The 52,469-nt window shown below is 33.3% G+C and overlaps 2 protein-coding genes, 1 long non-coding RNA gene and 3 pseudogenes across 5 annotated transcripts; 3 read left to right on the forward strand and 3 right to left on the reverse strand.

The window, feature by feature from the left end:
- Nucleotides 1-9,627: 9,627 nt before the first annotated feature.
- Nucleotides 9,628-10,732, reverse strand: LOC120179560 (annotated as a pseudogene).
- Nucleotides 9,628-11,549, reverse strand: LOC120179561 (annotated as a pseudogene).
- A 91-nt stretch (nt 11,550-11,640) lies between these two features.
- On the reverse strand, nt 11,641-36,773 carry LOC120179543 (sphingosine-1-phosphate lyase-like). Of its 3 annotated transcripts, XM_039185116.1 has the most exons (17): nt 36,534-36,773; nt 36,389-36,434; nt 35,107-35,258; nt 34,930-34,989; nt 34,400-34,624; nt 34,166-34,307; nt 34,025-34,075; nt 33,819-33,910; nt 32,849-32,975; nt 32,476-32,491; nt 31,973-32,080; nt 31,818-31,872; nt 31,594-31,740; nt 31,401-31,479; nt 31,163-31,301; nt 16,057-16,062; nt 11,641-11,657 (listed from the first exon to the last, which is right to left on the reverse strand). In XM_039185116.1, exons 1-15 carry the CDS (start codon nt 36,740-36,742, stop codon nt 31,179-31,181), a joined length of 1,632 nt encoding a protein of 543 aa, XP_039041047.1. In that variant the 5' UTR covers nt 36,743-36,773; the 3' UTR covers nt 11,641-11,657; nt 16,057-16,062; nt 31,163-31,178. The 3 variants fall into 3 exon arrangements, with proteins under 3 accessions (XP_039041047.1, XP_039041048.1, XP_039041046.1); XM_039185115.1 differs by lacking the exons at nt 11,641-11,657; nt 16,057-16,062 and having other exon boundaries at nt 30,959-31,301; XM_039185117.1 differs by lacking the exons at nt 11,641-11,657; nt 16,057-16,062; nt 36,389-36,434; nt 36,534-36,773 and having other exon boundaries at nt 30,953-31,301; nt 35,114-35,254.
- On the forward strand, nt 14,928-25,879 carry LOC120179569 (actin-interacting protein 1-1-like). The gene is made up of 8 exons (XM_039185138.1): nt 14,928-15,046; nt 18,321-18,749; nt 18,843-19,004; nt 19,173-19,359; nt 19,972-20,082; nt 21,441-21,724; nt 21,969-22,311; nt 25,625-25,879. Exons 1-8 carry the CDS (start codon nt 14,928-14,930, stop codon nt 25,877-25,879), a joined length of 1,890 nt encoding a protein of 629 aa, XP_039041069.1.
- LOC120179570 lies at nt 25,901-29,435 on the forward strand (annotated as a pseudogene).
- On the forward strand, nt 29,439-30,947 carry LOC120179544. The gene is made up of 3 exons (XR_005521623.1): nt 29,439-29,580; nt 29,665-29,759; nt 30,811-30,947. It is a non-coding gene; the product is annotated as an uncharacterized LOC120179544 (long non-coding RNA).
- Nucleotides 36,774-52,469: the final 15,696 nt, after the last annotated feature.

Here is a 52,469-nt window from a genome sequence, read left to right on the forward strand (position 1 = left end):
CGCCACCTTGGGCACCGAGGACGTAAGCACATTGCTGAACCTCGTTAAAATTATTGTGTTCTTTCCGTTTTCTTTACCCGATTATTCAACACGTGACATGTTTAATATATATATATATATATATTGATATAATTCAATCCATATATCTTAATTAGGAAAAAGGATAATCTATTTTCGAAACCAAACAAAGCACAAGCAAGCCGATGAGAATATTGGGGCAACTTGTACAATTATACATATCAATCGGACAAAAGATTTGGTGAACAACAATAAATTGGCTTAATTCCGAGCACATATTTTCCATTTTTCTTCCATAATTCATAGCTTTCAATTTGCCTTGATGTCTCCATCTCCCTTGTTTGCTTCCAATGTCCAAACTCTTTTATATTATTCCACCCTTGAGCATATGATTTATAGAGGAACATTTGATTCAAGATATTAAATATGACGTGACATGTGTTAGATATGGCTCATAAATATATTGGTAAAGCCCTCGCGGTACGATACAAGGTTATTTTTGTAAATATGTACCAGAGTTTATTTATTATAAAAGGAGATGTAACCAAAACCTATGAGACATTGAATAAAAATTCTAGCGCCACCTTGGGCACCGAGGACGTAAGCACATTGCTGAACCTCGTTAAAATTATTGTGTTCTTTCCGTTTTCTTTACCCGATTATTCAACACGTGACATGTTTAATATATATATATATATATATATATATATATATTATTTTGATACATTTATATTTTATTTTATTTTTCACCCTCTTGTTGTCATTATCGTCGCATGCCCCTCGTTCAAACTCCAATGCCCTCGCACTCTCATCGTTTTGTGTTGCGTCGGCAAACACGCCTTTGTACTAAACCCCTTGCCTCTCATTTTCGTCATTCGTCTAAATCTCAATATCCCCTCGAGCCTCGACTCCCTTTGCTTCACCGCATACTACGTTACACCAAAGCACATCGAACAAGACCACTGACGTGGCAACACGAGCGTGCACGACAACCTGAAGGTAAGGGTGTTGGTTGGGCAAACGAGGATGAAGATGTGCTAGGGTTGAAGGACAGATCGATAAAACTTGGGACTATTTTATAATAATTCGATAAAATTTAATGATCTTTCTATAACTGTTAAAAAAGTATGGAATATGATGAGATTAAATGACTGTTGAGATCAATCCAAACAGAAAGGACAAGGACCACAAGACAATGATCGGACGGAGCATGTGATTCGAGGGTCAATAAATACATAACGGACGGGCATAGGCAGCCATCCGTCCATGAACCGTAAATCGCAACCAAACCAACATCATGACATGGACACAGCTCGGTATTTCGTGGTTAAAAAGAGAAACCCCATCATCTATCATACATTGATACAACCATGGACCATCTCATCATCATCAACATTATCGACAAACTTATTAATATCCAATGCATGCATGTACACGTGGCTTAAAGGAGAAACCCCATCATCTATCACACATTGTACACCCATGGACCATCTCATGACTCATCCTCATCATCATTATCATCGATGAAGTTCCATTTTCAAGTACACGTGGCTAATAGATACTATAATAAAAAAATTTGGTTTTTACTCGTTTCAAAATAACTTTAAAACTTTAATTAAAAATTTGATTCTAACCTAATCGAATCCGATTTAATATACCAATTTTGAGTTGATGATAAAAGTTGAGTTAATTGCATCATATATTCTTAAATTCTAATTCTAATATTAAATTAGTCTTTAATCTTTTGAATATTCCAATTTCATACCCAAATTATGAATCTCATTCTAAATTAGTCCTTAAACTTTTGAACATTCTAATTTTATCCCTAAACTATATCTCTCTTTCTAATTAGTCCCCAAACATTTGAATATCCCAATTTCATCCCCAAATTCATCCTAATATGTAATTAGTTTCAATCATAGTTTAACCTAAATTTTGCTTTTTTCAAGCATACAATAATATAACTTGGTCTAACGATTTTACTGACAATGGATGTGATTAATGAATACATATAGTTTGGGATAAAATTAAAATGTTCAAAAATTTTGGGGACCAATCTAGTATGAAGGTTATAGTTTGGGGATGAAATTCAAATGCTCAAAAGTATGAGGACTAATTTAGAATAATAATCATAGTTTAGGGATAAAATTTAAATATTTAAAAGTTTAAAGACCAATTTGAAATGAAGGTCATATTATGAGAATTTGTGATGCAATTAACACGTAAAAGTTTCTTAAGAAGGGATAGATTTGTCCCACACATGTAGGGGTGTAAATGAACTGATCTTGAACGAACAAGGTTATGTTCATGTTTGTTTATTTTTTTTAAAGGTATTCGTGTTCGGTTCGTGTTAGTTAAATTTTTAATATCATGTTCATGTTCGTTTATTTATTTTTAAAGGTGCTCGTGTTCGTTTATTTATTGTTCACTAACATGTTCATTTAATGTTCACAAATGTGTTCATGAACATGTTCGTTTAATGTTCGCAAACGTGTTCGTTTATATATTCACGAACATGTTCATAAACATGTTCATTTAGCGTTGTTTTAGTATTTGTTTATCGTTCATTTATATATTCACTTTTTAATTTCATTTGTAAGCTAAAGAAAATGATAAAATTGTCACTGGAGCTTAAATTCCTTAAAATTCATAGTTTAAAATGTAAATTTTATCATGTGTTATATTTAATCCTTATCTTCACCAATATTTAAAATGTAAAAAAAATGAAATGGAGAATAGGGTAAACGAGTTTGTTCATGAACATAAAATAAACGAGCTTGTTCGTGAATATAAATGAACCGAACACGCATCTGTTTATGTTCGTTCGTTTATTAAATGAACATATTTTTTTATTCATGTTCATTTATTTAGCTTAAAAACGAACATAAACGAACGATTCATGAACAGTTAATCGAACGCTATGTTTATTTACACCCCTACACACATGTGGGAGATTGGAAAGGTAAAATCTTGGGTGAAATGGGCAGAATGATTATCCAAAAGTGAAAATCAAAGTTTATTTTCATCATGATGGTACTGTCCCTACTAGCTGCTAATCTTAGGATATGGTTAGGATTTGAATGGCTATTGCTTAATCTCACGATCACAAAACAACAACCGGAAAGTTAAAAATCAACTTGAACTTCTTTGGATAAAGTACACAAATGGTCCCCTTGACTATAGGGTATTGCTTTATTAAGTCCATTGACTATTAAAAATTATAAAATGATCACTTGACTATTCTTTATATTCTAAACTTATCATTTTCCGTTAAAAAATTAGCAGTTTTCTGAGTTGGACATTAACATGATAACTAGAATATGATAGTCATTTGAGATTCTGAGATCAGATTTTATCACATCACAATCAACAGGTTAACGTTCAGCTGGGAGTACCGTCATTTTTAACGAAAAATGAAGAGTTTGGAACATAATGAATAATCGGGTGACTATTTTATAACTTTTAATAGTCGATGAACTCATCATGGCGACATTCAACAGTTGAAGGACTATTTTGTAACTTTTAATAATAGAGAGACTTAATAAAATAATATTCTATAGTCGAAAGATCATTTGTATACTTTACCCAACTTTTTCGAACTTTCAAGTCATCAAAACTATACTGCAACACAACTACTAATAACTTTTTTACATGTCTTCAAGCAGCACATGCACGGAATACAAATAAAATAGACAGCTCCCAACCCCAATCAACATTATTATATTATATTTTCTAATTATAATATGTATGTATATATATATTATAATTAAATTCATTATTAGGTGGTTACGAAACATGTGGTGTTGTCCTCGTGTGCATGTCTTCATTCCACAGCATACGATGGGGTCACAACCCAAAGTCATATATCAATCAATAAGGTTTAGGGTTTAATATCGTATGTTATGAGATTTAGGGTTTACTGTTATTTAAATATTATTAAATAATATTTGAACAGATACATTAAATATATTAAGACATTTGAGAGGGAGAGGGTGTGATGGTGGATGTAGGGTGAACCACGGACATGAGTCAAGGACCATGGGCCACACCGGGGGACCATGGACCATATGTGGGATTAGACTTTTGAGGGAAAATAAAGATTGCTTTTACAAGCCAAACCCTTGACTATTCACATTTTAATTATCAAACTTTTGGGATGCATCTCCCTCATGTAACCCATGCCCTTGTCCCTTATTTTCAATACCCTTTTTTGCATTCTTCTTTCTCACCTTTTCCCCCGTTAAAAGTGCCTTTGTTTTGTCCACATGGGTCAAGATAAATGGTAAAGAATTTGATAGGTTTTAAGTGATACAGGGCTCAAATCAAGCTATCTATAATAAAGGAATTATTGTTATTCTTTAAGATCCCGAACAGCAGCGGATCGAGAAATTTAAGAATGAGAGTCCAAAATTTTAATATTTTTTCTTACAAAGAATGGGTATGCAATTTTTTTTCTTTTTCTCTTAACATATTAAATTAAATTTCACCATTTTTCAAAATAATAGGATGCACTTGGCCCCTTATGGGGCTTAGTGCATCCACCCCTGTTAGGCTGTAAACGAACCGAACGCACACGAATGGAGGTATGTTCATGTTTGTTCATTTTATAAATAAACGAACTTAAACGACACGAACATAAACGAACAATTTTTTTTTGTTCATGTTCGTTTATTAAGGAATATAACTTGTTCATGTTCGTTCATTTAATAAATAAACGAACACGAACATAAATGAATACGAACATAAACGAACATAAAAGTTGAAGACCCTACCTTCCATTGTTCTTTCATGAAAAATAGTCGATAATGCAAATCAATCAAATCTACAGTGATAAATAGCGTAAGAGCTGATTAACAGTGATGAAATGTTTGAAGATATCAAATATTTCGATCGATCTTTTAAAGATATTAAATGATTCACACGACTTAAATTAAATCTATAACATTTATCTTAGTGGTACATGATTACATATGAACAATCATTTTCCACTATGTTATTCTAATAAATTCGCCGGCTAAAAGTTTTGTGACATCAATGTCAGACTTTAGTAAGGTTTGTTAATAATGGTCATTTTTGTTGGCAGAGTAGAAAATTTAACATCATGAAGATTTCGAACGGTACAAATTGGACTACAAGGCAATAACATATATCTGAAATCCCTTCGATGCTATATATCGTAACTGATATTATTGCTAAACCCCCATTCAAAATTTTAACGTACCTAAAGTCTACTCCACAACTAAATGTCAAGAACTATGAAAACAAAAGTTCATTGTCAAAGTGTATTTTCTACTTATTAATGTGTTCTTCCTGGAAAACCCATTACTTCCGCTATTACACTCTTTTTCAGAAATTGCATAGAAACCTTTGTTTTGTTTTATGACAAAATCTATATATTTTTCTCTTTACTGATGCTCATATACTTCTGATTGTTACCTTTGTCTTCTCATCTATTTCTAAAAAGAAGTATAATGTTTTCTTGAGTTTTAGATGTGAAGATACCCGCAATAACTTTACATATTAACTATTAAGCCAAATAAAACAGAGAAAGAGATGAAAACAGACCTGTCAAACTTCAGATTGCACTATAATATAAATTGTTTTGAAGCTTTCAGCGATCGTCTCCACTCTCCAGTGAACACTAGGGTTTGGGAAAAAAGGGGGGAAATGAATATAGGTGTGAGGTGCCTCACGTGTTAACATATTGGATTTAATCTCCAAATAAAATTGGGTTAATTATGGAGTTGATCATCATAATATCAGATTAATTAATATTTTTAAGATACTTACAAATTGGTCACCAAAATTGATTTAAGAAGATTGGGTTAAACATAAATGAATGAACATAAACGAACATAACCGAACGAACATAACCGAATGAACATAAACGAACGAACATAAACGAACATAACCGAACGTTCACGAGCGTAAATGAATGAACGAGACCTATGTTCATGTTCGTTCATTTAATTAAACGAACACAAAATCTTGTTCATGTTCGTTCATTTAATAAATAAACACACATAAACGAACTTCCCGCCGCACGGTTCATGAACGGTTCGCTGAACGTTCAGTTCATTTACAGGCCTAACCCCTATTCCCGAGTTCGAGCACCAGAAATACAAGAGGAATGAGCGTTCAATATCAAATGATTAAGAGTTATCTTAAGCATATATTATCTTGTACTTATCCTATATTAATAAAAAAAATGATATATATGAATGGGTGGAATTTACAATCTTTGGTAATACTAATCGAGGGTCTTTTGGAACTAACTATGGATCAATGCTGGAAGGAACATTCATAAATACTAAGCATTAACTATAAAATGGATATAGAAGAGTGAAAAATTATATATTAATCTCTAACCAAGAATCAGTTGGTCTAGTAAGATCAGGCATTAGATCCATTAATTAATGTCAGAAGTTCGAATCTTTTTATTGTGAATGAAAAAAATAGGTTTAGGGGATAATCTAGGGATGGGAATGGGTTAGGTTTCTAGCCAACTAACCAGAAAATTTTACACCATCCATCTAAACTTGACTCAAACCGAGTTTAGGGTAATTTTACCCGACCTGACTTTTGAGATAAACTCTGACCTGACCCGAAATAATATAAAATTATTAATTTTATTCAGTAAAATACATACTTGATTGAAAAATATAAAGATGACTATTATTGCAATTATCCCTAAATTTATAAAGTATAATTATATTATTTTTCTGGTCGGGTTGAGTATTTTTTTACCCAACCTGACCCGAATCCGATTTTTTAAAAAAAACACCCAATTAGATCGGATTGAGTTGAAACTCATCGAACTCGAGTCTCATGCCTATCCATAAGATCATTCCATAATAAACCTCGGTGCTTAATATGAACTAATCGTTCAATAAATCATATACCACTGATAAAAACCAAAAAGTTATGAACCTCTCAAAGATAAAAACCAAGTGGGGATGGACCCCAAATTAAGCCCACGAACTTGGGTCTGCAAGAATGGTTCAAGCCAGTGTTTGGGCCTCTCGAAGTAACATTTCCTATATCCTATTTCCTTGTTAGGGATGATAACAGAATGACATTGTGCTATAATTTACTGTCTCAAATAAAGTAGTCACGAGTGCTGTGATAAGATTGTATAGTAATTAAACTAAAATAATTATTTAAGTATTAAAATTAACTAAAATATTATGGGATAAACTACACTCATGACCACTTAATTATGAGGAGTTTCTAATATGATTCTCAATCTTCAGTTTTATCAATTATATCACTGAACTATTTAATTTATTTTTTTTTTCAAAAATAATGGGTTTGACTATTTTTTTCAAATATTTATTGTATAATAATTAAATGTTATTTTTAAAGGGTTAATACCAAAATAAATGCCCAAACTATATCGCTTTTCCCAAATATGTGCCTAAACTATTTTTTTACTCATTTAGATGCTTAACATTATAAATGTTACCCATTTAGGTGTCGGGCCATCAACGGTGTTAATTTATCCTATTACGTGATATGTGTCAATCTGGTGATTTTGAAATTCATTTTTTAAAAAATATTAAAAAAAACTAAATTATCTTATATTACAAAACAACCCCAAAACCCCCAAATCTTAACTTTAATCCACCGTTGCGACCCTTTCTAGCCACGACCACCGCCTCCGACATAGTCCCTACTATCCTCCAACTCATACGTCGTCGTAGTTTCTGTGGATTGGTCGTCGGAATCGTGTGGGATCTTTATTTTCATCCTAGGGTTCGCAGGGTATAAAATGTTGATTCATCGTCAATCGGCCGTCAATTGGTCACGATTTTATTGGGGTTTTGACCACCAGGAGGAGGGGAGGTTGGGTGGACCTTTTTCGGTGGCAAAAGGCGATGGACGGCGTGGGTTTAGGGGTTGAAATGAAGGTTTTTAAAGTTTTGGGTTTGTTTCAAAATTTGTGTTTTCTTTTTCAAAAAATATATATATTTTTAATTTTTAATTTTTTAAAACTACTAGGATACAAGACGTTTCACTTAACGGAGGAATTAACACCATTGACGGCCCGTACACTTAAATGTGTATACAATTTTTTTTTTATTTTTTTTATTTTTAACATATTAAACTAAATTTCACAATTTTTTTCTTGAAATAATGAAATGCACTTGGTGTTTTATGGGCTTAGTGCATCAGCCCTTGATGGGCACTTTCAATTTCACCATCGCCGCCGCCCCACTTCCAGTTCCACCCTCCTCGACCACCACGCTTTTGCCTTTCGTCAACCTCAGATCCGACACCGAACTCTTCTGGGAACTTTCTGTAGGAGCCTCGGGTTGCAACACGTTAGCCACCCCTATAAGTTTAAACAATTTCAGAGTATATTCCCGTAATTTGTTGTTCAGGTCATAGGATCGAACACCAACAACTATAATAGAGTGACTGAACATTTATTGTTAAATGGTTAATAACAGAGCGGATACACTAAGGGCCCTAGGGACCAAGTGCATCCTATTATTTAAAAAAAAATATAAAATTTAGTTTAATATGTTAAAGAAAAATAAAAAAAATAAAAAAAATTACATACCCATTATATTTAAGAAAAACTATTAAAATTTTAGACTTCGTTCTTAAATTTCTGGATCCGCCACTAATCGAGAGAACAAATACTATTTTATAGTTACGTTAGTTTAATAAAAAAAAGTGTTGGTATGAATTTTTTTTTCTCGAAAATATAAAATTTCAAGTCAATCGGATGTTTATAAGTGTGAGTGTGTTTTTTTTTTCAAAAAAAAAAATAATCAAACAATCTAATTAGTAAAAAAACTACATGTCAATTTGTTAGTTGTATGCTTAAAGTTGTTTTTTCTAAGCATTTCACTTTAATACTTTTACAATAATAATCAACGGTGTTAACAATTTGGACTAAATAATAATTTTATTAAAGTTCAGTGGTCAATATAGAGACTAGTCCCAAAATAACTAAACTTGATCTAATATTTTTTCAATCCTCAAATGAAGTTAATGTTTTGTATATTAAAAACCTTATCATAGAATGAAAAATAACCCTTTAAAATAAGGGTAAAATACACAAATGACCCATCGACTATAATATATTGCTTTGTTGAGTCATTTGACTATAAAAATAACAAAATGGTCCCTCGACTGTAGAGAATTGTTTTGTTGAGTCATTCAACTATTAAAAGTTACAAAATATTACCTGAATATTTATTATGTTCCAAACACATCCTTTTTTGTTAAAAAAAATAACGATCGTCTGAGTTGGATGTTAACATGCTGATTGAGATATAATAGTCATTTGAGATTTGAGATCAGATTTTATCATATCTTAGTCGTCAAGTTAACGTCCAGCCCAGATTGCCGTTAATTTTTTAACGAAAAATGACAAGTTTGAAACATAATGAATAGTCAGGTTACAATTTTATAACTTTTAATGGTTGAGGTACTCAACAAAGCAACTCTCTATAGTAGGAGACCATTTTCAACAACAATTAATAATCAAAGAAATTAACAAAGTAATATCCTATAGTCATAGGATCATTTGTGTATTTAACCCTAAAAACAATCGATTCGTAAGTTCAACATTTATTGAGATGAAATGAAATTTTCACACACCCATCAATAGAAGAAATGAATACACAGAGAGACAATGAGAATGGCTTTGTACCTCATGCTCTCGTCTCACTTCACATGTCTGAAAGGAATTGAATGCCAGTTTTTGTCAAGCAATTAAACAACAATGAACAAACCCTCTGGTGCAACCAAAAGGGTCACGGATGCTGTAATTTTCGAAGATTCTCCAACAATGAAGTAGCCTTCCGTTTGGCCCTCTCGGTTCCGCTCTCGGTAAGCTCTGTCAACGGTATGGCGGCACCGAGCCTACTTAAGCAGGCCAGATTCTCGGCATCTCGCTTGCACAAACTGAATAAAATGGCAGCTGCATTCTCTTTGTTTCGGGGTAAACCTGTTCTTAGAATTTGGTGCTAGTCTTTACTATAGCTGCCTTAGCATCATGGTTGCTAGCGAGAACCGAGAGTATCGTCAAAGCCTCACTGACCATGCAGTTCCTTGAATCCGTGAGCATCGTGGACAATGCAATTATAATTCCGGCTCTGACGGCTCGGCCCTTGTTCCCCTGATAAATGCATAAATTGAATAGAGCAGTCGCGGCATCTTCCTTCCCTCGAGTGCTTCATGTTGTAACAAATCTACCAAAGCCGGTATTGCTCCTGATGAACCGATTATTATTTTGTTCTCATCGGCAAGTGACAAACTAAAAGGGGTAGCTACCGCGTTCTCTCTTGCTTCCGTGCTTCCGGCTCGGAGGACTTGGACGATGGAAGGAACGGCACCGGCAAGCATTATAAGAGACTTGTTATTTTCAAATATTGACAGGTTAGGAATATAAGTTACTGCATGTTCTTGTATTGAAACATCATCTGCTGTTAAGAGGTTGACCAGAACAGGGATCGCTCCTGCATCGGCAATTAGTATCCTGTTATCTGTGTTTCTTTTCGACAGTGATCAGATTTCAGCCACAGCTTCCCTACATTCCGCTAAGCACCGGCTTGACAGATTAGGAACCAGTGCCTGGATGGGTGCCATGTCACCGCTAACATCACGGAAAGACCCGTCACTCTTCTTGAGCCTACTGTTTGCTAATCCGCTTGGCTGCTCAATGTTATGTTTAGCACACCATTGATTTATTAGACTCATGTGGATTCTCTTTAGACCAAAAGTTCTTTTATATGTGTACTTTTTGAGTTGGAGTTCATCTATCGCAGTCAATACAAACTGACTCAGTAATTAGAGTTCTGAAAATTTTTAGGAGGAAGAAAATAGTCGACTGATTCTGTCAATTTTGCAATAGAATTGATTCTACCAGTTAAAACGAAAATGAAACTTATTTAAAGTATTTAAGTGATAAAACAACTTCCACTGCCGGACATCGCTAAGCCAATTAACATTGCAAACGGGATAATTGAATAATACACTAGTACTCATGTTCTTCAAAATAAGGAAAGGAGAAAAAGGAGACGGGACCTTACAGAGGAATTAACGAAATGGTAACCTGAAGCAGCGGACAAAAGACTCTTAGCATCCTGCACAGAAATGGCGAGATCAGCCGACCATGAAGAATCAGAAGAGGAAGAACAGTGATCATGATCGGACTCTCCAGAATCTCTGATTTCCTCGAGCAAATGCGTGAAGAAAGCGATCCTCCTTACCAGATCCGTGCAATCCTTTTTAAACACTCCGGAAGCCACACTCACGGCGAAGATGTCGTGGACAAGGCGGAGCAAGTAGAAGCGTCGGCAACGACTCCGGCGGCCATTTTCGAAAGCCAGGCGTCGGATCCTGCTTAGATCGAAACGGGAAGAGAAAGAAGAAGCCTTCTTTGTTCAATGAAAAGGATTGACGAACATAAGGAACCGCTGAAGCTGCATTTTGAGAAAGGATTAACAATTTAGCACAGAAAGGGAGAGATTCGCGAGGGAAGAAGAGGATACAGTTGGCTTTGGAATATTGTGAATTGTTACACAACCACCACTACTAGCCAATCCCACACTTCCACTGCCACTCTTATATTTATTTGATTAAACTACGAGTTTAGTACCTAAACTATCAATTTTAATCCGTTTTAACACCTAAACTTTTATTTTTTCCAAAATCATATCTAAGGTTTCGTTTCTGTTTCATTTTATTAATCGTAGTTAAAAACTTTACTTTTTGTTTCTTTTTAGTACACGTCCAAAATTTAACGTTAATTTTTTATAATAATTGAAAGTTTATGTACTAAAACGGACCAAAACTATAGTACTAAAAACGTTAAGTTTTTAATGGCATGTACTAAAATAAAATAAAAACTAAACATTATATATGATTTTAAAAAAATTGAAAGTTTAGGTACTAAAACGGATCATAATTGATAGTTTAAGTACTAAATATATAGTTTATCCTATTTATTTTGGGGTAAAGTGCAACATAGATCACTGAAATATATTTGAATGATCATTTTGTCACATTAGACTCTAAAAAGTTACGAAATAATCATTTAATCCATTAAATTATTACAAAATGATCACTATATTATTATAATAAATGTATAAAGTGATCATTTAGTGAGATAACACACTATATTATTTAAACGACCTCTATGATTCAAATCTTAATATTGTTGAAAATATTTCTTTAATAATAAACCTATGTAATACTTGAATTTTTTTTATTAAGCTAATGTAATTACAGAGTATTATCTATTGTAAATACTCTCAATCATTTGAAAATGAACGCTTAATCACCCTGTTGCAGTCATCGGTGCTCGAACTCGTGACCTCTAAGAATAACAACGATTTTTTTAACTACTGAAGTAAGTTGATCCGTGTATGTAGTAGTTGAATTTAAATTAATTAATAAGTAGATTAAATATTGTATAATAGCGTTGTATATAATAATAATAATAATAATAATAATAATAATAATAATATTTTTTCTTTTATGAACTAAACAAGATTAAATAACTTTATATTTGTTTGCAAGAAGACTGTGGTTGCTAGGCTGTACGCTCCATCATTATTGTCACACCTTCGTTTTGTCCACCACCATAACTATGATTAAAATAATATAGAAAAGAAAGTTGAAAATGCCGTACTTTATTTATTTATTTTTACATTTTTGTTGATCTACGTGGGTATCGACTTTAATATCAATTATCGATTGTCGATTTTTTTATTATTTTTTGTATTGCGTCTCAATTTTTCTTTGTTTTATTATTTTCAATAAATTTATCTATATGACATATTTTTATTTGTCTTTATGGCATGTTTTCTTCTGCCTTTGTGGTATGTTTTCTTTTTGATATGTTTTTCGATCGTTCGGTCTTTTATCATTTATTTTTTTCTAAGAGTTAATTTGACATAGTCACGATGGATCAAAATGATGCTTATCTGATATCTTGTTGATATTTTCTTCTTTGGATTCATCGATTGGATCTTGATACCCGATTTACGTTCGTGGATAGCTTTTCGCGTCGCTCGCGAGTTTGACTTACAGTTTGTCTGTGATCTTTCAATAGCTTGATATTCTTTTATAGTTTATTTGTCGATGCGATCAGTTACGTTTATATATATCTTTGTTTGGATTTTTTTGTTAAATTTTTAATCGATCTTTCCTTGTATGTTGCTTATGTGTTTTTAAGTTGTTATTTTTGTTTCAATGACTATAGAATATTATCTTAAATATGTACTTAATTTACAATTATGATTATAAATTTTCATTATAATTTGAGATATTCTTTATTTTGAATAGAAATAGTTTATTTATGAAAAAATAGACTAATTTGCAAGGCCAAAAGAAATAGAATTAAACTAATTTGTTGTACAACTGCATTCTCTTTTAATTGTTGTACGGATAAAATTTCATACGCAAATCTCTTTTACATATAGATTCTGCAACTCTTATATTTTTTTACATTTTTTATATTAGTAAAAGAAAAATTAAACGTGATTTTCCTTAAAATATTTTTAACATAAATATTTTTAATATATATTTTATTGTACGATCATTATATATATATATATATATATATCATAAACAACATCTCAGCTTATGATATATCTGCATGAACATAGAATCAACTGTGACGCCAATTCAGGCTTCCCACATGAACAACTATTTTGAAGTGATGATTCGGCATCTCCGGGAACGTAAACTCCCTGAATGTTTTAGATCGTGGATCATAGACAAGAAGACAGGGGCGTGGCTGAGCAAGCGCATAATACGCGATGGCGTAGGGCCTCAAAAAATAGGAACCCCGAAATAAAGTATACCTATCAGTTGTTGTCATTAAGTAGTAGAAAAATAGATATAGAGCAATAGTTAGATCATTGGGCCCATGACTTTGTTGATCTTAAGTTCGAATCTCGTTAACGAGTAAATTCATTTTTGGTAAAAACAAGTTCAAATTTGCACAAGACCCCCGAAATAGAGTATATCTATCAGTTTTTTACGTTAATTAAATTAGTCATTTATTATTTCAGAAAAATAAGTTCGAGATCAAAGGACCCTTTACAAGAATTTGCACAGGCCTACAACAATCTAGCCAGGGCTGCGAGAAGAGCTTTGCTTTTGTATTCCAAGAAGATCTGACCACTTCTCAACACACACAGAAACCGAACAAACATTAGGTCTTAAATTAGTACCGGAGTTTACTGTTTAGGATCTCTTGCTGCAATAATGTTGGGGTCAAGCAATAAGCTCCGATGCTAAACTCTTTGATCCAAGACTCTTTTACGCCGTATTCCTTCATAACCCAAATCTCCAATCGTTCACCGTAATTACCGTGAAAGACAACCTCGTACCACCATCAGTTGATGGAAACACTTGTCTGAACCGGCAATCGGGTTTCGGTATCTCGTCGAATCGTTTGGTCTCGAGATCGAAGGATATGAGCAAGGTAGCCGTGGTGTTCTTGTTAGGCTTTGTAAGCCAATGGAATCTCCCGTGGATCAAGGCCTTGGATTTCGAATGAATAAACCGATATGGTATGGTTCCTAGGTTGCTCCGATTAGGGTTTTCGAATGTCAGGGTCTGAACCTTCGATTGGGTTGAAGATATCGACGTAGATGTATTACTCGACTCGACTCGTCTCAATTGTCTTCGAAACACTACCTGGATCACCTTGTACTGCTTCGTGGTTCGATCAAAACCAAACCCTAAATTCCCCACGAGCGATGGGTACTTGACCAATTTGGGGAGCTCGATGCAAAGCCCGTGAAAGGGTTGCAGATGAACACCCTTCGAGATGCATCGTGCATGCAAAACAATCCATTGCATGAGTCTATCGAATACATGGGCGTAGTAGGAGAATTAATGGCGGGGAGCTTCTTTGATACCACTTCTCCTTCACTATGATCGGAGAAATCTATGAAGTAGCGTTGGTCGGGTATTGGCCAGTTGCTTTCCATGATGAAGCTGGGATCGTTGCCGGCAGCCGCGTCCAAGTGCTTGCTGATGAGGAACGGATCATGTATTAGGGTTCGCCACGCTTGACAAACCAGCTTTGAACTCAACAAAGATGTGAAGGGAAGCCTGGATAGTATATTGCGATGACTTCCCGAGGAAGACGATCCATCATGTTTGCTGTTTGCTCTCTTCCGTGGTTCATTTTTGTTTTATTAGAGAATATTAATTTATTCAAAAAATGGAAATTCAATCCTACGATGTCAATTGGTAGCTTAATGGCCTTTCCCCATCTCTTTCATGGTTGATTCTTCTTCCATCGTTGACGAAGAAGACGAAGAAGAGTAATACCGTAATAGAATATGTACATGATATATACATTTGGCGATCAAAATAAAGATTAATGATTTGACATTGAATGCGAATTAATATGACAAAGAGAAGGTGGTAAATGATAATGTAATGCATGCGGTTCCTCTACGGTAAGTTGTGATTATGATACGCCAACGTTTCTCTATACCTATGAGCGTAAATGAACCGAGTTTGAACGAAGAAGGTTATGTTGGTATTTATTTATTTATTTTTTAACGTGTTCATGTTTGGTTCGTGTTCTTCTAAATTTTTTTTATCGTGTTTGTGTTCATTTGTTTATTATTGAAGGTGTTTGTGTCCGTTTATTCATGAACATGTTCTCTTAATGTTGGTGAACGTGCTCGTTTATATGTACATAACATATTCATTTAGCGTTCATGAACGTGTTCGTTTAATGTTTGTTTATATGTTCAATTTTTTAGTTTTACTCATTGTTTTGAAAACCGGACCGGACCAGCCGGTTCAACCGGGAACCGTTGCCTAGTCCGGTTTAATCTAGACCGGTTGAACCGCTACTAGTGAATCGGTCGGAACCGCTGAACCGTTCAAACCAGACCGGCTAAAAACCGGAAAAAACCGCCAATTTTGTTTTTTTTTTAAATTAAACCAAACGACGTCGTTTGTTAAACGAGCCAAGTCGAACTCGAGTATTGCTGAGCTCCTGAGCTCGACTCGAACTTGAAAAATTTAAAAGTAAGCTCAACTCGATTCAAACTCACGAGCTAAAAATTATGAAGTTTAACTCGAACTCAAAAAATAATATTGAAACTTGAACTCGAAAATGCTTGAACTCAAAAAAAAATTAGAAGCTCAATTGAAGCCTAAAATTCGAGCTTTATTGAAGTGAAAGAATAGTTCACTCAATGCTTACTAAAAGTCTCCATGATTTTGAATGCCAAATTACCTCTATTATTTATAGAAGTTAGTTTGGATGATCTTCTATGTTTCTTAGCCATGTGAGATTGTTTTTTTTTAAATTAAACCAAACAATTCATTTTGTTATGATTTTTTTTAGCCCAAATTTATTTTTTAATTATAGTTATATAATTATATTTATTATTTAATATGTTTTACCTTAAATATTATGTTGTAGTTAATTTAAATCATTTTTTTTCATTTGATTTTATGGTTTTTAACTTATATATGTTATGACTTGCTTTGAATATGAATTGTAATATAAATTTTTTTTATTAAATATTTTTGGTATTTTTATTTAATTTTTTTAAATAATTATGACGTCATCTGATTCTTCCGACCGGTCGGACCGCTTCGACCGGTTGAACCAATGAACCGGTAGCATGACCGATTCCCTAACCGGTCCAGTTCTGAAAACCATGGTTTTACTCTTTCAAGCTAAAGAAAAATGGTAAAATTATGTTATTAGTGCTTAAACTTGTTAAAATTCATAGTTTAAATTTCAATTTTTATTATGTGTTCAAGTTAGTCACTACCATAACCAATATTTAAAATGTAAAAAAAAAAAAAGGAAAATTGGGTAAACGAGCTTGTTCATGAATATAAATAAATGAGTTGATAAATGAGCTTATAAACGATCTCATAAACGAGTTTGTTCATGAACATAAACGAACCGAGCACACCTCTGTTCGTATTCATTCAATGAACATAAAAAAAAAAAATTGTTCATACTCGTTTCTTTAGCTTAACAAATGAACATAAACAATATACAAACGGTTCACGAATAGTTTATCGAATGCTCTGTTCATTTACATCCCATCACCATAACCTTTACACGGACAAGGTGCATCGGCTGAGTACATGATAGTTGTAACATCGCTATATGTGAAGAAGGACTTATTTTATCTTTATAAGAATAAAAACAACTACTTGATATTGAAGTATCATATTTTGTTGACATTTGAAAGATTGAAGTATGGAGTTGAGATGCATATGTGTAAATCAACTAAGCATTCGTTTATATTCACGAGCATGCTCGTTTGAAAGTTTATTGATCGGCTCATTTATAAATTCATTTACCTATTTTTTTTGTTTTTTTATATTTTAAATATTGGAGAAGTTATAGACTAAATTAAACACATGGTCAAATTTGAAGTTCAAAATTATGAAGCATAAAGAGCTTAAGGTTAGTGGCATAATTTCACCATTTCTGAACACATAAAGAGTCATGTTGATGAACATTAAACGAACATATACACGAATATATTTAAATAAATGTTAAATGAATCGAACATGAATACCTTAAAAATAAACAATTGAACACAAACACAAATACATATCTTACATTTTTTAACTAAGATTTTGTCTCACTAAATTTTTTATTAATTTTTTAATAAGATAACATATTATAAATCATTTTTTTTTATATCTTTATAAGATCATATTATTTTAATTCTAATTTTTAGTTTTTTCATATAATTTATAAATCATATTTTAACTAATTCAGTAATTATATTTTATCTTAATTTTAAGGGTTAATTACATGATTAATCACTTATGTTTGTGTTTTGCGCACGTTTCCTCACTGATTTAAAAAAACATAATATATATTTACTTTCGTTTTTATTTAATCAAAATGTGGTCACCACGAGTTAGCTGCCATTAAATATTTTGATATAATCATGCATTTGATCCATATTATTTACATATTTTCTCAATTTAGTCATATTTTTAATAAATTAAAATAAGTTTAATCCTCGAATCGAATGATGTCATGTGTCACTTGTACCACGTGTCAAGCCACATGTCACCATTTCATTGGAGAACTAATTTTATTTTAATTTAATAATTTTTTTCTTGTCTTAACTTCAAAATATTTTAACATAAAATATTTTTTTCTTATCTATAAATACAATATAAATTCAAAACATCCAAAAACGGGTAAGTGGTCGGTCAGCAAACAACTCGTTCAAAAAGTTACCGCCTCAATTCCCGCACTTTTCCTTCCAACTGAAAACTAAATTCCTCCTTTCCCAACACTCTCCCTGCCAAAGCACTCGCACGCACGCACAGTCACCCACACTATTGGCTGCCAATCTCGTTGAAACCTACGCATGCGCCCCTTCCACGGAACGCGGCCGTGGGATTCTGATATCTGGCAACCCAAAATTAAACTCCATCCTATACTGCAACGCAAGGTCCGTCTTCATCCGTTACCTAGACAGTCCTCTCGACGTTGCCGTTTACGGTGAGCACAGTTATCCGGTCACAGTCGCTCGTTACTCCCCCGACGGCGAGTGGATCGCCTCCGCCGACGTCTCTGGAGTCATACGGATCTGGGGGACGCATAACGATTTCGTTTTGAAGAATGAGTTCAAGTTACTTTCCGGTCGGATCGATGATCTGCAGTGGTCGCCGGACGGGTTGAGGATCGTTGCATGTGGCGATGGGAAAGGAAAGTCGTTTGTTCGCGCTTTATGTCAGTGTTGTTGTTTGAATTGAAATTTTGTTTTAAGAGAATAAGAAAATGGTTTGGATTTTGATTAGAGGCTTTTTGTGATGTTGAAATTTTGAAGGTGGGATTCGGGGTCAACAGTGGGGGATTTTGATGGGCACTCGAAGAGGGTGCTAAGCTGTCATTTTAAACCGACGAGGTCGTTCCGAATTGCAAGTTGCGGAGAAGATTTCTTGGTGAATTTTTATGAAGGTCCACCCTTTAAGTTCAAGTTATCTCACCGGTAGGTATTACTGCTTATCTATAATGCAAGTCAATATATGGTGCACTGACTACAGAATGAACACTGCTTAGGGAATTATAAGTTTTTTTAGGAAAATAGCGTATGGGTCCGTTCGTAAGATTTATATTAGTTTTAGGATTATTCAAGGGTCTGTTTTATGATTTGCAGGGGGCATTCAAATTTCGTCAACTGCATTAGATTTTCACCAGATGGAAGCAAATTGATTAGCGTAAGCTCAGATAAGAAGGGTATAATATATGATGCAAAGAGTGGTGAAACAATGGGAGCGCTGTCCAGTGAAGATGGTCATACAGGTAGCATTTATGCTGTTAGATGGAGCGGAGATAGTAAACATGTAAGCACCTTGTTGAGTATTTGATTTGATTTGATTTGATTTTTTTTTGCTTTAATAAGGACCATTGCTCTGTCAAAATAAATAAATAAATAAAGTCCATAGCTTCATTGAAAGAGCAGTATCCAATGCAATTGTGCGTCTGATTACTTTCAAGCGAGTCATTTTGTGTAGACTGAAAACTTCAAATGAAAATGTATAATGTTCCTTTAAATCCATGCATAGTTGTTTAAGCATAATCTGTGTGTGGAAGTGCCAGGTCAAATTATTTTCAAGCGAGTTATTTTGTGCAAACTCAAACTTGGCAGTGTCCTTTATCTTCCTTATGTCCTCAATTGTGTTTAATTTATTTTAGCCAACAAAGATGTCAGTAACAGTCTTGCATTTGTTCTGTTTTAAAGTTCAACAATAAGAGCATGAGAGATTCATAAGAGTTGTGTTTTCATCAAAATTGACACGTTTCCCGCAATGAGTATATGTCGACAACAACAAAAACTTTCTGTTACTTTCTTCAGTTAACTACATCCAGGCACTTTTTTGCTCTGAACTTCCAACATCTTAATTGCAATCATGTGTTTCCTACTTATCTGCCTATTACTTTATTGATGAAATCAGGTAATTACTGTTTCTGCTGACAAGACTGCCAAGATATGGGAGATATCTGACGATGGTACGGGAAAAGTGATGAAAACATTGGGATGCACTGGATCTGGTGGAGTGGAGGACATATTTGTAAAAAGCGCGCCTAAGGCGCAAAAGCGCATAGACTCACTGAACGGGGCTTTTTCAACACTGAAGCGAGGCACGTAGTTTAGGCGCACCTAGGCGCAACGAGGCACGAGGCTCAGTCGAGGCACAATTGAGGCGCGATGAGCTGAAAACCTTGTAATTATTATTGTAGGGCTTCTCTCCTATTGGCTGACCTCCTAAAACCCTCAATCGACTGAAGATGATGAAATGGCAGCATTGTATTGCCTTCTTTGAAAGGGATCAGGAGATCGGAACTCGAGAAAGGATCAGTCAAAACGACATGCACTGAGCATGAAATTTAGTGGGAAAGTGAGAAACATAAGAGCGAAAGCTTAGCTGGTTTAACGAAAGAATCTCCGGTCAGAGACTAAGAGAGAGAGAGAGAATGTTGCGATCGGATTTTGGTGGTGGAAGAGATGGAAACAGAGAGACAAAGAAAAAGGGTGAAGAAGCGAAGTGAAAGTGAAAATGAAAGAAGACAATCATATTAATAATGATATTTATAAACACGTGTATATTTATCAACAATTTACACAAAGTTTTAGAAAATATAAAATCCATAACTATTATTTTACTCAGCATAATTTGTTTTATTGTGATTTCTTAATTTTTCACGTTACCAAAATATTATTAACATGTAAATGCAATCTTTTTGTTTTATTAATATATTAATAATATGATAATTTTTTATTAATTTAAAATTTTTAACTTATAATTATTTAACATATTGATCGCGAATTAATATGTAAATTGAAATAATTTCAAACAAACTTTGGAAAGGCTGATACAATATAATATGATATTTTATTGAGGCAATACAATGTTGTCATCATCTTGAGTTGAAGCTCGAAAGGAAAGGAAAAAGCTATATTACACCTTGTAGATGAAGATGATGAAGTTGTTATGCTAGAGGAGAGTGACACTGAAGAAGAAGACATTGGGGATTGTGAGACAGATGAGGAGGAAGATGATGACATACCACTTGAAGAGGATGAGTTTGATGTTTGATGATGATTATCGGTGATTTTATTTGATGTTTTGTTTATGCATGTTTAATGTTTTTGTTAAACTTAGTCCTTGATTATGCTTGTTGATAGTTTTTATGACGTTAGGTTGGTATTTTGAGTTTGAGAATGAACTCTATTGAAGCTTAATATTGGGCATCTATGATATTTGAGTTTGATTGCATTAATATATACATGTATTACAATTTTTTGGATATCATGCGCCTCGCCTTCGTGAATCCTGCGCCTTTCATGCGCCTCGCGCCTCAAAGCTCCAGGACACTTTGCGCCTCGATGCGCCTTGAGCCTTTGATAACTTTGGTGGAGGACATGCTTGTTGGATGTCTCTGGCAGAATGATCATATCATTACAGTTTCCCTTGCTGGCACAATTAACTTGTACGCTGCTAGTGATCTTGATAGACAACCGTTATGTTTGTCTGGACATATGAAGAACGTAAATACATTAACTCTACTCCAAAGCGATGAAAAGAAAATTTTATCCAGCAGCTTTGATGGATATATTTTTAGATGGATTCCAGGGACTGGATTCCAGCAGCTTAGGGTTATCAATGGCCTGGCTCAAGTCCTTTGGTTGACTTCCAACATCTATCTGTTCTGCCTCCTCAGATTTATCTTGATCTAGAGAAATTCTCCATAGCTGAAATTAACAGAGGAATGGTCAACAGAAAAGAGAACTAGTTTTCAAGCTATATAAAGGGTGCAAAGTGTTCACGGTTAATATGAATCAATGAAAGTACTTATCTAGATAGAGATGATATCAATGTTAAACAACAAAAAGGATTTTATGCATGACCTATGCATGGACAGAGATTATTAAAGCATACATTGTTTCCAGGGACTTGAGCCAGGCCATTGATAACCCTAAGCTGGCTTTAGTTTCAACTGATTCTGGAGTTCTATTGCTTAAGGATCTGCAAGTACTTGCAAGCATTAACGTTGGGTTTGCAGGGACAGCATCTGTTATTGCACCTGATGGAAGTGAGGCTATTGTGGGGGGGGGGGGGCAGGATGGTAAGTTGCATATATATTCTGTCTCATGTGATTCTCTTAAAGAAGAAGCAACCCTTGAGAAGCATAGAGGTCCAATTAGCGTTCTACGGTATTCGCCAGATTTTTCCATGTTTGCTTCTGCCGATCTAAACCGTGAAGCAGTTGTTTGGGATCGTACCTCCAAAGAGGTAACTTGAACTTCAAATTAGTTCTAATACGTCGCCTTGCAATAAAACTTATATGGTAACTCGATTCATCCCATTTTCGATATGTATGCTTGGGCTTAACAACCCTTTTGCTCATTCCTTATTGGACACTCTGATTGCTTTGTTAGTTTTTTTGGCAAAAATTGGCCAAATCCCACATTGGAAATGAACAAAGGATGGAAAAATTCTTAGCCTATAAATAGAACATTTCCCTTTGGTTAAATGTATGTCAATCACCAAAATACAAGTGGTGTACTAGAAAGCTATTAGCTATACTAGTAGAGAATTTAAAGGGAAATTCTCTTGGAGTGTACTTTAGCTTTTGGGCATGTGTGAGAGTTAAATATTTTGTAGTGTGGTTGTAATAATTTTCCACATAGTAAATATTTTTTTTCTTGGTTGTCTTTTGACAATGCTTGTGGTTTTTCTCCATTTGGGAGTTTTCCATGTTAAATTATTGTGTTTTCTCTCTTTTATTTTTCAAGTATTTTTGTTAATGTTGTGATCTAAAGGGATTGTTGGATTACAAGGGGTCTATTTTCCCAACAATTGGTATCGGAGTCAATGGTTTGGTAAAAGATAAATTTCAAGGCGGGGTAAGAATTTCTTTAAAATTCTTAGTATGCTCTGTGGTTGCGGCTTTGTCCGATCTTCTACATCAGAAAAGATTTTTTAGAAATTGTTGTGGTCCAACTGGAGGTCTTTTAAATACGTTATTGTGTTTATTGAGTGTGGTATTGTGTAAGTAAGTGTAGCCAAGAAAGTTTTGTCACAAAGGCTATAATCGCCTAAGGAGGTTGGGACTTAAGCGGTACCATTTGTGTCCCCCCAATCTTTCCTGGAAACCTTCTTAGTGCATTTTGTAGACACAATTGTTCACTCATTATTCACGTGTGAGATCACTGGAGCATTGTTGAGCAAAAATGAGTTTCAGATTTGATATTGAGAAATTTGATGGGAGAATTAATTTTGGGTTGTGGCAAGTACAAGTCAATGATATACTAATCCAGTCTGGATTGTATAAGGCCTTAAAGGGAAAGCCAGCTTCTTTGTCCGAAGGAAAGGAACCAGATAAACCTAGTGACAGCAGTGGAGACAAGGGAAAATCCAAGATGAGTGAAGAAGAATGGGAGGAGTTAGACATGAGAGCAGCAAGTCAGATTCGTCTCTGTCTAGCAAAAAATGTTCTTGCTAATGTTGCTAGATGGTCATCAACAAAGGAGCTTTGGGAAAAGCTTGAGGAAATGTACCAAGCTAAAAGTCTTTCAAATAGGTTATATTTGAAGGAGAAATTTCACAAATTGCAAATGGAAGAAGGTACAAAAATTTCTGACCACCTTAGTGCACTCAATGGGATTGTTTCTGAACTGGAATCTATTGGAGTGGAGATTGATGATGAAGATAAAGCATTGAGACTTATTTGGTCTCTTCCATCTTCCTATGAGCACATGCAAACCGTTTTAATGTACGAGAAAGAGAATGTGAATTTTTCAGAAGTGACAAGTAAGCTGATTTCGGAAGAAAGAAGGCTGAAAAATGGAGAGAACAAATCTTCTGAAAGTGGAGCATTGTCGGTTTGTGGAAATAGGAAGAAGTATAAAGGCTCCAAAAAGAAAATTATCTGCTGGGGATGTGGGCAACCTGGAAATCTAAAGAAGGATTGCAAAAACGGTGGAGCTAATTCGGCTAATGGCTCCAAAAGTGATGCTACTAATGTAGTCGTCTTTGAAAATGAAGACGATGAATTTGTTTTTTAAAGTAAGATATATATCCTCATGGCATGATAGCTACCAATTGAGTTGCCATGGAAAAGGATGTATGAAAAGGTAGCATGTCCACATTTACACATGGGCATTGGTTGACAGTTGATGCAAGGTGTGTGGTGGAATTGATGTCGATGGCTAATGAACTTCCTAGAAAGTCAATATTGGAAGTTGCACCATAACTTATTAGCAGTTTTTCGACATGAACTGGTCGAGGTAAAAATTCTTGGAGTTAGTGAATTCCAAGTGTGCATACTCTTATGGTGGAGTATGACAATTCTTGTTTTTAGAATTGTGACTATCATAGCTGATGGTGTTATTGAGGTAGCTGTTGTTTTTATGGTGAAGAATTGTATGGAATTTTTGCCAAGGTGGAGATTTGTTAGTTTTTTGGCAAAAATTGGCCAAATCCCACATTGGAAATGAACAAAGGATGGAAAAATTCTTAGCCTATAAATAGAACATTTCCCTTTGGTTAAATGTATGTCAATCACCAAAATGCAAGTGGTGTTCTAGAAAGCTATTAGCTATACTAGTAGAGAATTTAAAGGGAAATTCTCTTGGGGTGTACTTTAGCTTTTGGGCATGTGTGAGAGTTAAATATTTTTGTAGTGTGGTTGTAATAATTTTCCACATAGTAAATATTTTTTTTCTTGGTTGTCTTTTGACAACGCTTGTGGTTTTTCTCCATTTGGGAGTTTTCCATGTTAAATTATTGTGTTTTCTCTCTTTTATTTTTCAAGTATTTTTGTTAATGTTGTGATCTAAAGGGATTGTTGGATTACAAGGGGTCTATTTTCCCAACATGCTTGACATTCCTAATGTCAAAAAGTAAATTGGGGAATACATGTCAGTTAAGAGAGATGTTTTCCTCCTTAACAAGAGTGGATGCTTCAAACAGCTTTCCCAAGAGTATTGTCCTAGCTAATTATGGAATTCAGATCCATCAGTCATATATATTGAGGGATATTAGTATCACCCCTGGTCCTGGATAATCAACCTTTTTTATGGACATCCTCTAGTTTCTCAGTTACATTTGCTGCATTGCTTCAAAGCCTGTTTGGTTGCAGAGTATCTTTTACGACTGATAGTGGAACAATAATTATCATTTTGGAGCTTATTTGATCACTTCTTCAGTTATCTGAATGTTCATGTTTGATTTTGGCATCGGCTGCTAGTTAGAAACCTATTTTATTAACTACAATTCCCGGCATGAAGCATCTTACTATCCAAGGATGTGAACCAAAAGATCTCAAATCTCTAAATTTGCACTTATTATAGAGCCTACTATGATATTAAAAAACTGGTTTTTATTTTGTTTATAATCTCTCGAATATCATCATGCACATTTCTGTAGGCACTATCTTACTATACATCAAGAAACAGATATAATGCGTCTCCATGAACAGTCCAACAAAAAATTCTGATTATATTGAAAAGCAGGATATCTTAAAAATGCTTTCAGCAATGGACTGGATGTTTTAACATCTTTTGCCTTGTAGCTAAAATATAGTTTCCCAATTGTTTTGCAGGTGAAGCTTAATAACATGTTGTTCCACTCAGCTCGTATCAATTGCCTTGCTTGGTCCCCTAATAGCACCATGGTGGCTACGGGATCACTAGACACTAACGTAATCATATACGAAATTGCAAAACCTGCTTCCAACCGCATAATCGTAAAGCATGCTCATCCTGGTGGAGTTTATGGTTTGGTTTTTATTGACGACTGCACCGTGGCTAGTTCAGGGGAGGACGCCTGCATCCGTGTATGGAAGATAGTGCAGTAATATAATCATATGACACGAACAATGCACAGGTTAGATCTTTAAACTTGAGGAATGTACATTCATTTACTTTCTTATTTTTAGATATCGGTTGACCTGTGAATATGGCGACAAGAAAAGAAAAAAACTTTATGTTGCATTAGAACAAGCTGTATTTAGCATATACTACTTGAAAATAGCTTTATATTTTGTTATAATTTGAGCCTAATAACAGAAAATTAGAAAAAGGGGCATGACTTTTCTATAACTGTATTTCAGGACACTTTCCTTTCTCAAATATTCTGCAAAAGAATAAAATGAAAGCAAAGAGAGCAGGTAAGCAGCATCATGAAGGGTTTTTGTGAAACAGGTTTGCATATATAAAGAGAGAGTGGCAAGATCCTCAAAGTATGTGTGTGTGTGTATATATATATATATATATATATTGAATTCTTTTTATTCAAATTTTCAGCATTTGCATCTTTGTCAAGTTCTTTTGGACTCATTGGCTCATTACATTGTTTGATTGGTAGACCAAGGAAGAATGTTGAGTTCTTCCTTCAAATTCACTTTGCAGTTGTTTAGTGAAATACTTGCTTCCTCTAACATTGCACGCTAGAGACAGTTTATTCAGGTAAGATTCCACTGAGTAATAACATAAACTCAAAGATGAATGGTGTTTAAACAACAGCATGCAAATGGCAAGCTCTATAAGAAGCTCCCCTTACTCGTTGTACACTTCTGGGTTGCTTTACAATTATACTGACCCCGAAGCCAACAACTTCGACCGAATTCACTAGTCCCCCCCCCCCCCCAATTCCTATGCTTCGTACAAAAATCAACCATCTCATCTGATGGTATTCTTTAGAGCCTTCCACGGAACTCGGATGCAAGGTTGATGCGAGATATTCGCCTTTTAGTTCGCAGTACGCATCCCTTTATGGGCACTGGTTAGACGGTGAATTCCAGTCGTCAAGAATGTTTATCAGAGTCTCCTCGAATTTGTCATCTGCATGAGCCAACATGCAGCACAATCAAATTTGTCATCTGCTTGATAGCTTCCCAAATTTCATTTCTACATTATTAACACCGCCTCGAAATATCGATCGCTAATTACGGCTAATGCATGCTTTCATCCCCCAAATTTTGTATAGTGTAACATGTCACATCATTAAATACGACAAATCGATATAACTTAAATGAATAAACTATTACTTTCTTAAACCGTTGATTAAAATAAGACATATCAAAAGTAAAAGTGATCACTCGTGTAATTTACCATAATTGTTTTACAAACACAAGTAATTTGATTTAGCCCGGCCTAATTTGAAAATAAATATTATTTGGAATTGGCCCAAATTCAACGAGTCCACATCTAAAATGGGTCTCTTTTGACCCAACATTAAAAAAATAGTATTTATTTATTTTTATAATTTTTAAATTAAAATTATATTTAAATAATGTCTGGACATGTCAAACATAAGATTTTCGTTCATAAATTGGGTAGTTTAACTATAGGGTAAATTACACCAATAAATTTATTCTCTTTTTTATTTTATTCACTATATTTTAAATAAGTTAAATTTTCTCATTGAATTTAACATAATTAGTATTTTTTGTCACTCAGTCGTTTTCTCACTAAACGATGTTATAAATGAATTGTTATATAGATGCAAAATGACATCGTTTTGGTGAAAATTTTGTTTAAAAGCTAATCATATTAAATTTAGTGAAAACATTGAACGAATTTAAAGTACAGTAGGTTAAATATAAGATATGAATAAAATTCAGGATGATTGGTGTACTTTACCCTTAACTATAAAAAACTGTTTTTTATATAATTAAAACAGGAAACTCATGCTGTTAATCTCACGCATCTTCTTCGTCTGCCACCAAATTCAAACCAGAAATGAAATCCCATGTACAAAAACCCAACACACCGGACTATAAAAACATTGTGATTTGAACTCAAAAACCCAAAGCTTAATTTTCACAAAAAGCAAAGGAGAGAAGAAAAGAAGGCTCCTTTGCTTGAACAAAGACGGTCCCTTTGTTATCCTCTTTTTGTTAATGAAGTATGCTTCTTCTTTCTTTTACTTCAAAGCACTTACCTTGATAAATCACCCTCTCTTTATCGTTTTCCTTTTCCCCTCTCATTCCTCTTTTGCTTTCTCTTTTTGGGTACTTTGCCTTTGTTCATTCTGTTTAAATGTATAATGTTTTTGATGTATTTTCTGCAATGGATTCATGCCTATTTGTGTGCTTTCTTTGGGGTTTTCTATTTTTTTTCTTCTTTTACTTTTCCTTTTCCTTAATGGTTGTACCATACTTTATTCCATGCACTTGTTGGGGGATCCCCGTTTGTTCTGGTTTTAGTTGCTGAGTTGATATGGGAGCTTTTAGCTACAGTTTCTAATGATTTTGATTTTTTATACACAGGAGGAATTGAACAAGACAACTTGATCATTTTGGAGGATCATTTTGTATCTGAATATTTGGGATCATTTTGTATTACTAGTGGACCGGTTGTTGACTGAATCCACATTGGAAGCTGCAATCGAAAGCGGGAACCGGTCTTTGCAGGCCAACGCAGCAGCTTTTGATGACTCGAAGGTATTCGACTCTTCTCCGAGGTCGAAATCGTCGAATGTCGCATATGCCAAGATGAGGATGAAGATTCAAACATGGAGACCCCTTGTTCTTGTTCTGGCAGCTTGAAGGTTAGTTTAGTGCTACAAAATGGAAGTGAAAACAAAATGGAAGTGAAAGTTTTCATGTTATATATATCTTAAGCCTTGCACGTACTTCACTGGGAGTCTGGGACGAGCTCGTGTTCCACCTTGCACTTCACGCAGTGTAACTAGCACTTAGAGTGCACACCGAGCTCTCTACAAGAACTTTTTTTCCCCATTTTTGGTGAATATATCATCGGTGTCGATTACGTAGTAAATTCGAGTGCGAATAATTATTTTGTGGGTTAATACACATTGAGCCCTCTATTTTTTATTATTTCAGAATGCTCATCGGAGATGTATACAACGATGGTGCAACGAGAATGGCAATATTACCTGTGAAATATGCCTTCAGGTTACATACTTTTACCTTTCATGTCTCATGTTCTAGTAAAAGCCTTTTTTTTTCGTTTCTTTTCTTTTTCAGACCTAACTTAAGTGATCATAAATCTGCATTTCGGCAGTTCAGGCCGGGTTATACAGCACCACCTCCCTTGTTCCGTATCAGTCGTATTCCGATGAATTTCAGGTAACTTTCGTTTCGAGTTTAGCTGTTTAGGTATTAGTTAAGTAACTCTGGCTCAGTTCAGAGATTTTGAAGTGCTTCATTTTCTCCACAATGTTATCAGGGGAAACTGGGAGATTTCTAGGAGGGACTTGAACAATTCTCGCTTTATAGCTGTGGTCTCAACAGATCATGGCTTACGGGATTCCGGATACGATGAATATTTAGCTGCGACTACTAGCAGCTCGATAGGTTACCGTACCGTTGCTATAATTGTAAGCTTACCGTACCGTACCGTACCTCTGGTTCGATGGCAAGTTTGCTTCCTAGCCAATAGGCCTAACAAAATAGCACAATTTAAGAGGAATACACAGGTTTTTCTAATTTCTCGTGTTTTTCATCTGCAATTCAAGCTGCTTCTGGTTTTTCGACATGTTCTTCCTGCCATACTAAACGGAAGTGACGACTACTCTTTGCCGCTATTTACGGTAAGCCATTCCCCCAATGTATATGGAGAATATAATCAACTTCTCTACTTTCAGACTATAAATTCATCTCTTCTTTCGTTTCAGTTGTTACTGCTTCGGACTGTCGGAATTTGCTGCCAATCTATGTAATGGTTAAAGTAATGACCGCCATCCATCGTCATCTCCGCAGGCGGCAAAAGGTGAGTATTTCCCAATGTTATTAAAACCGGACCGGACCAGCCGGTTCGACCGGTTGAACCGTAAATCGGTGACCTGTCCGGTCCGGTTAACTCCCAAAACCGGATGAGCATAGAATCGGTAAAGAACCGGAAGAACCGGTTGAGAACCGACTGAGAACCGGTAAAACCGGGATGAACCGGCAAAACCGGTGTGAACCGCCGGTTCTCTTTTTTTCTTTAAAAAAAATTAAACAAACGACGTCATTTGTTAAATGAGCCGAGTCGAACTCGAGTACTGCTGAGCTCGACTCGAACTCAAAAACTTTAAAAGTAAGCTCAACTTGACTCAAAAACTCACGAGCTAAAAATTATCAAGTTCTACTCGAACTTGAAATATAATATTAAAACTTAAACTCGAAAAAACTCGAACTCAAAAAAATTTTAGAAGCTCGATTGAAGCCTGAAATTCGAGCTCAATTGAAGCAAAAGAATAATTCGCTCTGTGCTCACCAAAAAGCTCCATGATTTTGAATGTCAAATTACCTCTAATATTTATAGAAGTCAGTTGGGATGCTCTTCTATGTTTCTTAACCATGTGAAATTATTTAAAAAAAAAATCAAACGACATCGTTTGTTATGATTTTTTTAAGCCCCAAATTTATTTTTTGATTATAGTTATATAATTATATTTATTATTTAATATATTTTATCTTAAATATTATGTTATAGTTGATTTGAATTATTTTGTTTCACTTGATTTTATATTTTTTAACTTATATATATTATGACTTATGACATTTTTAAACTTATAAACTTAAAAAAATGTTATATGTATATTAATATTAGTTTGAATATTATGTAAAACTTAAAAAAATATTATTTTATATAAAATCCGATTGAATCACGATTGAACCTGATTGAACCAGTGAATCAGTACATTCACCGGTTCAAGGTCCAGTACGATTTTAAAAACATTGGTATTTCCCATTGATTCAAATCATATTCCCTGCTGTTTCGGTGTGTATAGTTTGCTTATTCGAGTTTTCATTTTCTTCTGTTGATTACTCAGCAGACTCCAAATTCATTGGTTAATCAATCAGATGAGGAAAATGAGATTTCAATCGTGCAAGCTCAGCCTCACATAGTTAGCATACATCGATCGCCAACATAAATAAACCGAACACGCTGATAATACAATATGTCTCACAGATTGCGAATGATTGCGGTCAAATGAACATTTATCTTCCATGATTAATTAATTAACCACCATTCTTATTGTACAAACTACAAACCAATAAAGATTGTAAAGAAGCAAATGGATCAGAACTAGGGTATGGGATGAGACTCGAACTTTACCTCTTTGCACACTTGAATCCGTGATGCGAGCTTACGGATCTAAAATCAACCTTAATGTGCTCGGCATTGCATATATTCAGAGCATCAACATGTACCATCCATGTAATTCACCAACAATTCTTGAACCATGCCTCGATCAGGTATCTTCCCTGCAGCACCGTATATGGGCGCTAGGCCTCCACTTATAGGGCCTGGATTTTCTTTCACCTAACACAAAACAGTAACATACGTTACTCTGAAGTACCGGTAAACAAGATTATGTCCCTGATGGCTAATGAAGACTAGTTTGTGATTTCAGGTGCTTACAGTTTGCACGGCTTCCCTCAAATCCTGGAGGAAGGTATCAACAACTGGTACATGTTGAAGAGTGACACAGATATGAAGGCTGGTTCAATCACATCAAAGAAAAGAATCTCAGCCAAGCAGCTCAAATTCAATCAGTGAGAATTCGGTTCACCGCAACGTTAAGAGAAAGAACATGGTACTGGGGAGTGCTCACCTGTTGGGCCTCTGCAATGCATTCAAATGCCAACCTTTGCGAGACATGATATCGTTTACTTCAAATATGTCTAGAACTGAAGATCCAAATGCCACCAGTGTCATGTCCGGCTTTCCAATGATAAACAACTCGGAAATCTCCTTTATCCTATAATTGAAGTGGCGTTCATTCTATATATCTCAAAATTAAGGAATTCAGTAGCAATAAGTGAAACAAATTCAAACCCTTTCTCAATCATCTTTGATGCTTCCATGATTTTTCTTGTATTCTCCAAGTAACCTATGAGTTGTTAAGGAAATAATAATAATTAGCCCAAAAACAGAACACCAGACAACAGGTTAGATGACCATTTCATAGCTTCACACATTAATTCTTCTACCTTGTTGTCCTAGAGACATCATCGCTGCCCAAGCTCCAGCAATCAACGCTCCAGGCCTGCTTCCAGCTATGGTCGGAGACACATATAGCCCACCTGACCACTCAGTAACTGTCCATGGACAAAAATAAAACAAAAATAATTAAGTAGATTCATGATGCGAAGAACTGCTACTGCATTTCTTACATAAATTAAGAATTAATTCTATAACCCGAAGAATATATCAATACAGTATCTGCTCTTTTTCAAATTAACCCTCCCTGTTAAGCCAAACTATTGCTTTCCAGTCTCAAGCAACCCTCCCTGTTATACCAAACTATTGCTTCCCAGTCTCATCTTAAATGTTTGAATGTCCCCAGACAATCGGAAATACTGTCCTAGAAGCAATCTGCTTCCTCAGTTTTAAATGTTTGAAACAACCCTAAGCATCTCCCTTTCCACCCTTCTTTCCCATCTCAGGTTCATTTCTCTTTTTCCTTTTCTTTAATAATAGAGATTCTACTTACCAGCTACAAATTGATGCTGTTGGACAATGGTCGACAAAGAAGTCCAGCATAAAATTTCATATCCACCAATCAAGATGACATGAAAAGAAAAACATATCATAAAGAACTTGATCAGAAGTGTAAAGTTAACATACACAAATATTTTAGATAAAACCCAAGTCTATGAGAGCACAATGTGCATAATCAAAAGGCAGATTCTAAGCAACAAAGACAGATATCACACATTACAGAACTTGTACATGAAATTTACAGTTTCCAATAGAGCCTAATACCTCCAAATCACCAACTTAAAATTTTTCTTCAGCAATTAGATATAATCAAATAATAGAGCCAAAACAATGCTCAATGTTGTTCAAAGAAAACTGACAGATACCTTTCTAATTTCATGATTTCTGTAAAGAACTATGCTTGTTCCTTTAGGAGCTAGGCCATATTTATGAACATCGGTTGAAACTGAAGTTACTCCCTTAACAGTGAAATCAAATGGTGGAATTGGATACCTGAGAGGAAAAGAGTATATATATATATATATAACCAATCAAGTTTTAGCCAACATTCCTGATAGAGATGGAACAGAAATATTAAGAGCTTAAGATTAAAAAATGGAAAGGATAAATTGATACGATCATAGAGAAATGACGAACAAAGTGGCAGCCCAATCTCAAAAAACAGTTTTCTAATTGTACCCAATAGCAGGTTACACAGATAACACCATCAACTCAATGGCATGACAAACTCGATCATAGAAAGTCTTCATTCAGGGGGGAAAATGATGTCAATCAAAGTGAAGGCACTTTCGACATTAAGATCACCTAGCCTCCCTTAAAGAGGAAAACTTCTTCAGAATAAAGTGAACAACCAGATAGTCATTGAAAACTAAAACTAATAAGAACATACAGACATCAATTTTGAAAATACCTTACCAATGACCTAAATAAACAGTTCCTTAGTAAGGGAAATCGGCACCAAATCAGCAATAGAGAACTACATTCCTTTAATGAATATTCATTCAAAGGGGAAAATGATGTCAATCAAAGTGAAGGCACCTTTTGAAAGTAAGGTCACCTTAGCACATTCAACAACAGTATAAGGGAGATAAAGCCTCCCTTACATGGGAAAAGACACTTCTTCCGAATAAAGTGAATAACCAGTCAGTCATTGAAAACTAAAATTAATGACCTGAGTAAACAGTTCCTTGATGAGGGAAATCGACACCAAATCAACAATATAGAACAACATGACTTTTAAGAACAAGAACCAAACATACAATATGATATTAGTCCATGTTGAAAAGAAAATAAATAATATAATTCCAATACAACTGAGAGTTCAGAATCATATACCCGAGTTTATGAGCAAAAGGCAAAACAAAGCCACCAAGACAAAGGTCAACATGGAAACAAATTCCATAGCTATCAGCCAATTTACCTAGCTCCTGCGAGAAAGATGGTATATTTTATCAGTAAGGTCCCAAGTAAAAATAACATTAAGAAATTACATTTAAATGCTCTTCCTACCCTGATGGAAAAAGAAATGAGTAGTGGCGTACCTCAATAGGGTCAATGATGCCATGAGGAAACCCAGGTGCAGATCCAACAATCTGCAGAAACACAAGATTTTTGTCAGGCCAACTTATAACAAAGAACTTAACTGCATATAAGATTAATGAAAATAATATAGACAATTATACCATGATAGTGTTTCTGTTAATATGCTGTCTGATTGCTTTCACATCTGCTTTGAATTCCTTATTGACAAGGACACGACGGAGCTTGATGTTAAAATATTGTGCTGCCTTGTCATATGCTGAATGTGCAGATTCAGCTATTATCCTATGCTTGGGAATAAGATAATTCAAATTGATAAAATTGGTAATGATAATAAATTTATGAAATAATTTAATTAAATGTAAGGGAAAGCTCACATTTCTGGCTTGGTAATCCCCTTCTTCATCTTCATGTAATCCCGAGAGGTTTTCACAGCTAACAGTATGCTCTCGGTTCCTCCTGATGTCATGTTTCCACATATTTGTCCTCCGGAGGCTTTATCTTTACTGCCAAGTAGATCCGCTGTCATAGCGACTACTTCAGCTTCAAATCGTCCCACACTCTGGAACACATCTAAATGTAATGGATTGGTATGCGCAAACCTGAAAATAGTCAACATCATTACTTAAAGATGGGTACCTAAAAGTAGAATGGGGCAGACATCATTTCTTCGAAGTTATAACAGAAACAATATATATATATATATATGTTTATAGAAAACATTAAAAAGTTTTAACCTGTGCAAATAGTGTATTTTAACACCTTTTTTTTGGAAACCAAGATAGTGTGAAGTAATTTTATGCGACTTGTAATTCAATCAAGCGAGTTTTAAACATTGCAGATAGTAAAAGATTAGATATGTTCTAAGGAATATAAAATAACAAATAATTTGGGATATCTTACTGACATTGAACATGCCTCATTGATCAAAGAAAAATGTCCTTCAGATTCACTTCCACCAATATAGCTGGACCAAATTAAACCCGCAGCTTATCAATCTCAAGCACAATCCAACAAAAACTGATATATATATGATGTAGCAAAACACGTATAAACTGTTTCCAAGACAAAATTATAAACATACACTGTACCAGAGCATTTTCCTTGCCAATCAACATCCTTGCTTTTTGCATCTTTCATTTCTTCTATAATACCCGCTCCAAAACCTGTGGTTGGCAATTCTGTCCTCCAGTCTTCTCGTTTGGATTTGCTACCAGATTGCAACTTGTCCACAACCTGCATTGTTCAGCAGACCGGTACATGTAATTATACAAGTCCTAATTGTGAAGACTTGGATTTCTCAAAAAAAAAAGACTTGGAAGATTTTAATCATTCAAGACAAAATGTACTTAGACCTGATTGAGCGAAGCATAAAATTCTGTAAACAAAATTTTGAAAATAAAGCTGCGCGATGCAGCTAGAGCAGAAATTAGCAATATAGTTCTAGAAGCAAGAACACAAGAGTGTCTCTGCAACATGTAAAAAGAACGGTCTTCTGCATAATTTCGTCCATTAGGAGATTAAAATATAATTTCCAAATGAGTGCAAGGAACACTGAGCACCCACTGTATTAACCGAATGATAAGAAAACAACACTCTTGATGGTGTCATTTCCGGCTTTGGCCATTCTACACAGAAATTCCAACATATTTCTCTCTCTTAGCCTTTTACAGTTCAAAGAAAACATTACTCATGCTTAGTCCAAAGTTCAAACAAAGACCCAGTCCGTTTCCATCCTGAAAAGAACTAAAAAATCAAACATGTGCTGCACTACAGTCTCACAACCCAAACTGCAAGCCTTTTATCTATTTGTGGATTCCTTATTAAATGCACTTAAAGTAGGTACAAAACACTTCTATGTCAATAGAAGAGAAAAATCTAAATAGCGCCTGCGACTTATAATTTTCATTGATACAGAGTAAGGACCAAATCATAGTCTATGATGCCAAATAAATGCAATTAAATAAATCGAAGGAACTGTGCAGTAGTACAAACTACAAAACGCATAACACTAATGTGTTTCACAAATCAGCAGGGAGAAAAATGTTATCCTAAAATGCCTACAAACAATAGTACCTGCCAGAGTTGGAATTTCTATTGAATCATAATACTAATAAAATAACAAATGCTTTGAAAACAACTCAGCGGATGTGAATTAAATGCTTCCCAGTTATTTCATTTCATTAATGCCCAAACAAAACAAAACAAAAAGAAAAATAATAATAATTATAAATTCTCTAACGTTCGCAACGAATCGGAGAACTAAAAATCAATCCACGGTACAGAAAATACTGAATGTATAAATTAGATGAAAAAAATCAATAAATATGATTTCAAAGTATACAAAAGAATATATATTATCCGACCTTTTGTTTCTCCGCATCAATATAACTCTTAACACCAGGAATCAACCTTTTGCAAAACGGAAAACAAATGGATTAGTCAAAGAAAACGAATATTTCCGCTAGTAAACTTAAATCGAATACAAAGACAGTGATATTAACACAATACTTGACGGAAGTCATGAACACGCCTATGAGCGTAGCCTTGAGCCCTCTGTCGTGGACAACGGAGAGAAGCGAGTGAAGTGCACGCGCGATAACGAGAGTGAGGAGAGGGGCGAGGAGCAGAGCCAGGGGTTCGAATTTTGAAAGGAACAGATTGGCAGAAACTCTGAAGCGAGCTAAGAATGAATTAAACGAAGAAAAATAATCTTCCATATCTGTTTGTTTTCTCGGAAAAAGAGAAATGAAAAATCAGGATGGGGAGATGAAACGATCTATGTGAAACGGAGTTTTAAGGAAGGGATTTGGTAATCGCGTGCAAGGTACGTATCTTCTTTGTTGCGCGTTTTGGCGGGGTGAACTGCGTTGCGTCACCTTTTTTTTTTAGAATTCTCCTCGATATTATCTCACATTAAATTATTCGTCTAATAATTGTATTAGGGGAGTGATTCGAATTTAATTCAGTCAGTAAAAATTTAAATAAGTTGATTTGATTCAATAATTTAAAGAGATGAATCGAGTAAAATCTAACTCGAATTAATAAGTTTACGAGTAATTTATTAATTTTTTAGTAGTTATTTTTAAAAAATATTTTATTCAAAAATTACTAATTTACTAATAGATATTAAAAATAATAAATAATTAATCTATTAATTTATAATATTAATAATTTTACCTACAGTTAAAAAAATTATATAAAAATTTTAGTGAGCTTAATGATCAATGAGTAGAGTAATGGGCTTAACGAGCACGAGTCGAGCAACAAGATTTTTTAAAGATCAGAAGTCAAGCAAAATTTAACGAGCAACGAGACGAGTAACAAATTTTTTTTAACAAGCACAAGTCGAACACTACCTAACTCGCGATCGACTCGCTCGATAAACACCCTAAATTGCATTAATCTAATTAAACAAAAATTATCTCGCTTTTAATTTTCTTTAACAACATCAGTAGCGAATCAAAAAAAAAACACTGAACCAATAAAATATAATAAAAAATTATCTAATATAATTAATATACATTTTTAATTCAAAAAAATGTTTTGATAAAAAAATATAGCAGGTCTTATTGAGCTCTGACTCGATCAAGGTAAGAGGGAGCTTTTAAGGAGGCCACATTAGTCTTTTAAAAAACATATTTTTTTATTATATCTGAAAAAAAAATGTATTAATTAGATCGATATAATTTTCTTAACATAATATATTTTGTCACTGATTTAAAAATATATATAAAATATGATTGTTTTTGTTTTTATTTAATTAAGATATAATAATTTCGAATTAATTATCGTTAACATTAGTTAAATATTTTGATAAAATCACACATTTGATCCTTATTATTTACATATTCTCTCAATTTAGTCATACTTTTAATAAATTAAAATAAAGTTAGTCCTCCAATCGAATGGTGCCACATGCCATCATTCGATTGGAGGACTAACTTTATTTTAATTTAATATATTTATTCCACCAATTAAAGAGTGGCATGTGTCACCCTATGTTTGAAAGAAAACAAAAGAAAGCAAATTGGGACAAAACATATTCAAAACTTGGTCACTTGGGAAACTAAACATGTATCCAACCATTAAGCCAAGATCATTGTTTGGTCTAAAGTAAATAACATGGTGTATATATTTGTATCTTAGTGTATAAATACTTAAATTCATAATATTTTATATATATTAACTTAAAAATATTTTTATATTAACTTATTAAATATATCTTATTATTAACTTAATTTAAAAATATTTTATTTTTATTTTCATTTAAATACATATATTTTTATTATTAACAGTAGTCCCACGGTGGACAATTCATAATTCTGACTGCCGGATGTCTCCCACGGAAGCTGTTCTCAACCTAACGTTGGGAGGCAGCCTACTATCCTACCTCCCACTTACCCCATTACATATGGGAATATGGTCAGTTAATTTTTTTATAATAAAATTTATTTAAAAGTACGACTAAATTGAGAGAATATGTAAATAACAGAAAATAAATGTGTGATTATATCAACTATCACATTACATGTTTTGTTAATTGTTAATAACAGTTAATCCGTAATGATCACATTTTAATTAAATAAAAACGAAAGTAATCATATCTTCATTAAATAAAAAACGAAAAAGATATTGTATCTTATGCTTTTTGAAATAAGTGACTAAAAGTGGACAAAATACAAAAATAAGATATCATTTGTATAGTTAACCCTAAGTAATAGTTCGATGATCAAAACATAAACTAAATAAGCCATGACCTAGGTTGTCCTAGACCTAGATACGATCATCTACGTCATAATTCGAATTTATAATTTCATTATAAAAATTTAACACTTTATTGTGTTAAATCAACTCAGAACTTATATAAATTTAAATATATTAATTTAATTGACAACAATAATATTGAACCATAATGCTCTAACGTAGTATTTTTAAAAAAAAATATTGGTTAAGTATGTTTAAAAAGTATTTAACATTGTTATTAAAAACACTTTTAACTAGATATGATGTATATATATATATTTTAAAAATAGTGATCTATATTGTTCAAAAATACTTTTTATACTAATAAAATACTATAAATTTTATTTTTTAAAAAATGTTTTTAAATCTAGTTTAAAAAATAATTTTTAGCTTAAAAGATATATTTGCTCTTCATTAATTTTGATCATAAGTATGTATTTTTTTATTTAGTTAATGTGATTACAAAGTAATATTTATTCTAAATACTCTTAACTATTTGACAATGAAAGTTCAATCTCCTCTGCTACAGTTGTTTGTGTTCGAACCTGAGACCTCTAAAAATAACGACTATTCTTTTAACCACCGAGATAATTTTATTCATGCAAATATGTATTTATTTTTTTAAAAAAAATACTTTCGAAAAGTAATTTGATTGAGTAATGTTCTTCTAGAAAGGTTAGAAAAGATAATAACACATTAAAATATTATAGAATTCGAATTCTGGATCAGTCACTAATACTTAAGTAGTTTTTTATTAGTTTAAAATGCTTACAAGTTATAGTATATATTTTAAAAATTCTCAATCATTTGATAATAAACGTCTAAGTATCTTATAATCTCTGATACTCGAATTTAAATTTTTTAAGAATAACAATAATTTCTTTAACTATTACCGGTTTTGTTGTTGTGTTAAATAATAAAACCGGTAAAAATTACCGGAAACATTATTAGGCGCTACCGATTTTGTTATTATTGGGTGTTTTTTTTATCGGATTTTCAAAAAAAAATACCGGAAACATTATTAGGCTAAAAAAATGACCGGATTAACATAATATTTTAGGTAATTACCGGAAAATTTTAGGTAATTTTTACCAGTTTTATTATTTAAACGATAACAAAATCGGTAACACCTTATTTTAGCCGTTTTTAAGCCCGCCGCACTGTAGAACTTCCTATCCATATTATATCAAGGAATTAAATATAAATTTAAGATATATACAATGATTAAATTATTTTGGTCATTTTTTTCTATTAGTCTTTATATTATATTAAGTTGTAGATTTAGTTTATATATAGTTGGTTATTGCACGAACCAAGTGACCTCGATGATAAAAGAAATGTTGTTGTTTCTTGACGTTTTAGTTTGAAGTATTATGAATGGCAAGGGTGTAAGTGTTCAATATCAATTAATTGACAGTTATCTTTAAACATATATTGTATTGTATTTACCCCAGATTAATAATATATATATATATATATGGTTATTTTTAAGGATAAATTATAAATTTCACTATTCAACTTTCTTCTCACTTTTATTTTAATCATTAAAAATTAAGAAATATCACTTTACTCACTAAATTTTAAATTTGTTCCTACTTTAATCAATCAAGCATTAAATCCAATATGAACTAGTGTCTTAGGAGCCACATTTGCTAACATTAATTGCTTTGTGCTGACATGACATCAACTTGCCATCCACGTAATTTTTCCTTTTTTATTTATTTCCTTTTCATTTTATCATATTCTTTGAAGGTTAAAATTTTATAATTTTATCCTTATGTCACTCTGGTCCTGAGATCTCTATTTATCTAGTATTTTTTTCTTACCACTCAAGACACCGACGAGTTCACCTAACCATCTCATACAACTCAATCAGTTCAGATTTTCACAAATTCACTTTAAAACTCGTGAAACCTTAAACTACTTAATATATAATTTTCATTATTCGATTAACATCAATTCAAGATGAACAAGATGCCTCCTCCTTTTCTACTTTCCCACCATTGAGCTTTTAAAGAATATGATTTATAATACCCAAATTTTGGTTAGTGACCAAAATGTATTTTTTGAAAGTTTGGTGACCAAAGTATAAAGTTATAAAAGTTTAGGGACCAAAAAGGTAATTTCAAGTTATGTATTCTGACCCGTAAATGAATAGTTCACCCCCAAGAATGACGATTTGGTGAGAATCAGATGATTGATCCGGAATTTGTGTTAAAAGACAAAAAGTGTTAAAGTCCGGAAATTAATGTTAGAGTGTTGGAATTGACGCTAGAGTGTGAAATTGGGCCATTTTGGAAAGTTGGTAAAAGTTGAGGATCAAATCACAAATATGGAAAAGTTGGGAATTTAAGTAAAAATGTTATCTGAAGTTTGGATAAATTTGGATAAAAAGGAACTTGAATGGTCAATTAGAAGTGTTAAAGTCAACATTTATGTCATGACATGAAATTTGTATCGAATGAGCATCGGAAGATTTTTTATGAATTTATTTTCTAATGTGTGTATATGTTAGTAAGATTTTAATATGTGGTTTAAATTGTATATGTTTTGTAAATAGTGTTCATTTAGATTATGATTGAAATCAAGATCAAACAATATTAAAGCTAAAGAGAAACTTAAGGATGTAATGTGAATTTCTAAGGAAGGTTGTAAGCTAAGGACACCATGTGAGTGCATATTTAATTTGTACTTATGTTATCGAATAAACATTGTCTTACAATGAGCTAGTGACGGAGCTATTATGGTAAGAAGTGACTCCTAATATTGTGTGACTTTGTGATTCATGCATAAATGTTCATTTGGTAAGCTAATAGAATTATGGAATAAGCTAAGGATGCAAATTAGTGAATAAGCTGAAAATGCATATTGGTGAAATCTTCCTAGATTTGTGATCTAAACAATAAGTTTATAAAACCACCATAAATTCTAAAACAATTATTAGAGGATTATTTTTATACCATTGGATTTGTATATCAGTCTAGTTTTGTTTAAGATAAACGAATACTGATTTCGAGGAGAATAAAGAAATATATGAATTTTTAATCGAAGATAGGTCAGAAAACAAGACAACATATTCTGCTCAAAACAGCTTATGTAAGTCAACTTTGAAAATTCACTATAAATTGTACAAATTGAATTAGAAGAAGTTCGTTATATGGTTGGATTCATATTAGAGTCTAGTTTTCATTAGTATAAACAGAAAAAAAAAATTTAAGTGTGTAGATTAATACATAATAATATTTCTTTGAAGGTAGTGCAAACTACCAGAATAGGAAATTGTGATAAATTTTGGGATCGAACTAAGTCGAAAGCAAAGGATCAAGTTAAAGCTTAGTGAGGCTTATGTTTTGACTTGTATATAAAGTGTCAAAGTGAGTGCAATGAATGCATGACATTATATACATTGACGTTTTATACATCATTAGAAAGACTTGCGATGAGTCTACCTTGTTCGTATTGGCATGATATTTATGTCATTTATCATATGATTGACATATTCTAAATATGTCAAAGGTTGAATACATAATGCATTGATCACTAATATATATATATATATATAATGAATGCTATTTCGGGTATGAACTGCCCAATGTTAAGTATATTGATATACATTGTCATGGATGGAATAAATATAGACTATATGCCCAAGTATGTCATTAAGGGGAAGTGGTATAGTTGGCATGCCATAAAATCCAGCAACAGACTGCATATTCGGGTTGGCACTAAAGGATACTTAGTGCAGATGGTGAGCACGACCTTATGTGTCATATTTGGGTTAGCACTAAAGGATACTTAGTGCAGGTGGTGGGCACGACCTTATGTGTCATATTCGGTTTAGTACTTCGGTGCATATTTGACTCGTGTAACCAAGGTCCTCATAGGTCTATATTTGGGCTATGATTTATTTGTTAATAAATAATAAACAGATGAATAAGCTTATGAGCTTATGGAATAAATTACAAGTATATTGGTAAGAAATTTTATATGTGGTTCATATCATGTTAATATTAGTAGCATGATTGAGATTACAAGTAAAGTGATCATAATGCATTGAATATTGTTACTCATTTATATTTATGTGTTGCACTGTCGAATATTTCTATTGATTGTCTCACTAAGTGAATACTTAGCGTGTGATGATTTTCACGAGTACGTAAAATATAGCAAAAGGAGTAAGAGCTGAGCTTGGCATCAATCACCAAGGAATATTTACATGTAACAGTAATTACATCCTATCGTGTTCTAAAATTTCTAGCTAGCATATATACGAGTAAGAACTGTATGCAAATTATTAATATAGTTAGTATTAAACATAATTAAGAGTATGAATAAATATTATGATATTAAATTATGTTTTAAATATTGATTAATTAGATTTTTAATCAGACAAATTTATTTATTATATGAAATATAACATTTTTTGCCTGTTACTGCCTGAAACCGGATTTGAATTAGAAGTCGAAATATTATATTTTGATTTTCTCTTATTAATTATTTTATAATAAATGTTAAAATTTAGAACTTGTGAAAGGAACAAAATTTTACCCATTTTGGGTTAAGAAATATTTTGAATAATTAATGTGTCATCTTTAACTCGTAATAGTACACATATACAGATTAAAGGTGCCACATGATCAATCATCAAAAAATTAAAGAGACTCTAAAAATCAGAGATTTTTTCACAAACAAAAATAATTTTAGGATTATTTCATAATTAAAAAATATTTAGAAATAGAGTCGTTTAGAATTTAACGACAATGTGGTCAAAATAAGAATAAATAAAAAATTTAGTGATTAAATTATTATTTTTTAATTTAATGACCAAAACAAGAGCGAGGAGAAAATTGAATGATGTAATTTTATACTTTATCCTATTTGTAACCATGCACTTTAATTTGGTTATTTTTAATTGTATTTTAAATTTTCATAATTTCGATCTTGATCCAAATGGTACTCGATAAAGACATTAATTTAAATTTTAATGTCAGTCTATGTATTATACACAAGTTACAATCTTAGTTTATGTAATTTAATTTTAGTCATTCTAAGTCACTATAATATAATCATATTATCTGTGTATTGCTTTTGTCGAGATTAAAATTTCAAATTTCAAAATGTACAAACTAAAATTTGTGAAATTAAAGTATAACAACTATAATTATAATTTACACATAATACAATGATTATTTGCAAAATTTGACCAATATTTTTGTTGTCTTCCTATCAGCCAAATCACGGACTATACATGTGGTTTTTGTTTTGTGGTAACCGGGAAGAGCAGCTTTGCGAACCCATTGAATATATATTATTAAGATAATGTTACGTTCAAATTAAAATAAGGGTCCGTTTGATAGATTTTAATTGATTTTTCGGAAATAATTTACGTAAAATGAATTATCTCGAAAAAAAATATAAGCCCTTAGTTGAATGCTAAATCAAACTAAAAAAATCCAACTCAAGAAAAGTATTAAAACAAATTATGCACTCTTTTTCCTCCATTTAAGTGTAGAAATATTTTTTAACGAGGTTCATGACTTACATTTTGTTTTGTACGTGTTAATTTAATAAAATTGTACAGAACTCCTTTTTCTAAAAAAATAATACATAATAAATTAGACAACTCTTGTGTTGGATTCACACCAACAAACTTGATCTTCTTAATTAACTCATAACTAGGGATGTGCATGAGACCCGAATCTGATCTGATTGGGTCTTTTTTTTTAAAAAAAATCTTGTTCGGGTCAGGTCAGATTCATGTTTCAAGTGAAAATATCTGACTCGATTTGGGGAAAAAATATAATTTACCTTATATACTTTAGGGATAATTACAATAATACCTGTCATAACCATTTTTTTATAAAACAATTAAATATTATTTTAAAAACGATTATGACTTTATTTTGGAAAAATTGGGTGATTTTGAATTGATTTGAATAAAATAGAAAAGAGTCGCCATCGACCTTTGGGTTAGGTAGGTCGAATACCTAAAAACGTCTTTCAAAACAATTTTAAGGAAAATCATTTTTTAAGACAAAATTTAGTCTGCGTCACCAAAGATTCGATTAAATGGATTCGGGAGTCGGTTACGTGTGGGGAAGGAATAACACCCCACAACGCCAAAAAACTGGTACTGTATCGCTTACATATCGTCGTAAATGATGGAAATGATAAATCGAATATAAAATTAACCTATGATCCATTTATTGAGATTTATTTAATTTGCCTCGAATTATTTAAAGAAAATCCTTTAACTCAATCAGAAATCTTGAAATTTGCAATCCTCCGTCGGGAAAGCTATTTCAACCATTTCTCATTCGTAAAAGAATATTCTATCATTGATTATGTTAAAAATACAAATCGAATATAACTAAAAACAATGTTTACATACGAATAAATTGATTAACTAAAAACGTGAATTGAATACAAATTAAAATTTTTGAAATTTACATTCACATAAAATAAAGTAAATTGTCACTTAAAATAACACACATTGCATCGTTTGAACAAATTAATTAGCAAAATATACTCAACTTATTTCAAGTTTCTATGTCGTTAAAATGCCGTACCGGATCACACCACTTCGACCAAGTGGTACTTTCCACGCTCATTCTACGCATATGTATTCTTGAAAATAAAATCGAAAATCAAATATTTCATACATAGATACAAATATAATGAGAATAAATGTAATTGGAAATACAAATATTTACATTAAATGGAATTAAACACATTATTTACATAATACAAATAACCATGTAATATGTAAAATACATTCATATATAAATGACTAAAATAAAAATAAATAAACATTACAAACCAAAATAAAATACAAAAATAAGGGACTAAAACAAATTAAAACATAAATTCGTAAGGGCAAACGATAAATTTACCTAAAGTATTTATACTAAAACATTGACCATAATGTAAACAAAGTAAATTAAAAATACTAATTAAAATAAGGAAAGGTAACATTCAGTGACTGAAATGAAACATTTGTAAATATTAAAACCAGAATCGAACATAAACAAAAATAGTATGATATAGCATGAGGGACTGAACAATAATTAAACCAAATACCCAATAGTGACTAATATGTAAAATACATAAATATCCTGTCCAAATTCGAACATTCACAAAAATACACAACACACGAAATTAGTGACTAAAATGAAACTATTACAAACATTGGGACCAAAGTCAAATATCCACAAAAATGACATAACATACATTAATAGGACTAAAATAAAATATTTATAAATGTGATGGCCAGATTCGAATATCAAAGAAACATACATGAAATATTAAATCAGTGGCTAAGATGTAACATTTATAAATACTGAAACCAGAACCAAATATAAACAAAAATGTTATAATACCTAGGATAGTGACTAAAATGTAAAAGTGAAAAGATAAAGGCTCAAATTGAAATAATGTAAACTTCATTCCATGGCTAAATCGTGCGGTTACAAAGGATCAGGGACCAAAAGCGTAGTTACCCCATGCGTGAAATTACAGAACTCGTCCCCTCAAAACGACGCCGTTCTGGTCCGCGTATAAATGACCAAAATCAGGCCAAAATTCGGTCTATGCCTCATTTCTTTCATTGCTTAAAACAGAGAGAGGGAGAGAGAGAAAACTCTCTCAACCTTCTCACCGGAGAAGAGATTGGTCCACCACCGGCTACGCCCGCGGCGGTGCTCGCGGCGGCGAACGGTGGCCGGAGATGGAGAAAACCCTCCAAAACCTTCCTCTCTTCACTCTCCACCTAGATCCCCAACTATCTCGACCTAAAGGTAACCCTAGCTCTCTAAATCTGAGAGTTTTACCTTCGAAAGTTTTGACAACCGACGACCGTCGGGCTTCTCGACCTCCAAACTGTGGTGAGATCCTCTCCTCTTCTCTCTTTTCTTTTCTTTTTTATTTTGGGTTCGAAACTCTCTGGATTTTTTTTCCAACCGAATCCCCTCCCCTTCATTGCATGCATCTTCCTCCTTTTTGTTGTGGTTGCTGAATGATGATATCTAGAACTTAGGGGAATTATGGGTTGATTTGGTAGCTGGTGAAATCCTGAACTTTCGGGATTTAATTTGTTTTTAAATGGGTTCACTGTTGATGATATATATATTTTTTTGATTGGTTTTGATGTTCTTAACTGTTAATAGATTGATGGAGGGACCTTCGGTCACTGTGGATGCAGGCAGCCGGCGTCAGAGGCTGTCGGCGAGGGTACGCTCGGCTTGAGCGGCGGCGGCGAGGGGACGCTCGGCTGAGAAGCTGGAAGGCCAAACGGCTGAGCTGAATATTTTAGGGTTTCAAACCCTAAGCTCTGCGTGATCTGGACCGTTGGATGGGTCCAGATCCAACGGCCAGAAATGAGGCGGCTGGAACATTGAGATGAAACCCTAGCTGGGTTGTCAAGTGGGACTGGGATTGGTATTGGGCCTGAACCGGGTCTGCTCCAGCTTGTTGGGTATGCTGTTGGGCTTAGGGATTAGGCCTGCAAAAATTTGTAAATGTAAATTAAATAATAATAATAATAATAATAATAATAATAACGATAATAATAATATACAAAAAAGACCCGGACAAAAACGGGTGTCTACAGCTGCCCCTCTTTGCACATTCTTGTGTTAACAAGAATAGGGCAAAGACGACAAAACATCACGTTTTTGTCTGGTTCTCTCCCTTTTAAACTTAGAAATTGGATAATGTTGGTTGTTGGGGACGACACTGCTCATACGTGATGAAGAGTTCGGGTCGTCTAAGGGTGACATGGTTCCTACGTGATGAGGAAATCTGGTCAAGGGTTGACACTGCTCATACGTGATGAAGAGTTCTGGTCTGGGGAATGACACGGCTCATACGTGATGAAGAGTTCTGGCCATCTAAAGGTGATAACACGGTTCCTACGTGATGAGGACGGCTGGTTATCTATGGTTGACACGGCTCATACGTGATGAAGAGTTCTGGTCTGGGGAATGACACGGCTCATACGTGATGGAGAGTTCTGGCCATCTAAAGGTGATAACACGGTTCCTACGTGATGAGGACGGCTGGTTATCTATGGTTGACACGGCTCATACGTGATGAAGAGATCTGGTCTGGGGATGACACGGTTCCTACATGATGAGGACGACTGGCCATCTTTAGGAGTTATGGTTTCAAGAGAAACCAAATCAAAGATTTGTTTCAAGAAAAATAAACTCAAAGATGATATTTTTAAAAGCAACTGTCTCAAAGGAGACCAAATTCATTTTAAGGGAAACGACTCAAAGATGACTTTTAAAGGGAAACTGTCTCAAATGAGACAAAATTCGTTTAAAGGGAATTGATCTCAAAGATGTTTGTTTTGTTTCAAGGGAAACAAATTCAAATGATGGTAAATTTTGTTTTCCAAATAAACAAACTCGAAGATTTTTCTCAAAGAAACTGTCTCGAGAGACACAAAATTTTGTTTCCAAAGAAAGAGATTCAATGATTTTTTTCAAAGGAAATTGTTTTAAGGGATAAAACATTGTTTCCAGGGAAACAAACTCAAAGATGATCTTGTTTTAAGAGAAAATGTTTCAAGAGAAAATGTTTCAAGAGAAAATATTTCAAGTGAAACGACTCAAAAATGGTTTTATTTCAATTGAAACAAACTCAAAGATTTTGTATTTCTAGAGAAACTGCCTCAAGGGAGTCAAAATTTGTTTTAATAAAAACAATCTCAAAGGTGGGTAGTTTTAAAATAAATGGTCTAAACGATCTCAAAGGTTGGTATTTTCAAAAGAAGTTGTCTCGAGAGACAAAATTTTGTTTCAAAGGAAACAAACTCAAAGATTTTTTTCAAAAGAAATTGTCTTTAAGAGATAAAATTTTGTTTCAAAAGAAACAGACTCAAAGATGGATCTCATCTTAAGTGAGACCAAATTTGTTTCAAATGAAACTATCTTAAGAGAGAAAAAATTTTGTTTCCAAAGAAACAAACTCAAAGATTTTTTTCAAAAGAAACAATCTCAAAGATTTTTTCACAAAATTGTCTCAAGAGAGACAAAACTTTGTTTCAGACTCAAAGATTTTTCACGAAATTGTCTCAAGAGAGACAAAACTTTGTTTCAAAATAAATAGACTCAAAGATTTTTCAAAAGAAACGACTCAAAGATATTTATTCAAAAGGAACAAACTCCAAGATTTTTATTCAAAAGGAACAAACTCAAAGATTTTTTCAAGAGAAACTGTCTCAAGAGAGACAAAACTTTGTTTCAAAATAAATAGACTCAAAGATTTTTTCAAAAGAAACAACTCAAAGATATTTATTCAAAAGGAACAAACTCCAAGATTTTTATTCAAAAGGAACAAACTCAAAGATTTTTTCAAGAGAAACTGTCTCAAGAGAGACAAAAATCGTTTTAAAATAAATAGACTCAAAGATTTTTTTCAAAAGAAATAACTCAAAGATATTTATTCAAAAGGAACAAACTCCAAGATTTTTATTCAAAAGGAACAAACTCAAAGATTTTTTCAAGAGAAACTGTCTCAAGAGACAAAAATCGTTTTAAAATAAATAGACTCAAAGATTTTTTCAAAAGAAACAACTCAAAGATATTTATTCAAAAGGAACAAACTCCAAGATTTTTATTCAAAAGGAACAAACTCAAAGATTTTTTCAAGAGAAACTGTCTCAAGAGACAAAAATCGTTTTAAAAGATTCAAATATTGTCGATTTTGTTTATATGGAAATAATCTCAAGGGTGTTTTCAAAAGTGTTTATTTTGTTTCAAATGAAACAATTTCAGGATTTGTTAAAAGGGAAAACTGTCTCGTGCGAGACAAATCAGCTTTGAAAATCTCAAGTGATATTAATTTTGCTTTAAGTACAACAACCTTGAAATTTGTATTATGAGAGAAAATGATGTCTCAAGCGAGATGAAATTTGCTTTAAGATATAGTCTCAAATGAGACAAAATTTGTTTTTAGAGAAATTGTCTCAAGCGAGACAAAGTTTGTTTTTGAGAAAACGATCTCAAGTGAGATCAACTTTGTTTAATGTGAAACAAATTCGAAATTTGGATCTCAAAGGGAAAAGGTCTCAAGCGAGACAAAATTTGTTTTGAAAGAAACAACAATCTAAGGTGAGATTAATTTTGTTTTAAGTGAATCAAATTCAAAATTTGTATCTCAAAGGAAAAATGTCTCAAGCGAGACGCAATTTGTTTTAAAATTCTCAAAATTTGTGGAAAAATGTCTCAAGCGAGACGTAATTTGTTTTAAAGAGAATGTTGTCTCAAGCGAGACAAAATAAAATTTGTTTTTAAGAAAACTATCTCAAGTGAGACGACACTTTATTTTTTTAAAGAAAATAATCTCAATAGCTCAAAGTTTATCTATTGATTCCTGCATGTTGAGGAAACATCTTCAGAAGATCTGATTGTTGACTTCAGGAAGCCAAATATGTGGATTGCATTGTTCTTTCAGGTTGAAAACACCTGGTTATTTCCGAGCTCTAATTTCCTGAAAAGATCAGAATGATGCAATTTTGACTAACTATCTTGGAAGTTATGATAGATGTCAAGATGAAATTTATTTGATCTTCTTTTATTGAATTTGTCCTCAAGTGAGGAGAAAAATGTCTTTAATACACATGATGATAAATGTTTGATGCAAATTTTATGTATCATGTATGTATGTATGTATGTATGTATGTATGTATGTATGTATGTATGTATGTATGTATGTATGTATGTATGTATGTATGTATGTATGTATGTATGTATGTATGTATGTATGTATGTATGTATGTATGTATGTATGTATGTATGTATGTATGTATGTATGTATGTATGTATGTATGTGTGTATGTATGTATATACTTTTCTCGATCTAGAAGGAGAATGATCGCGAGAGCAGTCTTCACTCTATCATTGATTCAACTTGTCCGTATTTCCGCCATGGTGTACTCTTGCAAACCTTGACCTGAGACCATTTGTTTATCCCATCAAATTTTGTCCAAAAATTAGCTTTCTCTTGCCCCAGCTTCGATTCTGAGCTTCGGTGAGATATTTGTTGAATTCTAAGATATGCCTCCAGAGATTATCTTGTTTGAAAATTTTTTCTTCTTCTTTTATTTTCAAAAGTATGAAAATATCAATTAAAATAATTTTGAAAAATGTTTAATCAAAAGATATGAAAATATTGCCCCTTTTAAGGTTTCACAATTGACAAATCATAAAACAAGAGTTCATTGGATATCAAGAATTAATTACTCTTTTAATCCTTCAATAAATTATAGCTATTTGACAAGTGTCAAGATCAATGCTATCTTTGAGAGATGGTTAAGTAAGGAAGGATAAAAAATCTCAAGTGGTTATTTTTGGTCAACAGTATAGTGTTCTCATTTATTTGATGTTCTCTGATCTGATGGAGTAGCTTCTGTACTCAGCTATTGGAAGTGTGCTCTGACTCCCAACTCTCATGTTCTCATTCATGTTGTGTGATGCCTCATCAAGGGATTTGAGCAATCGTCTCCTATGTAATAATCTTCATATTCGAGCCGCCCTTTCAGGTTTTCAACTCGAATCCTCCTTTGGTTTTAAGACGTTACTCAGAATTTTACGTCTTTAACCCCCCTGTGTTATTTTTCTCTATCATGCATTAAAGATTTTAGAAAATCTTTATAAGTAAAATATTAATCCTGATAGGCGGGATGAAATACGAGGATAGTCTCTTCCGCTTAGAAATCCATGTATGATTAGAAGGGACTTGTAAGGCACGTAATGTAGGTCATGGTTCAGGGTTATGAAAGAAAGGGATAAAAGGCCCAAACATGTGTTTTAAGGGTATTTGAACCAAGGATCAATTAACTCTGATGCCTTCGATCTTGTTTTGCTCAATTTGAATCTACTCGCATGTCTTTCTCTTGATGTTTTATGATCTTCGAGTCAAGTGATTCTAGAGTGATTGTGTTTGATTAATCTCACGGTTTGAAGCTCAATGCGTCATTTGAGTCAGGAGACTCTTTGTCTGTGTTCTTTGTCCTCTTTTGTTCTTTGCTTTTTCTTTGATTTTTGCTTTGATTTTTCTCTTTGCTCTTCTTTTCTCTTCGCTTTAATATGATCTTTGCACTATGTATTTGGTTCACCTTTTGGTATCTTATCTGGATCAATGGTCTTCACTCATACGAGCAGATTTCCTCCAACTTGCCCCCCAATATGGAGGGTGATCCTTGATTAGGGTTGAATCAGAAGAAAATATCATTCAGGCTCAAATGGGGACACAAGGGATATATTTTCTCCTTTTGTGAAGGGATAAAGAAAGAAAGCCGTTCATCATCTCATACACAGAAGTCCTCGTAGAAGAGGTATCCCCAGGGGGATAGATTTTCAGGATTAATTTTTATTTAAATGAAAACAGTAATTAATGCATGATAGAATTATTTTGAATGAATTCTATTTTTTCTTCGCTTCTTGCTCTCAACATGTCTCAATTGCTCATGCTCGTCTTCAGAAAATTGATGCGAGATGCCCCACACTGTGTCTTCTTTGTAGGAAGGTTTATGTTCAAGTGAACATCTTGTACTCAATGTCTGTAGGTTTTATTGGTAGAAAATGTTGGTTTTACGTCTAAGAAGACAATGATGACTTTATTGGCTCAAAGAAAGGTATGGGTATGACTTTTGTGTCTCAAAAAATAAATGCAGTGTTTCAAGGTGGAAAGAAT

This window comes from Hibiscus syriacus, unplaced genomic scaffold (assembly GCF_006381635.1).
Source record: "Hibiscus syriacus cultivar Baekdansim isolate YM2019G1 unplaced genomic scaffold, ASM638163v2 tig00112429_pilon, whole genome shotgun sequence".
Lineage (NCBI taxonomy): Eukaryota > Viridiplantae > Streptophyta > Magnoliopsida > Malvales > Malvaceae > Hibiscus > Hibiscus syriacus.

What these genes read in the sequence shown, in the direction of transcription:
- LOC120179569 (XM_039185138.1), top strand. Translation starts at nt 14,928, where the DNA reads ATGATCGGAGAAATCTATGAAGTAGCGTTGGTCGGGTATTGGCCAGTT. An exon ending in TTTGTTCGCGCTTTATGTCA is followed by an intron (nt 18,750 to 18,842) that starts GTGTTGTTGTTT and finishes GAAATTTTGAAG; the next exon opens with GTGGGATTCGGGGTCAACAG. An exon ending in GATCTGGTGGAGTGGAGGAC is followed by an intron (nt 20,083 to 21,440) that starts ATATTTGTAAAA and finishes TTGGTGGAGGAC; the next exon opens with ATGCTTGTTGGATGTCTCTG.
- LOC120179543 (XM_039185116.1), bottom strand. Translation starts at nt 36,742, where the DNA reads ATGGAAGATTATTTTTCTTCGTTTAATTCATTCTTAGCTCGCTTCAGA. An exon ending in TTAACAGAAACACTATCATG is followed by an intron (nt 34,076 to 34,165) that starts GTATAATTGTCT and finishes GTGTTTCTGCAG; the next exon opens with ATTGTTGGATCTGCACCTGG. An exon ending in GCATTGCAGAGGCCCAACAG is followed by an intron (nt 31,480 to 31,593) that starts GTGAGCACTCCC and finishes TGATTGAACCAG; the next exon opens with CCTTCATATCTGTGTCACTC.